The sequence below is a fragment of the Rhamphochromis sp. 'chilingali' genome (assembly GCF_963969265.1).
Source record: "Rhamphochromis sp. 'chilingali' genome assembly, chromosome: 21".
In the NCBI taxonomy this organism is placed as follows: domain Eukaryota; kingdom Metazoa; phylum Chordata; class Actinopteri; order Cichliformes; family Cichlidae; genus Rhamphochromis; species Rhamphochromis sp. 'chilingali'.
In genome coordinates this window covers 7,886,006-7,958,094 of record NC_137949.1, presented here as the reverse complement: position 1 = coordinate 7,958,094, position 72,089 = coordinate 7,886,006, and the positions used below count along the sequence as shown (strand labels likewise).

At 40.5% G+C, this 72,089-nt stretch overlaps 2 protein-coding genes across 2 annotated transcripts in view; both read right to left on the bottom strand.

Moving 5' to 3' along the window:
- Positions 1 to 836, bottom strand: part of foxi2 (forkhead box I2) — a 4,140-nt gene extending 3,304 nt beyond the window's left edge. The window contains exon 1 of the mRNA XM_080871302.1: positions 69 to 836. Within this exon, the coding sequence (XP_080727428.1) occupies positions 69 to 672 (604 nt within the window). The 5' untranslated portion in view covers positions 673 to 836. The remainder of the gene's footprint in view (positions 1 to 68) is intronic.
- An 18,772-nt stretch (positions 837 to 19,608) lies between these two features.
- Positions 19,609 to 30,150, bottom strand: LOC308389753 (phospholipase A and acyltransferase 3-like). Its single transcript, XM_080871279.1, has 4 exons — positions 30,035 to 30,150; positions 29,609 to 29,717; positions 29,238 to 29,515; positions 19,609 to 19,885 (listed from the first exon to the last, which is right to left on the bottom strand). Exons 1-4 carry the CDS (start codon positions 30,047 to 30,049, stop codon positions 19,763 to 19,765), a joined length of 525 nt encoding a protein of 174 aa, XP_080727405.1. The 5' UTR covers positions 30,050 to 30,150; the 3' UTR covers positions 19,609 to 19,762.
- Between the last annotated feature and the right edge of the window lie 41,939 nt (positions 30,151 to 72,089).

Below are 72,089 nucleotides of genomic sequence, written 5' to 3'. Positions count from 1 at the left end.
CTCCATGTATTAAACGCCTCAACACTTTTGATGTACTAATAACGTTTTCTGTGATGCGTTCACGGTACCTGGATCGTCCTCGTCCCTCGGCACTTTTTTGAAACAGTCGTTGAGAGACAGGTTGTGCCGGATAGAGTTCTGCCAGCCCGCTTTGCTCTTCTTATAGAAGGGGAAATTGTCAGCCACGTACTGGTAAATCTGACTCAGGGTCAGCTTCTTCTCGTGCGCATTCTGGATGGCCATGGCGATGAGCGCCGAGTAGGAGTAGGGTGGACGGACCAACTTCAGCAGCTCCTCCTGGCTGGCGATGGACAACCAGCCCAGGTCGGGCCCGCCGAATCCAGGTGAGTTTGTTATGAACTGCCGCTGCGAGCCGTAGGAGGGCGGGATGAACGACGGGTTGTTGCCGTGCAGGTATGAAGCGGACGAGTTGACGCTCGGCCCGTTGAGCCACAGGTAGGGATTTGGAGACGACGCGTAGTCCCCGAGGCCGTAGCCAGCGGGCCTTTGCGCACCTTGGAGGCTCGGCTGGTGGTACATGCTGCTGAAGTTGTCGCAGTAGACAGCAGCCGCCATATCCGGGGCCTCCTGGGCGCCTTTGGGTGGGAGAGAACCGACGGTAGGGGAGGTGTGGTGGTGCTGGTGATGGGACTGAGGATCGATGGAGTTCATCACTCCCCGCGGGAAATCCTAAAAAGAAATGCTGAAGCGATTCAGGTGTCCTCTCCCCGGTGGTGCGCGCACAGCAGCAACAAGTGTCAGGGAGGATGGAGGAGTTTGGGGAGTTTTAATAGTATAAACCCTTGACAGGAGCCACATGCGAGCGCTTTTCCCAACAGCCAATAAACACACACGGTGAGTAAACGGGGGTGTGGTCACGCTCTAGCTCATTCATCAGAGAGTGGGTCAGTGGTTCTCAAAATGTTTCCCCTCCTTAAACCTCCCGGAGAGACACAACAGACACCCGCTGGGTTCAGATTTTCTCCGAGGGGTGGAAGCTGTGATCATTTAGCCTCAGTCAACAAACAGCGAACGTGGCTCAGACTGTAATAATCGCTTTTAGATGGGATTTCCTGGCCTGCTCACTTAGACCTGCACTAGAATTTACTTTTTTCAAGCCACCGAATGTCCCTTTCCCCCCTTCCTTCACTAATATTAAGTACTGTAAACGTTATTTTGGTTGGATTGTAAATACCGAGAGCTGACAGCAGATCTTTGGGCAGGCAAACCCATCACCCGCAGCCATCCAGATTTCTGCCACGCTACCTGTAACCACTCAGCAATCCACATAATGGGCAGCTGTGCAGTTAGAGACATCCCCTGAATGAGATGATTGGTTTTAAGTGATTTTAATTAACAAAAGTCTAACAATTAGTCATTATAAATGCAGGAAATGAATAAAGTGTTTTGTAGTATCCATTAGCTGAATATGCAGTCATGGGGACTATTAAACCTCTCTTCATCTCCAATCAATGAGACTCTTTTCAGGTACTTGAAAAAAGTATCCCTTAGCCATGCTGAAGTGCCAAAGCAAGTGTGTGGTTAAAGGATGGTAGTCATTATGTTTTCTATGTGTTTTTACTTGGATTTATTTATTTTATTTATTTATTTTAAAAAAAGCAGTGTTACTGAAAGATAGTTTGCTTTTCAAATCAGTGAATTTCAGTATCTCATAGCTCATAAGACAATGGGAGTATCCACACACCAAAACTCTTAATATTTTGATGAAGCAAATCATGCAGGACTAATATTTAATGTTTGATCTTCCGGGAAATGAGATGAAAACCTCAAGTAGATTAAAGGAACTGCAGTGGATTAAATCCTTCAAGTACAGCAGCTCCTTGGTGTGAGCAGTAGCACTAGTATTGTATCTGTAAAAACCTTATTTCCAATATCCTAAATTTATTTTGTACATTTACTCCTACATACTGACATGGTGTTTATTTTTTTTAAAACACAGAACATGGTGAACTTTGACTCAAGGATCCTCATCAAAATAAAACAAACCTTAACCCTTAAACCCAGATTTAAGCACTTCAGTGTGGTTCTGATGGAAATGGAAGCAAAGGCACAGACACACAAACTGTGTGTACTATGTATATGTACCACATATACATAGATTAAATATATGTAAATACATGTTTATGACTCTGTCCTTGACCCTGTCATACTGTTTTTTTTTACAATAAAGAGATCCCTGTGAGGAGCAGTGATTTGAGCACCCACAATGTGAATATATATTCAGAGGGGAAAAAACTCAGTAAGTCATTTTAATAAATAACACTACTTTCGATATGCATTCTCATAGCGCTCTTTGCTTTATTTTATTAAGGTTTTTGTGATGCTTCACCGTTTATCTCTAAATTAACTGTTCCTGTCTAACTTTTATTCACTCATCTGATGTGAAATTCATGAATTAGATCCTAGTATGTAAGAAAATGATGCTCTAAAATTTTCATATACTCCAGTTAATATGATTTGTGAAGCTTGAAGAATAACACTTCCCAAAGAGGACTTCCTGTTATTGTTCATGTGCCTCGTAAAAGCTGCAATTAAACTGCACCTATTAATATTGTGAACTGTCAAGAAGTCTCAAGCGAAAATTGCTCGGCGGCACAAACATTATTGCCCATAGGCAAGAAATAACAAATCTGTTTGTTTGAAGAGTTTTTAAAGTTGGTTTTGTGGGTAATTAAGGTGTCTGGAGAACATTCGGTTATTTGTTTTGTCTTTTAGTCAAAGCATTTCCTCTGTTTTTTTTTTAAGTTGATGAAATTTCTTTCATTTTTCAAAATAAAAGATCAGTATATTTTGAACCTGGAGATTAATAAATAACAATAAAAAAAAAATCAGTGTGATTGTGAGTTTATAGGACTTTAAATCTTGTTTTTTGGGTGTTAATAAATGGATTAAACCCCTAGTCTTGTTACTTTTGCTGCTATTGCTTCAAATCCCTCTGTGAAAGTTAAAGGTCGACTTCATTCAGTATTTTAAAAACAAAAAAGTTTTTCTCTATAGTGACACTGCCATACACAAATTACATTTCTCTGAGTCATTAAGAGATTTTGTTTGTTTTATTATAATTTGATATATTAGTCACTACATCAAGAATTACAAACCTTTTTCTATTAAAAATAGCAGTAAACCAAACTATTCTGAAAGGACTTTTACTTTATGAATGCTTATGCATGCCCTGGCTTCGGACCGTCAATCAAAACAACCTTATACATGTTTTCACACAGTTTTTCCAAACTTCACCATAAGTATTCCACAGCCATGGGAAAGTTTTGATACCTTCCAGAAGGGGAAAAAAAAGAGATGTTCGATGAGTTTAGATAACATGTCATGAAAGATGAGCTTAAAGTAGAAATTTGTGTTTACAATATTGAACACCGAGGTGCGCCGTATATATGAAACATGTAGCAGGAGGACATGAGGGGCCACAATGATAAAAAAACACAGTGGGAGCTGCTTTGAGGATAATGAGATGGCAGCTTTTGTGGTGCTTGAGGAGGATTAAGTCCAACAAGTGTTCACAACTTGACTGATGAGAGAGCTCCACCTACCAACTGTCTGCTAAACTAAAACACACCAAACTGAAATGTAGTGTGAACATAAAGATATCATCTAAATAAGACCCCCCCTCCTCACCTCGCCAATTGTGGCTTATCATGAAGATCGTTTCTGGGGTGTAATTATTATTTGGACACAAGCATAAACATCATTATCTACATATTACTGGCTTTAAGTAATAATTTTCCTCTTCTGAACACACTGGGAATACTTTTTTTAAGGTGATGCTAAATAATGTTTGTAATCATTTTAAATGTTTTTAAACTATTATTACAGTCAAACGAAATATTAAGTAAACTAAATTAAACAGAAAATAATAAAGAATATTGTCTTTTTCACCTCTTTATTTCATTGTTTTATGTATACCTCTACATAAGTGTGTGTGTGTGCATGTGTGTGTGCTCTCCATCTCCAACAGCACATTACACTTAACACCCTCGACCCCCCAAAAAACACATAACCCCCCCCCCCCCCCCCCCCCCCCCAATTTGTACATGGGAATGATTTTAGCTGTTATTTCTTAGAGGATGTTGTCGTCATGACGTTGTTTGCAGGTCTGCGGGTTATATGTAGCTGAAGCTGGGAAAGATAATGGTGTGGTACTGAAACAAACTTTAACTGAGACTGGGCTGCGTGTGTGGGTTTTTTTTTTTAAATGTTTTTAAAATTTTACAACTTTTTAAGCCATTTATGTATTAGCTCATGCATTTCTTTTATTATTAAAGTGGGCTTAGTAGGCCTGCGTGACTTTATAGCTACTCTGTTTAAACAAAGGCAATGATAATCAGTGACAATAGATTTTTTCTCTACATTGTTTCAGTTTTATTGGTAACAAACTCAATAGAAAAGTAAATTTTTCCTGTTATATTTGTTGTATAATTACATATATATATATATATATATATATATATATATATATATATATATATATATATATATATATATATATATATATATATATATATATATATATATATATATATATACACACAACAAAACATAACATAGTTGTACAAATACAAATGCAACATTAAAGTACCAAATAATCCTAAATAACCCCGTACAGAGTAGGCTGATGTGGTAAAAGATTTTAATTATATAAACCTATTAGTAACGTTGATATGTTGTTTGTTATTTAATAGGCTGTGTCACCATCATATAGATTTTTTTTGTTAAAAAATTTTGCCAAGTTGTCAAGTTGTCTTTAAGCCCCAGTCACACAGGCCCAGAGGGTTGATGAACCCCAGGCAACCACTGGCTGTGTGTTCCTGAATACTCGCCACCCACTGAGTCTCAGTAGTTCTTATTCAGTGGGTGTCTGAATAAGAAATATAATAATGCTAATAATGTGAATTGTTTTTGCTGTTTTTTTGGGTATTTTTTTGAATCAGCTCTGCAAACACGGATAGCAAAGTAAAAAATTTAAAGACCACAGCAAGATCACTGTTTGTTTCTGCAGTCCTGGTCCCTTTCTTTCTGCGACTGGCTCAAATCGTTGAGAGAAGAATCACTTGTGGAGCCACACTGCCACCTTGAGATGCCATTTTTCTATGGCAAAGATAAAAAAAATAACCTTTTCCTTGACTGTTTAGAGTTTTCTCTAGGATATCATACTCACCACTAGATGGAGGCAGCACATTGCTCAATGTAGAGACTGAAGCCACAGCACAGAGTATGTGGCACCCACAGAAGAGAGTCATACTGCTGTAAATGTCTTTAAATGAAAGCTCTAAAGAGCTGATGAACTCTTTAAAACTGTGACCTACATGGAAAAATCATTCCATGTGAACTTTAATGACTTCTTCTGTCTTTGAAGCACATAGAGCATGCTTTCCACATCAACAATTCTTCCAATCAAGTGTCCAGCTTAAGACTAATTATATCCAAGATACCCTGCCTCATGATGTTAAAACAAAACATTTGACATAAATGTTTCTTTAACCGGAGCCTGTCTGCATTTTTCTGGAATCCCATAAGTGTTACATTTCTTCTTGGAGAGGAACTTTCTAATAAAGTGGAGTCAGACCCCTTCTGAGCCCCGCTGTGATTACTTTGGTTGGTATTGACACATTATTTGCCAACACTTCCCTGTTTTTTCTGCATCTGAGACGGAGGTTTTTCTCTAATGCAGCTTTTCCACTGGGATCCAGGCCGCAGAGTAATTGTCCGCGCAGCACCAGGAGTCGCTCTGTCTGACTGTAATTCTATAATATCGGGGTTGGCTATGACAATAATCCCTGGGCTCATCACACGTCGCCAAAACTGTTTCACAAACTCAAATGTATGTATGAGAATCTGAGATTGTGGAAAAGGGAAGACTCGCTGGCTCTGAAGCTTCTGTCAGCAGAGTTTTTTAAAGAAGAAAGCTTTCTGTGAACACACAGCATCTTGGCTTCACGAGTGGTGCTTTTGCTTTCTGAACTAAAGAACCCAAAAGATGGAAAGCAGAAAATGTGGATCTGCGGCATAACTGTGGTCACGTGAACGCCTATTTGTCATCCGTTACTGAGTATATTATCATTTCTGAAACTAATTTAACTTTGGCTCCCCATATAGCACAAAAAAATTAAGGAAATGAAGCAAAGAGGACAAAATTTTAAGCTCCCAACAACAGAAGAGGGATCATTAGGTTGCTGCATTGCTACCAATATGTCTGGTTTGTATTACTTTTATTCAAATATCTCCATATATTCACTGTGTCTGTGGGTGTATGATACAAACTGGGATAAGGATGGTAATAGAACAACATAACAGGATGAAGGATGCAAAAAAATGGGCAGATGGTGTTCTGCTGTGCCCGGCTTTTGCAGCTTCACAACACGGCGTCAAAGTATTTCGTTTTTAAATCATTAAAGAAATGTTCAAAGACGAGAGAAAGCATCAATAGTTCACAACTTCCATGCTGATATCATGTACAGTATGCGAGTTATTACAGCACAGAACCATGGCGCTTGCTCAGAATCGCGTCTGAATAATACATTTTACATCGGCTTGTTTTAGCAATACTGAAAGAGGTTGCACTCAAAGACAGACACATTTCACAAACAGCTGAAAGGATGGCATTTTAATGCTACATTTCATATTTAACACACATGTAATTACAGACAAAAGGCAAAAACAGGAATGAGACCAGACAAGATTATTCTTTTTTGTCGCTCTGTTGTCTATCTTGTTTTCTCATGACAAGTTGAGAGTTTGTGTACACTGCTGTCAGCAAACTGCTAAATTTAACCAATAAATAAACCAGAGTCAAGTGTCATTTTCAAACTGAGGCGAGGATGCAACTTATAGAGAAGTGATAACTCAAAAACACATTGCTATTTCTTTGTCATCAATCCTGTAAAGCGAGAATGATGAAACAATTGCCAGAAAATTGATTTTTTTAGTTGTTGTTCATACTGGAGTGTTTATTGTGTTTAGCAGTTTGAATGTAAGAGTTCGAATTAGGCTGAGAGATAGGGTGACGGGTTCAGCCATCAGGAAGGGGCTCAGATTAGAGCCGCTGCTCCTCCACATTGAAAGGAGTCAGTCGAGGTGGTTCGGGGATCTGACAAGGATGCCTCCTGGGAGAGGAGTTCCAGGCATATCAGACTGGCAGGCCTTCTCCCCTTAGGCTGCTGTCCCTGTGACCCAGCCCCAGATAAATGGAAATAGATGGATGGATGGAGTTCGAATTAGTAAAACAATAGGGACAAAAAATCACACTCATGGTGCTGAGGTTTTAAAAACTAACATATTAAATATATTTTGAAAATGCATGATGGGGACCCGATCATACGTAGCTGAAAAATACGCTGACTGTTCTTGGCTACCTGTTCAAAACAGAAAAAGGCATGAAACCATGATAGTCTGCTTTTAGCTTGCTCTGGTTTTTTGCTTTTGCCGGTAAGTCAAAGCAAAACATGTTATGTTAAAGAAAGAATATAACTTACACATGTGCAGGTTTATTTTTCCACCAAGCCAAAACTAAGGCCACCTAATACAGTCCTGCAGTGAGTTAACATATGGGAATCTCAAATCTACCCAAGGGTTATTCTTTTAACGTGGATGTCCAGTGTCAGAAGTCTGCATTAGGAGGCGGTTGGATTAATGGATGCGATCAGACAACATCCAACAAGAAGGGAACCAGACAAGAGTTTGGTCTCCTTATTGACTATGCCTTTCAACTTGTTCATCCCTTGGGTTTAGCCTCACACATTAAATTATGTGACATAAACATATAAGGGCCAGATTTGCTAAGAGTGCAGAGGCAAGACTGCTTGTAAGAGGTGGAAATTGATGCTGTTGCATATGCATTTCTGGTAGTTCCTTTCTCAAGGCACAAAATCTAAGGAGGCAGATATTTAAACTAATATCCTAAAGTTTGCAACATGCAGTCTTTACATTTATGATCTTTTCCCCCATGAACTTAAAGGCACTTCTACATTGGCTTGATTTTATAGACCAGGAAGCTATGTGCATCTTTGATATACAGTATTTCTCTTTATTACTTTGTTCAAAATGGTTATACATCCCAAGGCGTTGTTACCCAGGTTCCCATTGCATCTGTTTCAGACACCCGGGAACTGTTAAACTTGTAAAAAAAAATTGTGCCAAACCGATACACAATGTGAAGCTGGTGGGTTATTACAATGTAACAACCTGGGAGTAAGAAGATATTGGACAAGTGACCCGTTTTACCACTTAGAGATGGAAACCTTAGCACGTAAAGATGAAGTTTAGAGCTTGAGAATTTCTTTACTTCCCAAAGATGAAGTTGTCATAGCATGTAACATTTGTAGGTGGTCTGATGATGAATGGCAGTGACTTATAATCCTTTACTGTAATAATAGGGGCTAAACATGGAAAATGAATGGATAAACCACACTCTTGGGGAATTATACAGTTAACGAATGATTAATGTGTGGTCGTCATTTTTTCCTCCCATCACAGAATAGTTGTACTGTATATAATCAATAAAATCCTCACATAAACAGGTAAACCCGTCAGACTTTACAGCTTTACCGCTGCTGGTTTGTGGGGGAGGCTGAGCCGCGAATCTGTGGATGCAAGACTTATTTACTCCTGTTTCAGAGACAGTCGGGCCCATTCAGTGACTGCACAATCTCCACCATTTAGCTACAGTCTATTTCTGTGGCATATTTATACCCATGTATCAGGCCCCATAAATCTACCTGTGTTAGGCTGAGCAGGATCATTTACGCAGGAAGCCTGTGGAAATAAACATTTGCACACATTAAGTGTATGTTGCATTCCTCTTTGTGCCAAACACATGGACAGACTTACATGTGAAGGCCAACCGATAACAACACGTATACACATAGACACAGAAAGCATTCATAGTGGGCGGTAATAACATAGTGCTGCTTTTAGGAGGCCGGCCACAGTTCTGTGGGCTGAGAGGGCACATACAGGAGATGTTATTGCACTATATGTTTATAACGCTGCCATGGAAAAATAAGAGGCTCGGCCACAGGCATTTCCTCAGTTCCTCTCTCTCTTCAGTCACCCCTCCAAACCAGCACTGGGGGAAGGCAGTCAGCATTTAGATGAGGGCTGAGCATATGTCACACTTCATCATTTTCAAAAATAGGCATTCTAATTGTTTCTTTTTGCTTTTGCATATATTTAATCACAAACCCCATTCACCGCCCAGCTCTAGTTTCTACCCAACTCAGCTATTTGTTATGTCTCCTGCTGAGATTCTTCCCTGAAATTGTCTTATTTACTTGAGATGTGGATTTAGTGTAATGTTAGAAACATGGGACTTCAGACATAAATATTTTAGATAGACTATCTGGTGCATTTATTGTTTGGTTTGACCCTCATATTGCCCAACAATGACTGCTTAAATTGCAGACCACCAAGTGCTTTACGTTTATCTCACTGCTGACCTGTTTGAAAGTTGCTGTACATTTTAAAAAATCTAAATGAATTGTTTTTTTTTTACTCTTTCTAAATGTTTTTCCATGTAATGGTCATGGAAGTAGCAGTCCCTGTAACTAAGGTTGTGACAAAAAACAATGTTTACCCTAAATTAAGTACATATCTTTCTTCACAGCCTGTTCTAATGAGTCATTATTCAAATTTCTTTAATTTACTAAAGCAAACCTATAGAAATATAAAGTATAAAAGTTGCTTGCAGTTACTCTAGGAGCACGTAGGGCAAATAGAAGGTCCTTAACCCATCTTTGGGGGCCAGTATCTGCTCCTTTGTGCAAGGAGGAACTGCCAGAGCTACAAAATTACCTCCAGCAGGCCACTAATGGGAATATCTCTGATCAAGTCAGACCCTGTGATGGTGCAGTGGGTATGGGTTCCTCCTGGTTGCGACAATGCCCGGCATCATGTAGCAAGAGTATGCAGAATGAAGGAATTGACACTGGCCTCCATGCTCGCCTGACCTAAGTCCAACAGTGTTAGATCGATCCAGTCCCACCAGGCTACACCTCAGACTGTTCAAGAGCTCAGTGATGCGCTGGTCCAGATCTGCGTAGTGTTTTGGATGTCGTTATAGGCTTAATATTCCTGGTTAAGCCACAAAAGGAAACCATTTCTGATATTCGATGTGAATTTTACTCATTTTAAGAGTACTATTGAAACAAACTAGCATGTTACAGTATAAAGTCACCTGAATCACGATGATCTGATTTTAATTGGCAAAAGGTTGATGGTGGTGATTAGTCTTTCCAGATACTCAATTTATTTAAATTCTGTATTTGGAGCTTGTTATGTTGGTAATTTTAAAAAAAAAAGACAGAGACAAACTAATTTTCAAAATGTTAAGGCCAAATGCGGTCCATAACAAGGCATCACTAAGCACTTCCTTCAGTCCAACTTTCATTTCTTTTCCAATCACATCTCTATTAAACAGAACATTCAAGGACAAAGGAAGCACAGGAAATGAAACTGATTCTACTGTTGCTCCATGTCGCTCTAAATGATAGTGTCAGCCTGTAATATAAATGTAAATAACAGCTGGAATCATGTCGCGTCTAATTATTTTCAGAAACAGCCATCTTCTGTTCATCTTCTGCAACTCTGAAACCAGCTTTCTGTTTGTGATCCAAACGATAATTAAGCCTCGGAGCACGGCGGTGAATGTTTGGTCTCACTCAGCCCGGCTTTAAAGAGAATGCTCCTTTTGGATGCTGCACTATGAGCATATATGGGCCTTAAAAAAAACCCAGAACTCTAGCTGCTCATGCCTCTGATGTGCCATCCAACTTTAAAATACAGCTTTGCGAGCTCGGTCTTCTTCAAAGCCTTCTTTTTCTTTGCTCTTTTCCTCCCTCCTTTGGTTTTTTCTTTTTTTTGCCCCCTTCTGCCAGCTCCAGCTCTGCTCTGCCTTCTGCCTCAACATGATGTGTAGAACTGAGTAAAGAAGTCAGGTGAAAAGGCTGAAAGGAAGTGCAGCTAATGCATGAAACAAGCCACTATTGCATAAGTTAAAAAGTAGCTATAGCTGAGAGAAAAATACTGAGAACCTGCCATAAAATGAGACACTGAGCGACTGGTGGTCTGTGTGTTGATCACCATTCTGTTTAACATTCGCTGCAAGCAATCAGTGTGGAAAAAACACCCCTTTCATTCTCTTTGACTCAGAGGCCTAATGGCTTTTTTAGTAATGGCTTTGTGTCTTCAGTGGCACAAACATCATTAACCCGGGCCATTGTTATTCTAATCTCTCTCTGTCAGTGGTCTGAGAGGCAGAGCCCCTGTCCTGCTGAAACAGTTTCCTCATTGTGAACCTGGCGAATGGGGGTAGATAGAGGTATTTTAGCTGCTGCCACCTGAGTGTGCATCAGCAGCCAGGAAGCCGTACATTTAGGGTGGTCCAATCCACCATCTCCCAACCGCGTCCTTCTGGCTCTCGTCTTTATGTGGTCCTAATTCTAGCTCCCCATCCTGCCTCCCTCCAGCCCCCTTTCCCCCTTCTCTCCACACAGCCTCTCTCACAAAAAGCCCCTCACACGATGAACAAAGTTTCACTGGCCCTCATTTGTTGACTTATCTGGCATGGCAGCAGTTTGCCTTTTGAAAAAAAAGGAGAAAAAAAACTTGTCCGGCTAGTTTTTGGGAGGTGGTGGACTGTTGTCGCTTAGTCGGACACAGAGGAAGACCTTCTGCCGCCTCTTCCATGACTTCAGCAGGTGCAGAGACAAACCTCAATGACATCTTTGTATCGGATGGAAGATTTCGGGTCGTTTTTAATGGCTCTCCTGGCCCAAGCCACGTCCTCCACGTTTGCCTTTGTGGAAACTGAACGTGAGACATTAGCAGTGACAGAACCCAGAGGGGGCAACCATATATCCTCAAGTGACACAGACACCAAAGGTAGTTGATTTTTGGCCTCTGTGGCTGCCTGTCACGCTGCATTTATCACCAACTGCTCTTTACTGGCTGTACTTATTCATGTTGGTTCAGTGCTGCCTCCAAGCCTAGTGTACAATAGAAACTCACAATAAGTCCCTGTCACAGGCTGGGTCTCCGACCCAGCACTTTGAGCTTTCTTTGTATTGTTCTCATTTTTTGAGATGTTGTTAGTTTTGTGTTATTTCCTATTTGCCTTTAGTTTAGGCAGTTATTGTTCCTGGGTTTTCTATGTTTTGGGGTTTTCTATTTATTTCATCACGTATTAGGTCTGTTAAGTTGTGTTGTCATTTCCTGTTTTATTCTGACAATGTCATGTGTTCTTTGTTCATTGTATTTAGCTTTCCTCTCCTGGTCCTGTCATTAGGTTTATGTCTGTCAGCTGTTTTCCCCCATGTGTCGCCACTTCCCCTGATCACCTCATGTCTGTATTTAAGCCTTTTGTTTTCTTCATGCCATTGTCAGTTCGTCTGTTTATTCTCACCAGAATCATGGTCATAGTCATAGCCTGTTTATTTTCCACCTCGGTCATAGTTATAGTTTTTGGTCTTAGTACCTTTAGTGTTTTGTTTCTTAGTGTTTTGTCAGTTCAGTGTTTTGTTTCTTAGTGTTTTGCCTGTTTGCTTTGGTCTCTTGGTTTATTTCCTGCCGTCATCGCAATAAAGGTTCACTTTTCTGTTAATCATTACTATCCCTCGTCATCATCTGCTTTTGGGTCCTGCTTCCGCACACATCGGCGCACCCCGCCGTGACAGTCCCTTTTCAGTCCATTAGGCTCCAGGATAAAGCATCTCTGAACTCATTTATCTTACTATTAACCAGGGAAGACCTATTATTGATGTAAAGAAAAAACCCATTACTGAACCATTGTTGGCTTTAAGTTTACTGCATCCCAGATCATCACAGGTAAACATTCAAGCTGTGCAGTCGGGCAGTTGTATGGTGGAAACGGCAACAAAGTGATTTCCGTTGCTGGCAGTTCTTAGAAAAGTACCCCAGATTTATGTCCACTGGGAGTTATCCAGAGCTCTGCATCCACCTCTAACCACATGTTGCTATCAGATGTGACTATTCCATGATGTAATTCTCTCTGTTTGCTTATTTAAATGCAGTTTATCCCCCCCGGTGCTTGGAGTTTGTACATTATTGTGCCCACAAAAACATTTTCATATTTATGGCCAGGGTAAACTTGAAACAAGCCAGTTCATACAAACTATCTATTCACATTTCCGAGTGTTTATAGCTGCAGTTTATAACACCAAATTCAAAGGAAACCTAACAGCCTCCAGCTACAGGAGGGGGCACGATGTGTCGTACGTATGGTGGGAACAGTTCAAACTTCTAAGTGGGGAAAAAGAGGAAGCATGTTCACCCCCTGCTTAATATCTCAGCTGTGTGCACTTAATCATTTGCTATATGAGGTAAGGTTTAGTCAGGTCACAAGTTACTGCGGTTACTGAGATCAGATGATTTGAGGAGGAAGTTAAGATGTTGAACTTTGATCTTTACCAAATGTTTGTTGTCTGTAGGAGTAGGTATCAATGTGCAACGCTCATACATTATTAAAGGTACAGTGTGGAAAATCTCACCACTAGATGTCAGTAGATTGCAGTAATTCTGACTTGATTTGTTCAGGATATCCTGCACTTTTCTATTTTCTTTCTTTCTTTCTGAAGTGGATCTAACATTGCTGGACTCGGACAATTAGCAAATAACATCTCGTACTATGTGAGTATATAATCAAGCTGTTTATCAGAGGGGAAAGTGTGATTTTTAGGACACTTGAGCTAACGTAACCTAGCATGAAGTTAGATCATTAAACTGCAGGAATGTCTTAGAGACATAAAGACCTGGATGACCTCTAATTTTCTGCTTCTAAATTCAGATCAAACTGAGGTTATTGTACTCGGCCCTGAAAATCTTAGTAATATGGTATCTAACCAGATTCTTACTCTGGATGGCATTACCTTGGCCTCCAGTAACACTGTGAGGAATCTTGGAGTGATTTTTGACCAGGACATGTCCTTCAATGCACATATTAAACAAATATGTAGGAATGCTTTCTTCCATTTGTGCAATATGTATAAAATTAGAAATATCCTGTCTCAGAGTGAAGCTGGAAAAACTAGTTCATGCATTTATTACTTCCAGGCTGGACTACTGTAATTCATTATTATCAGGATGTCCTAAAAACTCCATGAAAAGCCTTCAGCTAATCCAAGATGCTGCAGCAAGAGTACTGACAGGGACTAGAAAGAGAGAGCAGATTTCTCCTGTATTGGCTTCTCTTGATGGCTTCCTGTTAAACCCGGAATTGAATTCAAAATCCTGCTTCTCACATACAAGGTTTTGAATAATCAGGCCCCATCTTATCTTAATGACCTTATAGTACTATATCACCCCCATTAGAGCACTTTTCTCTCGCTCTGCAGGCCTACTTATTGCTCCTAGAGTATTTAAAAGTAGAATGGGAGACAGAGCCTTCAGTTTTCAGGCCCCTCTTCTGTGGAACCAGCTTCCAGTTTGGATTTAAGAGACAGACACTATCTCTACTTTTAAGATTAGGCTTAAAAGAAACCCCGACTATTATGACAAGCTACTCTAAATATGTTACAAATTATCTCCACTACATAAAAACATACTTAAGAATAACAAAAATTTTTTTTGTTATTCATTAAATCTTTGTTGTTTAAAACTATTTTGGAGCCGTGGGAGTGGCCATTTTTTTTCTGGCACTATGACATGTATTGGTTGTCGTCAGTATAGGCGCTTTCGTTCAGCTAACCTGTTTTGTTGTTTTGCAGTGTAGCAATGGTGTTAATTAACTTGCCTATTAGTAACCTGGTTACGACTTAGTAGACCAGCACTATACTGGTCATGGAGACTAACAAGGGCTGCCCAAAGAACATCTGGATTAAGACATATGGCTTCAAAGTTTTGGTGCACTGTGTTGCATGGAGAATTGTAATTTTTCATAATTTCACTGTATAATAAAAAATAGAATTCTATTAGTGTTTTTATCATGCGCTTATGCGTTACCATGGGTAGCTGCTGCCATAAAATTGAGCTCTTTACAACAAACACTCTCAGTAGCTGCATAGACACCAGTAGTTTTCCCTCACTCTCGCGTCCTCGTGTGACGGATTGTTTTCATCTTCATCTAAACTAAGTACTGGTTGACTATTTTATCCTCTCCCTCGGTTTGCTCTGGTTCAAACGGGAAAAGTCGAACAGAAGCCATTTCCAGTGCGCTGCTAATTGTGAACCCGATGCGGTGCAACCATGTGACGTCACTACCCAGAGTGCATTGAGAAGAAAATAACAAAGGCGGCCTACTGGTAAATCGGTTTTATATAAAATGTAAAAGGAAAACATTTTGCGTATTTTCTACATATTTTGAGTCTGAAGGTGCAGACATTAATTCAAATTTCCCTCCAGAGCCCGTGAACACCTATGAGCTCTGTGTTCAAGATGGCAGGACAACATGGCAACTTCCAACAATCTGTTCCTGTGTATTTTTCATGAATTCATTCTAAGTTTATGAGAATGTTTTCTATTAGCTTGTAAACGTCACTTACATTTCACTGACAGCAGCCCAAACCACTGTGGCTAAAATTAAAAGGCAAAGAGCTCTGGAGAGTGTAAAGAAAAGTGAACAAATGTACTATAAAGTGCATTTCTTAGCTAAATTAACTGTGAAAAAAATATTTATTCATGATCAAATATCGATTTATCGGCCCTGGATTAGACGGATGGATCAATGAATGGATACCATCTAATTAGTGATCATGTTTGAGGCTGTGACTCACCATCTCTCTGTAATCATGCATATTATTGGCATGTCTTTTCTATCATTCACAGAGTGAAAATGCTGCACATTTGTTATGCATGGTGATTCTGAGCCTCACGATCAGCCACCATTAACCGTTCCATCAGACTCCCAAAGCGTGGACGGTGTGAGGCTTTATTATTGCTGGATTCTGTCCCATGACCAGAGTGTTTGCAGACTGCAGTGGATTTCATGGAGCTCACAAACGGTGACCTCAAACAATGTGGGGTTCTGTAGTAGGGTTGCCAACCGTCCCTTAAAAAACGGAATCGTCCCGTATTTAGAAACAAAAGTACACGTCCCGTATTGAGCTAATAAGGGACGCACTTTGTCCCGTAATACAGTGAGAATCAAAAGTAGTCTATAACTTTTAATGGAATTAACACTTTGTTTGAAAACATAATTCCCAGCCCCTCTCCTGCTTTGTGACCAATGAGCTGACAGCACACTTATGACAATTCGAGTATGACAAGTCAGATTACCGCTCATCTCATTGGTTGAGGAAAGGTCGCTTACGGAGAAAATACCGGAAGACAACCGATGACCACAACAACAAGCATGGCCAACAGGGAAACAAACGCCGACACTGCGGTGCAAGTCTCGGACGGCACACTGTGCGTCCATAAAATGAAGGTTATAACAGAAAATCTGTCGCTCGCTCTCTCTGTCTTTCACTCACACACACACACCACCACATCAACTTTGCTAAATTGCTAATGAAAAACATTGATCAGGCAGCTGTGATTAACCCTCCTGCCATCCTTTAAAAAACTCACACCCATCACCCTAGGGACCATTCTCAGCCACGCCATAAAAAGACCATATATCCATATTTTATTCCACTTTAAATTAGCCAACCTTGTAAAACTACTTCTCCCTGAAATATTCATGTAAAGTTTTAATTATATTTTCGTTGTTTTAACCCTTCAAATCCCAGTGTTATTACATGAGCGCCCTGTGTTATAAGCCCCAAAAACCAAAAAACGAAACTAAATATTTCCACAAAAAACCAGTTGAAGTAATATGTGATTGTCATTAAAAGTAGGCCTTTAGATGGACCAAAGATTGGCACCAACATACATTTTGACCTGCCATTATTTTTTTTGCATTTTTTTTGCAATTTAAAAATTAAAACTTCAAGGCCCTGAGTCTTCATTGACATCCAAGAAAAGAAGAAAAAATAAAATCATATGATGATAATTTGGGGTTGAAAAATAGCGTTTATAATGGAAGTCAATGGGCAGAAAATGGTCCCCAGGGTGATGGGTGTGGGGATTTCTGCTGCTCAGCCATTTTAGGCTGATTTAAGGAATTCACACTGGAATATTAACATTGACAGGTAAAAACTATCCTGTGGCAAGTTTGGTTATATTCCACTGAACACAGTGGAAATGGCAGCCATTTAACACATAGCAGTGGCACAAAAAGGTCCCAAGAAGGCAGGAAGGTTAAGCAGCATGTAGATCCAACTATTTTCACGGTTGTTGTGGTCGTGATAATTTTGTGATGCCACATCGAAAAGGCTCGGATGAGCTTTCCAAAGTTCTACAAGTTGTGCCTCCATCGCTTGTGTCCAGATCACACGCTGCACAGCTGTGCTGCTCCATCTTTTTCACCGACGTTTACGTGTTTGCGCGTGAGCAGCTGCGGTGACACCCTCACGAGCGATTGATGATCGGGAGCTGGTCGTGAGGTGTTAATCGCTTCTCGTTACCCCACGTATACTACACGACGCACGATGAAGGCCAAAATCGGGCTGATCACCAAATCGGTCGCACGACTCAAAAATCGGCTCAAAATGGGCCAAAAATCGCACAGTGTGAGCCCAGCATTAGAGCAGCAATGTTTGTTCGCTCAGAGAAAGAAAAAAAAAGGCTGCAAAAGTACAGGGAAGAATGGGAAAAGGAAAACACCTGGCTGGAAAAGTGCACTATAAAGCGCACTGCACTGTGTGCTGGCGCACTTTTTCCATAGGCATGCTTCTATTGGTGGGCACATGAAGAACATGAGGGGCGTGAAAGCTCGGGGAACCCTTTACCAATTTTTTGTCCGCCAGGCCACGGCAGAAGCAGATATGGTATGTAAACACTGGTTTGTTTTTTTTAAACCCTCTGGTTAAGGTTAATATGGGCATGTGCAGTGAATATCAGGGCTATGTGGCCAGAAGTGTGATAATATAACTTATTTTGTGTAATAAACAAATGCAAGGATAGATGATTACAACAAATAGATGACTAATACATAAAAGTAATACATAGATGAATAATGATGATGAGTTAAGATGCGTAATCATGGGAACAAGTGGGTTTACAAACAGGAGCAGCTGATTAGCTTTAGAAAAGCTGAAATAATACCTCAACTGAAGCCAACTGTACTAAATGCACTAAATGTGCACTGTTACAAGAATATTTTTCGTTCTATTGCTTTCTATTAATTTATATAATTTTAAGTTAAGCAGGACAGAGTTCTTTTAAAGAAAGATTTACTTATATTCTCAAAAGTTAAGCATGACAGGCTTCTGTTTAAGAAAGAGACCTGTTTTACTGTGTTAATGTTGTCATTGTGAGCTAAAAATAAATGGCTAAATGATCATTTGTTTCCCATATGGTCATATCACAAAGAATATGCATCTGCTTAAATCAAGTTCAAGTCAAATGGTTAAAAAATAATTTCACACACAAAAAAAAGAGCTACCACACTGGGAAGGGTGAAGACAACTGGGTTGCCCGGCCCTGGCCACGAGGTGTCCCTTATTTATTTTTCAGGGAGTTGGCAACCCTATTCTGTAGTGATTCTGGGGCCTAAGCAAGCCCAGCTGCACCCACCTGCTAATCCGATTGTTCAGTCTGACGTCACTAGCCGTGTCTGGGCCTAAACTCCGCTGCAGGTCCATATATCAAACTATCACTATGGCATTACTGAGAGTTGAAAAACTGTCTAAAGTCTTTCATCTTTAATAAAATGATCAGCGTTCTGCTCTACCAGGTGTAACAATTGAGTTTAACATCCAGGCATCCATGAAAGCGGAATTTATGACATTTAACGGAGTTAGAAGTTAGCAGGGAGTTAGCTCGCTAGCTTCTATCTAAATACAATATAGCATGTCCTGACTGCGGGGTTTTGGAAACAAATTAAAACGTACAGCTCTGCTATCACTTCCAGCATAAATGAAGACAGAAAACTAAACAGCAGTGACGTTTGTAGGGTTACTGAAGTTTGGCTAGCTGGTATATAATGATGTGCTACGTGACCGCTAGCGACACAGCTATGTTAGCATAATATAAACAAGCTAACTTTTTTTCCACTCGATAAAAGTTAACATGAGTGTTCTCGGTGGTCAGGAACAAATGTAATCGCATGGCAGGATGCTGTAAAAGGACCAAACTTCAGCCAGGAGAACAACTGAGATAATCCATCCACAATACGAGGTTAGTCATTCATATACTGCTGCATGGGCTGGGCTGTAGCTACATCCTAAGGTTTTAAAAACTGAGCTTAAATAAATGATTAGTGGTAATAAAAGCCGAGGGAGGTCAACAGGGATCACTGACTGTTTTAGGAGCTTTTTGAGATCAAAAATAAGAAAATACATAACATTAAACATGTTAACAACACAAAAGCCATATTAAACGCAGACTACTTTAGACCCGGAAGTAGGATTCGTCGCGTCATCACTGAACAACCGGATAGCTTTACTGGCCTGGCCCGGTGCTCTGACCTCCTACATTGCAAAAAAACATCCAAAGCATTAGATTGTATATTTGTCTGTACGGTGATATGGTCAAAAAGCCTAATTTCAAATTTCCAAATCTTTATTTAGAATTTAGGCAGTACAAATTTAAGCGTTCTAAAATCACCCACAATTCCAAAAATATCTTCAATCCTAGAAATCCTCACTGTGATTAACTTATTGTTTCTGCTGACCTTGTTACACCAACAAACTATTTCCTTCCTTTTTACTGATATTAATGATATCAGTCACTGCAATCACCTATAATTTCTTCTTCTTTTGTTTTCGTCCGTGTTGAAGGAGGAAAACAGCGCGGCACCCAAAATTGCAGCGGCTACACCTGCCACCGCGACGCCTCCAATCACAGCTGCTGTTTGAACCTATGGAAAAAAACACAATAAAGAGAAAAGCAGTTGTGCTGGTTGTTGGAGGGAAAGCAGTTATTGCATTGTTGTTGAGGTTGTATTTCAGTGCTGACTTCCACAAGGCTGCAATAATAGACAGTAAAAACAAAATAAAAAATAATGACCATGTTTATGTGATACCCACTAATGTGTGATCACATTTATGTGAATTAATTTAAGTAATTTCACTTTCAATGTAAGTGATATTTCCATTTGGAAATGCCCTAAATAACTACAGTAATTGTAACAGGAAACTTGGTAACTACCCTGGGATATTTGTAGTGGACGCTTCATTTTTATACCAATAGGTGGCAGTGTGAGACCATGGTTTGGCCTGTTGTTAGCAGCCTGAAGCGCATGCTCCGCGCTGTTTTCTCATAATGGCGGAGTATTCAGGAAACGGCAAGCCACGTCTCCCTGTCTGATCATTTCTTTCCTGTTTACAGGTTCGTATCGTGCCCAAAATAGAATATAATAGCAATCACATCCATTATATAGCATAGACTAACCATTACGGTTGGAAAGTGAAAGCGTACAACATTGTGTAGTACAGTAAATTACACTTTTGTAAGTATTTGTTTACGGCTTTAGCAGCATGCTAAGGTTAGCATGTTAGTTTGGGTCGCACACCTCCTATGCTCTGTGATGTTAGTGATCGGCTCCACCGTTATCCTGTATTGTTTTAGTATCTTGTTTCTGCCATAAAGTGTTTCCGTGAATTCAGTGCACATGTCAAGATGGTGCTGATTATACCATTCTTTCAAGCTATTTGAGATTTATAGATTTGTCTTGTTGGAATTCATTTTGAACCAAGTCTTACAAGAAAATTGGTCATGTTTATAACATTGGAATGTGTTATGGAGAATGTGTGTGTGAGCTATGTTAAGAATAAGTAAATACACAGTTGTAATACTGTAAAAGTAATGAAAGGAGTGCATAATTGTGAATTTGAATAAATAATGGCGGAGTATTCAGGAAACGGCAAGCCACGTCTCCCTGTCTGATCATTTCTTTCCTGTTTACAGGACACATATATAGCTGTCTACAGGTGCTGCCACCCGGTACCTGTAACAGTTTTCTGGGGGCTCGTCCGGGATCAGTCCTGCCTTTGAGGCTGGGAGCTGATCCAGTAATACCGGTACTTTGGGCCAAGAGTGGCAAGAAAACACCGACAAGTCCAGTCTGCTGGTTGTTACCTACACCTGCTGCTGCCTGATGGAGAATAGATGCTACTGATTGTGCAGGAAATGCATTGGCCATGTGTCACAACTAGCGCAATGGACAAGTAGTAAGGAAAAAAAGATAAATAAGGACTGCTTGGTGCTGCTTGGTGCTGCTTGGTGCTCGGACCATCGCCCATCAAGGCAAAAACTGTACGAAAGCTGACATTGTGTGACCCACTGCAAGGGATAGGGAAGCAACCATGGCGGAAGGTGAGAGGAGGAGCTTGGTGTGGGCCATCAAGAAAGACCTTCTCACCCTCTCTGCTGATGAACTGTTCCAGATTGCCAAGTCTCTGGGTCCAGTGCCAGGAGTGGATCAGTCTTGCCTTAAGTCAGGGGATGAAGACAGCTGCTTCGAGTACATCAGTGGTTTCATGTGCAGTAAGGCTTTATTAGAGTCAGAAGATCAGGGCATGTCACACTTATTGTCACTGAAAGATGTTGTTGATGCTGTTACCCAGGGTCATGTTTCTGATTTGCAGATACAGGCTGCCACTGGTAATGATTCATGTGATCTATGTCCAAATGCTCAGCCTCATGATGTCAGTGTTGAAATGAGTCCAACTAATGCAATGTTTTTAGAAGATGGTCATAATAGTGGTACAGAAGTAACTGACAGTGTGACCCAGAATACCAGCTCTACTGCTGTTTCCCAACGTGATATAGAACTACAAAAAATACTCTTCAGTTACGAAGAGCTCTCTAAGAAAATTAAGCAGTACATGCCCACATCAGGTTCTCAACTCACCTCTCAGACACCATCACAGGCTCATTGTAGAAGCACACCACACAATGACAGCTTAGTTGAAACTCAAGCACCCATGAGACATGACAAGGTGGTGTCCCTAAGAGACTTGTCTTACCTCCATCGCAGGGAGTTTAAGATTCACGGGGGCCAGATTGGAGACCAGGGATCAGACATCAGTTATAACAGCATCTGCCGCCAGATTGAAGAGGGTCTCAAAGAACAGTTTAATGATGCCGAAATTGTGAGGGCTGTCATGAGAGTTATCAAACCTGGTAATTTCAAAGACATGCTAATGAACAAGGATGAACTGACAGTAGAGGAGCTTAAAGACTTCCTCCATTCTCACCTTGGTGAGCAAAACAACACAGAACTCTTCCAGGAACTCATGTGCACCAAACAAAGTGACAGTGAGACACCACAACAGTTTCTGTATCGAGTCATAGGTCTCAAACAAAAGATCTTGCTCACCTCGAAGCATACCAACTCAGATGTAAAGTACTCAGCCAGTACAGTTCAGGATGTATTTCTTCATACTGTGTATCAAGGACTGGGCCACAAACATAGTGACATTCGTAGAGAGTTAAAGCCACTCCTTGCAGATGCCAATGTCACAGATGAGACTATCCTTAAACAAATGAAGAAAGTAATGAGTGATGAAAGTGAAAGACAGCGTCGTCTAGGATCAGTCACCCGTCAGAGAAACACCAATGTGCACAGCACACAAGTTGAGATTAACGGTATGCAGTGTCCTGTATTGAAAGAGGAAAATGCAGGAAAAAGACCTAAGGTGGATATGATCCAGCAGCTGTCAGAGAAAGTCGAAAAACTTGCAAGCATTGTTGAACAAATGACACAGTCACTACAAATAACAGCTGAACAGAGCAGCCAGTACAAGAAAATCAAAACCGATCACCACAGAGAAAGAAAGTATGGCTGTGAAAAGTGCATAGAACAAGACCGCCCCGACTGTCCCCACTGTTTTCACTGTGGTGAGGAAGGCCACCGCGCAGTTGGCTGCATGAAGAAAACAATACGTCAGGGAAACGGGAGCCGGTCCCTGTCACGGGACAAACAGTGACCGTGTCCCACTCTCCGTCCCAATCTGACCTATGTAGTACTAGTGAGACTGTTGCTGTAAGTTTGGCAAAGTGTGACGCTGACACCAAACATAATGTAGTGCCAACCCAGAGACAGAATAACCAAGAAAATAAATCTGCTATACTTCTTGGCAGTTCACCCAACAGTAAAAGTGAAAAATTAGCCAAACTAATTGGAAAAAAAGCGCTCACCCAGTGCCATCTAAATGGTTTAGCAGTTAGTGCTTTGTTGGACACGGGAGCTCAAGTGAGCATGATTGACAGAGAGTGGAAAAATAAGTATCTACCAGATACACCTGTAAGGTCACTTGATGAAGTCATTGATAATGAAGAAGAGTTAAAAGTCCGTGCTGTGAATGGTGACACTCTCCCATTTGATGGCTGGGTGCCAATCACAGTTAATTTGAGAGGGAATGAAGACCCTAATTTGTCAATAACTGTGCCTTTTCTTGTAAGCAGTTTTGTTTTGGAGAGACCGCTGCTGGGTTTCAATGTGATGGAGGAACTTGTGCAGGAACAACCAGGACGGTTCATGGCAACTCTCGTCACCCTGCTTTGCAATGCCATGTCAATACCAACAGAAAAGGCAGAGCTCCTGGTAAACCTCATCAAGGCTGATGAAGCCCCTGCACAATGTGGACGCCTGCGGACTGGCAGGTATGACACCCTTATTCCAGCGGGTCAGGTGATTTGGGTTAAGTGTCCAGTCTCACCTGCCATGAACCTGTCCGAATCTGTTTTCCTCTTTGAGCCTGATGATAACAACACACAGCTTGCTGAGCTAGATGTCTGTGAAGGACTGCTTGAAGTGCAAAGCACCAAGAGGCCCTTTGTAGAGGTACCTGTGGGCAACAACACAAAACATAACATCACACTACCAAGGAAAACAGCCCTTGGCAGTATTCAGTCTGTTGAGAAGGTGATTACAATGGACTCACTAGGAGAATCTAAGCCCACAGTGACAGCCAATAGTGCCACCTCTACATCTACTCATACCAACTTACCCCTATGGCAGCCTCCTGTCGACATCAGCCATCTTAATGAGGAACAACAGGCAAAAGTTAACAAAATGCTTTGCGAGGAAGCTGGGGCTTTTGCTCGTGACAGTAGTGATATAGGATGCATACCCAGTTTGCAAATGGCAATCAACTTGAAAGATGATATCCCTGTTCAGAAAACCTACTCATCCATCCCTAAGCCACTTTTTAAAGAGGTTAAAGAGTACATACAAGAACTTTTGGTAAAAGGCTGGATAGTAAAGTCTCAGTCCCCGTACGCCGCCCCAGTCGTCTGTGTCAGAAAGAAAGATGGCAGTTTACGCTTATGCATAGACTATCGCCTTCTGAACAAAAAGACTGTTCCTGATCGACACCCACTGCCCAGGATACAGGATCTGATTGATACTCTGGGTGGGTACTCGTGGTTTAGCATCTTAGACCAAGGAAAAGCTTACCACCAGGGTTTTGTAGCTGAGGGCTCTCGCCACCTCACTGCCTTCATAACACCATGGGGTCTTTATGAATGGGTTCGCATCCCATTTGGTCTCACAAATGCCCCAGCTGCTTTTCAGCGGAGCATGGAAGAGATGCTTGGCTCTCTTAGAGATGAATGTTGCATCCCATACCTCGACGATGTACTTTGCTATGCAAAAACATTTGACGACCATGTTGAGACCCTCCGCAAGGTTCTCCAGGCACTCCAAGAACATGGAGTAAAATTGAGGCCGGAGAAATGTGACCTCTTCAAACAAGAAGTCAGATATGTGGGTCGGCTTGTGTCCGCTGAAGGAGTCAGAATAGACCCGGCAGACCTGGAGGCTGTCAAAACCCTGACATCTAAGACACCTCAAACAGTTGGTGATGTGAGGAAGCTGGCAGGCTTTCTAAGCTACTACCGCTCGTATATCCAGGATTTTTCCCGGATAGCTAAACCAATCTATGAACTCCTTCAGACCAAGCCAGGCAAAACTCAGTGTCCAAAATCTGTGAGAAACAGCAAACACTCACAGCTGTCCTCTCGAGAGCACGTTGAGTGGACTCTAAAACACCAGAGAGCGTTAGAACAGTTGGTAACCCTCCTCACCAACCCCCCTGTTCTGACATATCCTGATTTTAGCCTGCCTTTCACATTGCATACAGATGCATCTGACCAGGGCTTAGGAGCTGTCCTGTATCAGCGTCAACATGGGAAATTGAGAGTAATTGGCTATGGATCTAGGACTCTGACACAAGCAGAACGCAATTACCACCTGCATAGTGGAAAATTAGAGTTCCTTGCGTTGAAATGGGCTGTATGTGAAAAATTCCGTGACTACCTGTACTATGCCCCACACTTCACAGTTTATACAGATAACAACCCCCTAACCTATGTAATGAGTACCGCAAAGTTAAACGCAGTGGGACATAGGTGGGTTGGAGAGCTCTCAGATTTCCGGTTCGACATCAGATACAGGCCAGGAAAGTCAAATGTAGACGCAGACACTCTTTCTCGTCTCCCCTTGGATATAGAAAAATATGAAACTGCTTGTACAGAGGGATTTCCAGATGAGGCAGTGAAGGCAGTCTGGGATGGAAGCCAGGTGGCCAGACAGAAAGATGTTGCTTGGGTAGCCATGCTCAATATCTCTTCTCTGGACCCCCATCAGCAGCCTCATATCAACTCGCTGAGCATCAGCCATGATGATCTAGTTAAAGCTCAAAGAGAGGATCCAGCCATTGGCCAAATCCTCAAGCTGAAACTAGATGGAGCAAAACTGACAGATGAAATACGCAAGATGGTAAGAGGAACTGCCCATAAACTCCTCCACGAGTGGGGTAAATTACATCTTGAAAATGACCTCTTGTATAGATGTACCAGTGACAGAAGACAATTAGTGCTTCCTGCCAAGTACAGGACTTTAGCATTAAGACATTTACATGACACGATGGGTCATGTTGGGACAGACCGAGTGCTACACCTCGCAAGGGACAGATTCTATTGGCCCTTTATGGCTAAGGACATTGAAGCCTATGTGACCCAGAAGTGTCCCTGTATCATGTCCAAGAAACCAGTAACACACGTCAGGGCTCCCATGGGTAGTATAAGATCGGACTACCCTTTAGAACTGGTGTGTATTGACTTTTTGCATTTGGAAGCCAGCCGTGGAGGGTATGAGTATATTCTCGTGGTAATTGACCATTTCACTAGATTTGCTCAAGCATACCCCACAAGGAACAAGAGTGGGAAAACAGCTGCTGAACAGATTTTCCAGGATTTCATACCCAGATTTGGATACCCATCCAAACTACATCACGACCAGGGTCGTGAATTTGAGAATGAACTGTTCAGGACACTACAGAAATTATCTGGTGTCGGACATTCTAGAACATCACCTTACCATCCTCAAAGTAACCCTTCAGAACGTCTCAACAGGACAATACTCCAGATGTTGAGAACATTAACCGAAAAGGAAAAAGTACAGTGGAAAGACCACCTCCCACATCTTGTACATGCGTACAACTGTACTCGACATGAGTCCACCGGCTACTCACCATTCTATCTCCTCTATGGACGACACCCGCATCTACCAGTTGATCTGCTGTTTGGATTGAAGGGGGAGAATGAAACATACTCACCTACAGGATATGCCAAGAAATGGGCCGAACGAATGTCGGAAGCTTATCGGATTGCTAGTGAAAATAGCAAGAAGTCTAGTGCAAGAGGCAAAATAACATATGATAAAAAGGCAAAAGGAGTCATGCTTAAGCCAGGAGACAGAGTTCTGGTCAGAAACCTCAGTGAGCGGGGAGGACCTGGCAAGTTGAGATCATATTGGGAGAGGACTATTTATATAGTAAAAGAGCAGCTAGCAGATAGCCCAGTTTACGTAGTCCATCCTGAAGCTGGAGACCCAAAAAGAACCCGAACATTGCATCGCAATCTGCTGTTACTTGTAAATGACTTACCTGTTCAAGTCACTCCCCCCCTGGCAAAGCCTGCGATTGGAAAGACAACATGCAACAGACGAAGGATGGAAAGATCTGCAGATGCACAAAGACAAACAGACATGTGGGATAACTCTGACAGCGGTTCTGAGAGTGATTGCTCGGGGTACTGGCTAAGAGCACCTGTTGAAAGGACCGTGAGAAGGAACCTGGACCATGAGCAACACCCTGCATCTCAGTCATACCAGACCAAAGAACCTATTAGAGTGACAACAAACACAAAAAATGGACATTCACCTGTGCAGACGATGGAAGACATACTGACTATGCCTGAGCATTCACCATCCGTCAGCATTGAACAATTCGAAGAGGAAACTGGGAGAGAATGCTCACACCTGCCATGTTCTCTGAGAGAGGAGATGGAAGAAATGGAAGTGGGTAGTGACAACCTATCTGAACCCAGAGGGTCTGGTGAGGAGTGTGAAACTCATTCGCAGTCTAACGTACAGGTTCAACCACCGGGACATACTTGTACGGACATTAGAAGATCTACCCGTCACAGGAAGCCACGACAGTTTCTGACTTATGAATCACTGGGTAAACCCTCAGTGCAGTCACATGCGGCAGTTAATCTAGTTGGGGAACGCACAGCACTACAGTTACCTGCCACAACCATACCATCATACACTGTATTTCCATACCCACCATTGGCAATTGTGCCGCCCATGTGTATGTCACAGTCACCAATGTACTGCACCCCAATACCATACTCACCATACCAGTATCACGCATCACTGACCCCATCTGCATACACACCACCCCCACTGCTTGTTTCATAACTAGTTCTTGGACTGATAAGAGTTAATAAGAATTTGAGAAGCAAAAGTTCAAAATGTCATGATTTTGTGAATGTTGGGAGCCATTTTATTTTTGTCAGGGAGTGTGTGATACCCACTAATGTGTGATCACATTTATGTGAATTAATTTAAGTAATTTCACTTTCAATGTAAGTGATATTTCCATTTGGAAATGCCCTAAATAACTACAGTAATTGTAACAGGAAACTTGGTAACTACCCTGGGATATTTGTAGTGGACGCTTCATTTTTATACCAATAGGTGGCAGTGTGAGACCATGGTTTGGCCTGTTGTTAGCAGCCTGAAGCGCATGCTCCGCGCTGTTTTCTCATAATGGCGGAGTATTCAGGAAACGGCAAGCCACGTCTCCCTGTCTGATCATTTCTTTCCTGTTTACAGGTTCGTATCGTGCCCAAAATAGAATATAATAGCAATCACATCCATTATATAGCATAGACTAACCATTACGGTTGGAAAGTGAAAGCGTACAACATTGTGTAGTACAGTAAATTACACTTTTGTAAGTATTTGTTTACGGCTTTAGCAGCATGCTAAGGTTAGCATGTTAGTTTGGGTCGCACACCTCCTATGCTCTGTGATGTTAGTGATCGGCTCCACCGTTATCCTGTATTGTTTTAGTATCTTGTTTCTGCCATAAAGTGTTTCCGTGAATTCAGTGCACATGTCAAGATGGTGCTGATTATACCATTCTTTCAAGCTATTTGAGATTTATAGATTTGTCTTGTTGGAATTCATTTTGAACCAAGTCTTACAAGAAAATTGGTCATGTTTATAACATTGGAATGTGTTATGGAGAATGTGTGTGTGAGCTATGTTAAGAATAAGTAAATACACAGTTGTAATACTGTAAAAGTAATGAAAGGAGTGCATAATTGTGAATTTGAATAAATAATGGCGGAGTATTCAGGAAACGGCAAGCCACGTCTCCCTGTCTGATCATTTCTTTCCTGTTTACAGGACACATATATAGCTGTCTACAGGTGCTGCCACCCGGTACCTGTAACATTTACATTCATTAAAAATTGAGCGGCTGCCATGTTGCATTTTCTGATTGAACACTATGAAAAAGAAGTTTTTTTTTAATGCATCTCAGAGAGCTATTTATGGCAGCGAAGGTGACAAAACGGGTTGACTAAGCAAGCTTTTTTTGGAACTTGCAAATCAGCTAATCTGCCGTTTGATACATAATCAAAATTTATTCAGCACCACATCTGCTTCTAATTATTCATAATAGATTGTGTTACATCTTTGTATCTTTACAATAAATGAGGCGCTTAGATGATAAACACATCCAGCGCAGGTGCAGACAAACACTTTGATAAAATCATTTCTCACTGAAACAGCAATAAAGTGTTACTGTTGCTCTTCACTGTTGGTTTAAGCCATGTTCAGCTTAACACAAGAGAATTTACAACCCATTTGATCTCACAGACTTTTCTTTTAGGTAAAAATCCCTCACCTGTCGGGACTCTGGCTTTCCATAACGTAGCTCTGTGACAAAGTGTTCACAATTCTGAGTAGCGATACAGTAAGGCAGCTCTCGACCGACCATCCTGCAGGCATCCCTCACAATGGCAAGAGGCTCACGAGGACTGTACTCATCATCCAGAAGATTATTGACCTCAAATTCGCTGGAGCCGACAACTTCCCAGATCTTCTGACGCCTCACCTGCGCCTTACCGCTGTCTAGTAACGTCAGCAGTTCACCGAAGGATCCCAACTCACCACCTGGATGTGCTTTTTTTGGAAGAGGAAAAAGGAGGTCAGAGAGACACTAAAGCAACATCTGTGAATTATGTGTTTTGTGCAGGTCAAAAATGTAATACTCACTCGGAGGCAGTAAATGAACAACTTCATTTCCTCCAATGTAAACAGCCCAGTGTTTATATGCCCCCCGAGAGATCTCGATAAGGTCCCCTGGCTTTGGCTCTTTGTCAAACTGAAAATAATGAGAAAAGGCAGCACTCAGTATAAACAGACAAGTGAGCTAGTAAAAGCTGACTAGAGGAAGAACAAAAATCATAACGAGGTGAAAATATGAGTCGCCTAGTAATTTTCAGATATTGTAATAATGTATAATATATCAAAGTTGTTTGAATCTCTTTGCTGTGGCAAAGAAAAAGGTTAGCATAAATTCTGAATTTTCATATATCTAAAAATAATTTAAATTTGATCAAGTAAAAGCACACAACATACCAATGTAGTCACAAAAATGTGGACTTAAGTAATAGTAAAAGCAAGGAGAGGATCACTCACCAGTGTTGGTGCCATGGCTTCACCTCTTCAGTCAGCTGGTGGGCACGACTGGTAGCGAATTTACTCTGACTGGTACTGAAACTTATTAGCTTACATTTCAGATGGAGAAGTGCTAATATGCAAAGACAGATTAGATAAGCGCATTGGTAAATACCACATGGAGGCTACATGGCCTAAATTTGCAAATCATTAACTAGAAAAGCCAATGAGACTGTTGCTGTTAAGCAGCTGCCAAGCAGCGCGCAGTGCGAGAAAGGGTAAGTTTCATTTCTTGTGAACTGTTCATTGGATTGAGCCTTCTACAATAAACCAAAGTTCATTGTAAAGAAGGTGAAAATCTACAGCAACAAGATAAAACACTCCAACATCAGACAGATACAAGACAAACAACTATTGTAAAGACTTTAAGGTCCGTCTTAGTTCTCAAATTATTTTTACTCATAATTCAAGAAAAAAATCAATATCCTGTACATGTCAATCTGGGATTTTATTTAAAAGACCTCTAGCTTGTTGACCTCAAGCTGACGCTGACTCAAAGGAACTAATGAAATGTTATTGTGGAGTAAACTGACTGAATACAGTTGTAAATGTAATGATTTTAAGTGTTTATTTGTGGTTTATGGTCTTTCATGCCTTACAATTTATTGACAAAATAAACATTGTTAACATTGGTGCAAAGTTAGTTTGTTCCATAGTGTGGCAGTTAATGCATTTGCTTGGAAATTTGAAGGTCCCTGATAAAATTCTAGCCCAATGCACAAAAACCCTTTGTGTTTGCGTCATGAAGGGCATCGGTTATAAAATTCTGCCAAAGCAAACAGCTGGAGCAACCTGCTGTGCTATTTAAGACAAGGGAATTGCTGAAAGTAGCATTTATTACCTTTAGTGGTGTGGTCTGTTAAACAGCAGCTATATATTAGCATTTATTTGGAGGCAGGTAAGCGTACTAAGAGTCCAACATTATGATCTGTAGAAACTCTTGAGCACTGCGTTCACTAATGTGTCACTAAAATTGACAGTCTACTGTTTCAGATTAATATTATCTGATCAAAGATATTCTGACACAAGGCTAATGTGTTAGCCCCGATAAGGATAAGTGGAAAGAATGAAGGGATGGATGGATGGCCAAACTAGAAGTACTGACAACTGCAATTCCTCAAATGGCCACTTGAGGCTGACTCCAAGTGTAATTGACCCCCATGTTAAAATGCCTAACTTCAACCATCTTTAAGTCCAGGTACAGGTTTAGTCTCTAATTTCTCCCTACATAAAACTGATCTCAGCTTGCACACTAGTTATCCTATCCTGATACATCACTGGGCCATTGGTTCAGCTATGTGAAAATGCTACATCCAGATGAACAGAATCAGCTTATTGAATATAATATGGCATGCTATCTTCTTGTAGGAAAGCATATCAAGTGAAACTGAAAGTGTCCAAGTAAAATTTTTATATTTCATTTGTGTGTTACTTTGTCTTAAGGCTCCAAAATGACAAAGTAGGGAAACTGCAGCCGAGTCATTTTTCCTCTCTCTGGTTTTGCCATTATTAGAAATCTCTTTTTTTTATTGCTTTCCTTTTCTGCATTTTGATGTAAGACCCTTACTGAACAAAATTTAAAACTGCACATGTACAGCAACAGCAGGTGTTTGGTAACATCATCCAGAAGAACCTGGAAAAAAGAAGCTTTGTTTCATTATTATTGTCCAGAAAGCATCCAAGTCAAGAGACCTGGAAGTTAGATTTTTCCCCAGTTCCTCATTAAGTACTTAAAACAGGAAACCCTCAATCAGACCAGCACAGGGAGCTCCCTGGCCTTTTAGCTTTACAGGATGTTTGGAGGAATTCCCCACAGTATGATCAATGCAGCACTTTTTTTCATTAAATACAGCTGTAATACACTATGTCCTGCACTGTTGCCAAGACGAATTTTTTCAAATTTTTCTTTTGCTGTTCTACTGTCTTCACCTCACTGACAGCAGACAGAAGCCAGAGGAGAGATTTGACACCAGACACTGAACTCCTTCCTCGTCTGTTAGTTCTGGCTTTTAACGTGGCTTGTATACCTCCCATTTATTCTTCTGACCACCATACCTATACTTTTGACCTTTGTGCTTTCTCACTGAAAAAAATCATGTGTTATATACTGGGTTTAATCAGAGCCCGAGGCAGAGAGGAGGGCTCTCATCTTCAACATCTGCCCCCTAATATTCTTCCTAATCCCTCTCTTGTGATGGTCTCATCTTGTGTGACTGATGAGCAGCAGTAAAACCCTCAGTAATCTTCAACTGTTGGACTTTTCCCACCTTTCCTCCTGTACAGTCAAACCCTTTTCTCCCAGTGCACACCACTTATGGAAGGTTCAGGCAGGCCCTTGTCAGATGTTGGTCTTTGATATGCTAATGCTGCTCTCTTTTTCATGGCTTTTTAAAGTATTGACTGTTAGACTTGCAAGCGCAGCACGATCTTTGGCCTGTTACAGTGAAAGAGGGAGGAGATTTTGTTGGGAGCGGATTGCTAAGTCAGTGATTTGCGCTCCTTTCCCTCACCGAGTCTTAAAAGGAGAAACCACCTCAATCAGCTGCAGAACAATGAACGCTCAGGAATTGGTGGCGATTGCAAGGAGCGGCAATCCCACGGCTGGCACGCAAACGTTCACGGTGCACTCGGAGAAAAACTTGTCCCCTTTTGTAAAAGGCTTAAGTTTAAGGTAACTAAAGTGCGTTCTAAAGTGAGCAGACCTTTTTTTGTGCAAATAAAGAAGCACCAAAAACACATGAATGACTTCAGGTCACATACAGGACAAGAGAAAAATGCACATACCGATTTATTTACTTACTAATCAATAACATATGCTGCTGCTTTTAAATCAAACATACTAAATTGGATTACATGGCAGAGAATACATATAAATATGAGGGTGTTTTTTGAAATTTTGTTCCAGAATTCTGAAAAAACAAATTGAAAACATGTTCTGCAAATAATTGTAACTAAGTATTTACTTTGAAAGGCTAGAGGGATAAAAAAAGGTTCCATAACATTTAAAATCCTTTAGGAGAGTGTAGTCTCCTTGTGGAGAATATTATATTTTAATATAATATATTTTGGAGAAAGAGAGAATTTCAAAATGCCTGTATTTTGGTGTCTCAAATATCATATTAAATTCTGGATTGCAAACTCAGCCTGAACTACTTTCTTTCTTAACAGAACAAGCTCAGCTGAAGTTGCCTCCTGTGCCCATATTCAACCACAAGTGGATCGTAAATCACGCCGACTGTTTGGCAGAAGCCATGGATCATTGTACAATGGTTAATTAAAGCCAAATCAATTTCAGTGCCAGTGGTCTTTTTTACACTGTTTCTACAGAATGCAGTCCCACGGTGGAGTCAGGAGGAGGAGGATGACGAGGACCATAGCGTTTGCTCAGGGCTAGAAAAGAGCCTGCCACTCATATTTGTACAGAAGACAAAGCCTCGTGGGTTCTCTGGCACTATATGAAAGATGTGTTTTCACAGCGCATACAGCAAATACAACTGTTTTTTTTTTTTCTTTTCTACTCTTTTCCAAAAGCGATGGTCACATTTCAGGAAAATTAGTTCTGTGCCAGTTGCCATGGGGACTGGTCAGCACAGTTGACAGAGGCTAGTTGGGGGCGGCTGGAGGCAGAGTTCACATCTTAGTTTCTTATTGCTATAGTGGCAGCATATTGTGTGTAATTACCCTGCAAGAGAGTTTAGATACTGCAAAGAGAACAATGATGAAAGTGGAAAATTTAAAATGTGCATTTCAAATAGTGACACTACTTAAATAAGTGTTTACGAACTTAAGGTCAGTTATGCTTTAATCACCTCATTTGTAAAGTTAGATGCGACTTTCTCCTTTGAACTAAGGGCTGAGACTGATTCATCCTGCCTCCATCTACCATGAACAGAATAAATATTTCTTGAAGCTGACTCCAGAGAATTCAAATGTACAGCAAGTATTTTTTTAAGTTATAAAGTATATAAAAAGAGATTACTGTACTCATATATATAAAATAAATTCCCCACTCGCCCCTGCGGGCGGTCAATCCTTCAAGCTCAGATCCTCTACCAGAGGCCTGGGAGCTTGAGGGTCCTGCGCAGTATCTTAGCTGTTCCCAGGACTGCGCTCTTCTGGACAGAGATCTCCGATGTTGTTCCCGGGATCTGCTGGAGCCACTCGCCTAGCTTGGGAGTCACCGTGCTCCGATTACCACGGGGACCACCGTCACCTTCACCCTTCACATCTTCTTGAGCTCTTCTCTGAGCCCTTGGTATTTCTCGAGCTTCTCGTGTTCCTTCTTCCTGATGTTGCTGTCATTCGGAACCGCTACATCGATCACTACGGCCGTCTTCTTCTGTTTGTCTATCACCACTATGTCTGGTTGGTTAGCCACCACCATTTTGTCCGTCTGTATCTGGAAGTCCCACAGGATCTTAGCTCGGTCATTCTCCACCACCCTTGGGGGCATCTCCCATTTTGACCTCGGGACTTCCAGGTTATACTCGGCACAGATGTTCCTGTACACTATGCCGGCCACTTGGTTATGGAGTTCCATGTATGCCTTGCCTCCTAGCATCTTGCACCCTGCTGTTATGTGCTGGATTGTCTCTGGGGCATCTTTACACAGCGTGCACCTGGGGTCTTGCCTGGTGTGATAGACCCCAGCCTCTATGGATCTTGTACTCAGAGCTTGTTCCTGTGCTGCCATGATTAGTGCCTCTGTGCTGTCTTTCAGTCCAGCTTTGTCCAGCCACTGGTAGGATTTCTGGATATCAGCCACCTCCTCTATCTGCCGGTGGTACATACCGTGCAGGGGCCTGTCCTTCCATGATGGTTCCTCGTCTTCCTCCACTTTCTTGGGTTTCTGCTGCCTGAGGTATTCACTGAGCACGCTGTCAGTTGGGGCCATATATATATATACATACATATATATATATGTTGATTAGCGTGTGATTAAGTCCAAATAATTGATGTATTCTCATAAACTTTGATGCTACTGACTGGCCACATACGTAGTAAGCTTTATAGGTTACTTATAGTTTAAATTCACAAATACCCACTAAAAGTGTTTACCTTTCTCTATATGTCTTTCTCCTTCCCTGCTTCTCTCTCTCCTCCCTTATTTACACCTGATCCTTTTCCTCGTTATCTCAAGCCTCATCTCTTGAACTAAAATCGGGGCTCTAACAAATTAAAAAAAAAAAATGCATAAACATACTTTATTCCTGATATTGTCACAATTACTTATTGTAAGCAGACTGGCATCTGACAACAAGTTGGCTAAACAACAAAAGCAGCTCGCTAAAAGATAACATTATGCTAGGCTAAAGTGTCCTAAAAGAAAATCACACATTCAAACACACAGGTTAATTACATTGTCACATTATATGAGACTTCATTTGTTAATCACCTGAGTCCACTTCAAAGGAATGTTCATAATGCCAGCTAATAGCAGCTAACAGTAGCAAAAACAGCATAGCTTACCAATAGAAAAGTTTAGGATATCCTCAACAACTAACTGAGTATTGTTGTCATCAGAGATATTGGACTGCTTTCACCAAGTTTTACATTCTCCTGCAGAATAAATAGACCTGAATACCTGGCATATTGAAACTATAGCCAAATTGACAGCTAAGGTACAAAGCAGACTGATAGCTATGGCGTTATTTTTGTGCCACTATTCTGAGCGCACGTAAAAAAATTTTGCAGGTGCAAGTGTTGCATTTTGAGGAGAAATTTATTTTGAGCCAACAAAAGCTAAATTTGAGTGAACAAAATTCGTTGCTGCGTGCAAAAAAAACGTGTTTGCTATTATCCATACACACACAATAGCAGCCCCTCTCGGTCAGTTTTTGTATTTGCACTCGCTCGCAATGTGTTGCTTGCGCTCTCAACATTTCTGCCCGTCCGGGTTCAACTCTTTCTGCACACCGTTATATTTGTGCCACAAAACCAGCCAATCACAGACTTGGATGCAAAAAAAATCTGGTTGGCTGATTTTTTGGTCTCCAATCAGATCGAAATGACAAAATGCAATATCCCAGAACTCAAAACTCAAACGAGGCAGTGGCGGAGTTTGAAATATTACTCTTTCTGGGTCACAAAATAAACTTTTAAGATATTTTCATGCGAGAATGGTGCTGTGTAAACTTCAAATATCTGCTCGATTAACAAGACATCACATATTTGCAAAAGTGCTCTAACGTTTTCGGAGATGCCTGAATTATAGGAAAACTTGTGGCGTCCATTGTATGTGATTATGTTTGCAATGAAAATTAGTTCTCTCAAAAAATTTGAGATAAAAATAAAGATGTACTGATTTTGATGAATGAAGGGGGGCGTAATCCTAAATTCCTCTTCTTAAAGGAGGGACAAACATCCAGCAGTAGTTGCATATGTGATGCAAAGTGGGACTGCAACAACTGTAAAAACAAACGCTTCTTATCTGTCCTAACTGCTTCAGCTCTTGCTCTGGCCCTTTCATCTGCCAAGGATTTTTCTGGTGTGAGACGTGAGGCGAAAGAAGAAGAGAGAAAAGATGCCAGTTACTGTAGGGTTGTCATCTCTGAAACTCAGATGACATGCCAATGAGCTTGCTGCAGCTCCGGCCAGTGAAACTCAGAGCAGTTAGCAGCATGAGATGATGGGGGAATTGAAAAGAGTTCTTGGCCTTCTTTGCCGACTTCCTGCTCTGGGCCAGTCAACCACAACATCTCATAACACACACACACACACACACACACACACACACACACACACACACACACACACACACACACACACACACACACACACACACACATATATTTTTTTTTCTTTATTTTTACTACTTTCTACATTGTTGATACATAGTGAAGACATCAGATATATGAAGCAAGATATATGAACTTATGTAGTAAAAAGAAAAGATAAATAACTTAGATTCCTCAAAGTAGCCACCCTTTGCTTTGTTGACAGAGCTGCAAACCCTTGGCTTTCTCTCAATGAGCTTCGTGATGTAGTCAACTGAAATGGTTTTCACTTCACAGGTGTTCCTTGTTGGGGTTTATTTGTGGAATTTCTTGCCTTTATGTGGTTGGGACCATCAGTTGCGTTGTGCAGAAGTCAGCTTGGTACACAGCCGACAGCCCTATTTGACAACTGTTAGAATTCATATTATGGCAAGAACCAATCAACTAAGTAAAGAGAAACGACAGTCCATCATTACTTTAAGAACTGAAGGTCATTCAGTCCAGAAAATTGCTAAAACTTTGAATCTGTCCCCAAGTGCAGTCGCAAAACCCTTCATGTTCTATGACGAAACTGGCTCACATTAAGAGGACCCCAGGAAATTCATTCAAGTCACCAGCCTCAGAAGTCGCAGAGTTCCAGTAGCAGACACATCTCTACATCAACTGTTCAGAGGAGACTGCACAAATCAGGCCTTTATGGTCAAATAGCTGCAAAGAAACCACTACTAAGGAAAAGCAATAGGCAGAAGAGATTTGTTTGGGCCAAGAAACACAAGGAATGGACATTAGACCAATGAAAATCTGTGCTTTGGTCTGATGAGTTCAAATTTGAGATCTTTGGTTCCAGAAAAGGTGAACTGATGGTCTATACATGCATGGTTCCCATGCATGGAGGAGGAGGTGTGATGGTGTGGGGGTGCTTTTGCTGGTAACACTGTTGGGGATTTATTCAAAACTGAAGGCACACTGAACCAGTGTGGCTACCACAGCATCCTGCAGTGACGTGCCATCCAATCCGGTGCGCGTTTAGTTGGACGATCATTTACCTTTCAACAGGACAATGACCCCAAACAGACCTCCAGGCTGTGTAAGGACTATTTGACAAGAAGGAGAGTGATGGAGTGCTGCATCAAATGGCCTGCACTCCACAGTCACCTGATCTAAACCCATCTGAGATGGTTTGTGATGAGATGGACCACATAGTGAAGGCAAAGCAGTAATCAAAGGGTGGCATTTTGAAGAATCTAAAATATAAAACATGCTTTGAGTTATTTCACACTTTTTCATTTGTTATGTGATTTCATATGTATTCACTCATTCATTTTGATGCCTTCGGTGAGAATCTACAATAAAATAGTCATGAAAATAAAGAAAAAAACATTAAATAAGAAGGCGTGTCCAAAGTTTTGACTGGCAGCATATGTATATCTTTTTGTGTGTGTTACGTGCCTCTGTATATCATTGTTTTCCCTTGGGAGAGTGTCTGTGCTGGAAAAGAGAAGAAGGAAGCAAAACTCCTCAAAGTTCAGTAAAGTGTCAGAAGCAGCAGACAGCAGGTGGATGATGATTCACAGAGAGAAGAAGCCGCCTTCTGCTCACCCTCTGTGGTCTCCTCTGAGATCTCCTCCATGCGACAGAAAGAAATGGTGGATATTTTCACCAGCAGGCAACAGTTGAAAGGTGACCAACTGCTGGTGACTCATTCAAAACATACTGCTTTTACATGGCTGTGGAGATGGAAATTATGCTCATGTCAATACAGGAGGAGAAATAGTGAAACACTGCTGCGGCCTTTTTCAACTTTCAGGCATGAAAGTAAGAATCTTCTTTATATAAGAAGTCTGTTTTGCTCAGAGGAATTTGATCTGCGGTTAGTTCACAAACGTTTTCCCGTTTTGTTTGCCGTTTATATGCAGTGGATGGTACTATAGCTCAGTATGGCTTGGAAATAAGGTAACTTTGTTTGTAAGGAAGAAATAGATAGTAGTGGTGAAAATTGACACTGACTAATCAAACAAAGTAACTAATTAAACAAAGACAGACGGTCATGTATTAACTGTATGGCAGAGTTGAAAGGCACGTGGATTTTGTTAAAGGGATTTAAGTCATTTTAATTAATTTAAAAAACCGAGAGAGAAAAAACATCAGAAATATGCAAACTTCATCGAAATGGAGTTAAAAATCATTTTAAAGAACTATCTGTTATTTGCCTGTAATCTGAACACAGCCTGTTCTTATTCCCAGCGTCAAATATCACCTTCTGTCATAGTCACTAACAGAAGGCGTTCTTAGGTATTGGTGGGTTATGGTGGGTGGGGATTTATGCTTCAGTGGGAAATCTACTGTAGTTACATTGTAACCTCACACCCCTCTGAAACCCTGCCCTGTAACTTATGCTTATAAAATGTAACTACACGCCTCATCAACACATCCTCCTGTGCATTTCCAGCTGCTTTTCCACTGCAGTTTATTAAATATTTTTACCCTGTACCTTGGATATTTAGATTTTCAACCACTGAACAATATTATTAAAAGGCCTTCTGATTGGTCTCTGGCTCAATAGCGGGAAAACAAAGCCAAACATACAGCAAGAGTCATAAAGAACTGTCTTTGGTGAACGAGGACCTGAGCTCATACCATAAAGAGTCACTCTGGGTGAATCTGAGGCAGACTGAAAGAAAACAAAAGAAAATATTTATTTACTTTTTCTATTGACTATTGCCTGCACTTTGCATGGAGTTAATTAGACGTTTAATTGATGTGACATGTGAAAGTTATGCGCCGCGCTGCACAATAGTTTAATTCCCCTTTGAAAACTCTTAGAAGCAAATCTAAATAAACTATTAATAAAACTCTAAAACCAGAAATCCAAACAGAATTATTTAAGCTCTGAGAGGTTACTGTCAGCACCAACCCACTGACTTAGAGCAGAAGAAAAAATACATTATATTTAATCAAAGAGCAGTGTGTCATTTTCTACAAATGTTTTTTACTTAAAACTGTGTTAAAGGTACCAAACAAATGATGAAGAAAGTTTAAGGGATACGACCAATATCATAAATTACCAATATCATCAGTCTATCAGGCTAATGCAATGAAAACCTCTTTATTCAGATTCAACTCAAAGCTTCAAGCATCCCAGAAAGGATCATCCATGTAACTGTAAGTAACAAACTGTGCATAAGAAACAAAAAATGCTGCTTATTTGGTTCAAAGTCATTACCGCTCTTTTTTTGAATTACACAATATTTTTTAATGAAAATTATCTGGCAAAGTTCTGGATTAATCCAACTTTTTAAAAACACGTGCATCATCATCGCTTTCCTGCAGTGGCGCTGTTGGATCAAGAAAACACACACCACAGCTGCTGATGAAAGCCGTTTCCATGTTTGCACTGATGTTTGCACAGATGTGGGAAGAGCACTGGATAGTTTTAGCTACTGTAAACGGCAGTTCAAACATAGATACGAGTCAGTCTACCTACTGTACTTAATACCAGTTAGTATTAAGCCGGTTTTCACTCAGGGGGAATGGAATAGGGTGTTACTGTTGAGCAGACCTGTTTGTGAGAAATCAGATCTATGTTAAAGCATTTGACAGGACTTGCACCCTGCTCTGAAAGTCATCAGCTGACTTTGGCCAGTTCTTGCTGGACTGACACATCCTGACACTGTTTGCACAAGGACTGGCCATGGATGATTGATTACCCCTTATCTACCCTGGCAAATCAGAGTCTTAACTGAGCATGGTTTGGTTACAGACCCTTTTCTCTGTCCATGAAAGGCTTGGCCAGTGCTCTGGGTTCTCCCTCGCAATGAATGGCTGCATTCTGGGCCAGACCATGCTGTGGGCGTGCCTTTGTTTCCCTGACTGATGGGTTTGGGTTGTTGAACAGCTTCCAGGAGATCGTTACTGACTTGATCTGACAGTGTTGGTGACTGCCAGGGCCCAGTAGCCTCAGCTGCCAGCAGAGACAGCTGCAAAGAGCGGGAGGCATCTCTCAAATACACTGACCCCTGCTTGTATAACTGACCTACCACAGCAACTTTGGTTACATGGCTGAAATTATTTAGCGCAGCAGATGTGCCCCTGAGCAAGGCATTTAATAATCCTTAATTACTGAAACTCTGTGGTCATGTTGTTTCACAACAGCGCACTTCAACATTTTCCTCTGATGCATTTCAATGTGCCCCTGCTTGTATAACTGACCTACCACAGCAACTTTGGTTACATGGCTGAAATTATTTAGCGCAGCAGATGTGCCCCTGAGCAAGGCATTTAATAATCCTTAATTACTGAAACTCTGTGGTCACGTTGTTTCACAACAGCGCACTTCAACATTTTCCTCTGATGCATTTCAATGTGCCTTTTGATTGCCAAATAGTGTAACTTATTTGCAAGTCTTTGGAGCAACCATTTATTGACCACACCAATATGACTTTGAATACCTTCAGTATTGTACTGGCTGACTGTTCAATGGGCTGCACATACTACTAGGTTGGATCGCTTTTCCTTTCAAAACTGCCTTAATCAATTTCTCATGGCACACATTCAACAAGGTGCTGCAAACATTCCTCAGAGATTTTGCTCCATATTAATGACATAGCGTCGTGCAGTTGCTGCAGATATGTCAGCTGCACATCCATGACGCCAGTTCCATGATGATGTGAGCTCTGTCAGACGGCACATTATCCTGCTGGAAACTGTCACAAGGTGATTGCTAAACTGTGGTCAGAAAGGGATGTACAGTGGCCCCTAGAGACAAAGCACGTACAAACTCCAAAACACAACGGAAGTGCTCCAGGACACTAGGAGCAGTCTTCAGCTTTTTTTTTTTCTTTACCTAGTGGCTACACAAACCAGGAAGTACCAATGACCGGATCTGGTGTGTGGTATAACAGGTAAATGAACATTTTTTTAAATTATGTGAATATATGTGAGTGTGGTTGTTTTTGCAGGTGTTTTCCGCTAGTATCCAACTCCATGTGTTTGTGGAAACCATCCGTCCTGGAGTACTTCCGTTGTGTTTTGGAGTTTGCATGTGTTTTGCAGTTTATACGTGCTTCGGAGTTCGTACGTGCTTTATCTCTAGGGGCCACCGTAGGGATGGACGTGTTCAGCAAAAATACACAGGAAGGCTAAGCAATGCTTAGTTTGAACTAAAAGATTAAAAGTGTGCATAAAACATATCCACTACACCATTATCAGCCGGCATTGTTCATACATCAAATTCTAACCCTACAATCTGTTTGTTGCAACGGGAAGCAATTAGTGTGGTGTTCTGCTCTTGCAGCCCATGCTCTTCTGCATCCTGGTTGTAGCAATTCCTATTTAAGTTACTGTTGCCTTCCTATCAGCCCCATGCAGTCTAGTGATTCTCCTCTAAACTCTTTCATCGGCAATGCATTTTGTCCCAGAGAACTGGACATTTTCTTTTTTCACACTATTCTCTGTAAACCAGAGATTGACAGCTCATTTTTCCCAAGGGGCCATATTAGGAAACTACAGATGTTCTGGAGGGTTCTGCTCAATAATCATTATAAACTGGTACTGGTAAGAGTATGTGTTACAATTAACCAGTTAATAATAATAATTTCCTCTGGGATTAAGAAAGTATTCTGATTCCGATTAAACTGTGAAATGGGCCTGGTAGAAACACCAGCATTTCATCACTATTTAATCAACACTCCCAAAAACAAATGTGAACAAATTGTGCATGTCTTTTGCAAAACGTCAAATACTTTTAACTCTGTATTTGACGTGAACATACGCATTAAAATCAGGTTCAGGATGTCTGAGGTGGAAAAGTGAAATACGATGGACAAGTGATCCTCACTGAGAGAGGATCTGCATCTGGACTTATGTGGAAGTTCCTCCTTTTTGAAAGAAGAACAAAAATCCAGCAGGGCTTGAAGTGCTCTGCCAGTAGTGCAACAAACTGTCTGTGATTCATTGCTCTTAAGGTGTTCACTATAACATCAACAACATGGTTAATTTTTAGCACTGACTTACACAACACCTCCTGGTGGATAACACAGTACATAAATGCCGATTTCCCAATGCCGGGTTCTTTTCAGTCATTTTATCTTTCATCTGCTTCAAAAGTAAATCATTTCCCTTGTCAGTATTTGAACAACCATTAGTTGTAACACCTGCCAGTTTGCTGCATTTTCAGTCGAAATCTATCAAAGCACACAGTTACCTGTGTTGTGAACATCACAGCTTTCATCCAGAGCCAAGGAGAAAATGTCAGAACTGTCCACTTTGCTTTTCAGCTCCAGATTTGTCTTGTTACACTTTGAATGGAGAGGGGTACGTTCTCAAATGTTTTTGTTTTTTTCATATTTCTGCATATTAGTGGATAACCTCATCATCAAAGAAAGCCTTACTGTGTTTGCAGTTTTGTGGGAAATCACAAACCTGCCATTGACTGCTCCATATCTGAAAGTGTAACACTTTTCCTGCATGCTTCATCTCATAATTGTGATTAAAACTATAATACTTAACAAAGCACTCTGCCATAAACCAAGCACATGGCCTTACCACTGACTAAACCTCACATCTCATGAACTTAGTTCATTTACATTTACAGTGAAGCTACAATTTGCTTGCACAGACACATGTACATTTTCCAAAAAAGCAACAAAGCTGTATTATGATCTCTCACAAAATTGCACGTTCTTGATAGTGTCTACATGCCTAAATTCATTGTGTTTGCAATAATAGGTAGTTGAACAGGTATACCTAATGTATGGGCTTTGTTAGCATCCCACTATATTGTGCAATAGATCTACTGCCATAAATAGGGTCAGCAGGCACATTTCTTTACCTGCTGGTGGTCCAAAAGGTGTGTTAGCATTCCACGGGTAAGCAGAAGGCAACCCAAGTTATGTGGTACACCTCAAGTGGCCATCTACCCGAACAATTGTCCTTAATTTCTGTTCAGCAAGATATCACCATAAGGCCATAACTGTCCACTAAGCTTGCTAGTATTTGAAGCAGGCCACGTACAAGCACATGATAATGGCCAGATGTTAATTTGATGGGCTTGGGAAACTGGAGGATAGACTATAAACGGCTAATGTTACCCATTTTATAGCAAAGTATAGCTTAACAATGAAAAGACTACGTTAGTGCTGTTGTTTAGCGAAGAGATAATTCAGACAGCGAGGGGATGAACAAACAGGCTGCTGCTGCACTTTTTAATTGCTTCCTTTGCCTTACCTTTTTTTTTTTTTTTTTTTAAATTTGTTACCTCACAATTGGGCTTTGTTCAGAGTTTATCTATGGAAAACAAAAGCTGAACCTTTTAAAGCCAGGTCAACAAGAGAGTGTCAAAGTCTGTTCTCTCTCTGATGAAGGTCACTGACAAAGCTCAGAGACACTTTGTTTTCACAAGAAAAGCTGCATTCACTCCCACTGCAGTATCTCGTCACTTCCCTTTCACGAGGTTATCCGGTCGGCACCTCTGGATAAACACGATTTAAAAAATGCATAGCTGCTGTTTTGTTTGTGCTCTGACTGTAATTAATGGTGCGCTGGCCTCATTTGGGAAGAAAATCTAAATAAGCAAACTCGAGAAGAAATTTAAGCTAAACATGTCACGCTCGGTGAACTGCGTAAGGTTTTCTGTTTCTTTCTGTGGCTCTTTGCTAAATATACAGCGTGGGCTGACGACATCCTCTCGATGCAGGGAAAGGGATGAGAAAAGCTCTGCTATTCCATACACTTGATTCTGGAAGTGAAGAGAGACAAAAACCAGGCTGGGCCCGCTGCACTGACCTCAGCTGAACTCCCCACATCACAGGAACTGATTCCGGTGCTTCCCTGAAAGAAAAATCCCTGAATGGTAACCAGCCTCACCGCATTTTACATTTGTACAGCTGTATGTTTAATGAGGTGGCGGTGCAGGTTAAGATTCAGGTTAAGTGCAGAATGCACACACCAGCGGGCAGCAGGGGCTCTCTCGAGACCTGAACCAATGACCCGCTCTTCAGCGGCCGCTTTATCCTCCCGCTAATTGATACAGAGATGCCACCGCAGCTTCATATCTCAGAGGCTGTGATTTTAACACAGAGGAATGCTGTTTTGTGGCGGGGGTTTTGTATGCATATATAAAATTGAACACCTGCTGTTTTAAAAGAACAAAGTGCAGAAGAAATCAAACCGAAGGAGGAAAATGCAGAGTGGCAGGGATCTGTGGTTCTGTTGATGTTTTGTCTTTTACAAACTTTGCGTGGCTGCGACAGAAAGCAGGCACACGTCAAAGAGAGCCAGCATCCCTGCTGCGGCACCATGTGAACCCCCCCCAAACCACATCTGTTTTATAGTGATGTTTCCATCACCTCTCTCACCTGCATTATGAATCATGAATGGAATTAGCAAGTGTTAGCATGCTAACACATCAAAGGAAGCTATTGAATATTGAAGATATTCTACTTGACTAATATGTTAACCGCTTCAAAAACAGTAGTATGAGGTGACTGGTTTAAAAATGTATTGCATATTAATGTTAATTTCCTTGTGAGTCTGTACACAAGCTAATTAGCCCATTAGCATTTAGCTCAAAGCACCACTGTGCCTATCTCTCAGAGGTGCTCACAGTGTCAAACATAAGGCCTGAGGGCCAGAATTAGCCTGCCATAGCTCCACCCACTAATGGATATCCGGTTGTTCAGTGATGACGCGACGAATCCTACTTCCGGGTCTAAAGTAGTCTGCGTTTAATATGGCTTTTGTGTTGTTAACATGTTTAATGTTATGTATTTTCTTCTATTTGATCTCAAAAAGCTCCTAAAACAGTCAGTGATCCCTGTTGACCTCCCTCGGCTTTTATTACCACTAATCATTTATTTAAGCTCAGTTTTTAAAACCTTAGGATGTAACTACAGCCCAGCCCATGCAACAGTATATGAATGACTAACCTCGTATTGTGGATGGATTATCTCAGTTGTTCTCCTGGCTGAAGTTTGGTCCTTTTACAGCATCCTGCCATGCGATTACATTTGTTCCTGACCACCGAGAACACTCACGTTAACTTTTATCGAGTGGAAAAAAAGTTAGCTTGTTTATATTATGCTAACATAGCTGTGTCGCTAGCGGTCACGTAGCACATCATTATATACCAGCTAGCCCAACTTCAGTAACCCTACAAGCGTCACTGCTGTTTAGTTTTCTGTCTTCATTTATGCTGGAAGTGATAACAGAGCTGTACGTTTTAATTTGTTTCCAAAACCCCGCAGTCAGGACATGCTATATTGTATTTAGATAGAAGCTAGCGAGCTAACTCCCTGCTAACTTCTAACTCCGTTAAATGTCATAAATTCCGTTTTCAACTCTCAGTAATGCCACAGTGATCGTTTGATATATGGACCTGCAGCGGAGTTTAGGCCCAGACACGGCTAGTGACGTCAGACTGAACAACCGGATTCCTACCCAATGGCCATTCATATTACACCAAAGTAAACAAGTAACAAATAAACAACTGAATGGCAAAAAGTTACAGGTTTTTTTTGGGTTTTTTTTACAATGTATTATAGAAATCTATGATTTTTACAGTGGGTTCACAGTAAAAAAAAAATCTTTCATAATAACATTATAGTTATTATAAAACTACACTTCTTTGTGTCATATTAAAAATATCAGAGGGATTAAATGTGTAGTTAAACTTCTTTCCAGTGACAGAAAATGGAGACTGCTCTGGCCCACTGAGGCTCAAGATGGGTTGTATGTGGCTCACAATGTAAAAAAAAACTTTGACATCTCTGCTGTAAAATGTTTATATTCTTTTCCCTGTATTATTGAACTGTATCACTAGAAAAATGACCCGATAAGCAGGGTTTCTGCATTAAACAGCTCCATGAAGATCATTCAACTTCATACTATACTTTCAGATTTTTTTTCCAGTAACCAGACATTTCCAGTTTAGACAAGTAAAGAACACATGAGATGAGGCTCAAACTTTATTAGAGCAGGCCGCTGCTATAAAACATATTCACTAGGGCCCGATATCAAACATGGTGGTAGTCTGTGTGTTTAAAGCTCAAGCACGCCAACCAAATGTAAATCCGCCCTGCCCTCGCTCTCACTACCACCTCCCTATTTCCCACTGCTGCACCGAGCACCTGTCTCGCTAAAATCACAACAGCGCACGAGAGCCCCTCGTCTCTGGATCGTTAATTCGCTGTGACTACGTACAGAACAGTTGTGAGCGTTAGTGTAAACATTAAGTTTGGCCGGGGGCCATACAATCCTGCCATCCAACAGCTGAAGCTAAACAGAGGCTGAGCTAAAGCTGATCCCAGAGGGACGATTTCCTCAGAAAGAAGCTTTCTATCTGTTCCTGATAATCAATCATGGAATCAGACTGACAGATCCTCCTGTTTCACAGGCATGTTTGTCACCCACATATTCTAAAATCACTTGCTAGCTTTTCCTGTAAGTATAATGCCACTGTTGAGAACTGTGATGAACATAGGTTTGAAGAAATAATTTGTAATTTTTTTTCATCTATATGGGATAAAACGATCGAAATGAAAACTACTGTTCAGTTTAGCTCCAGAGAATTGAACACTGCAAATCTTTGACCCTCCTGTGTGTCCCCATCATGAAGAAAAAGAGAACAAAAATAAAAGGTTTCCTCTTCCCACCCTCTCCTCTGGACTGTGTAGATAATAAAGATTTAATAGGTGACACTGGAGAGAAGGGGTTGTTACTATGTGGCAGTGGTAGCCGTACATCTCCTCTTGCAACAGTCCAAACAACCTCTCTGGGTACGGAGTGCTCAGGACCGTCTCCAAGAATAGCCCAATTCTGGCATCACTCAAGGCCTTATAAAGCCAGGTACAGACTCCGGATGCCAGGGATCGCACTGTCCCTGGGCTCGAACGCCAAGAGTGGAGTTGAAATACTGCAGGGTTTCTTCACTCTTTACAGACACTCCATGTTTCTCTCCCTTTACCCCCTAACATTGACAGGAAGCTCTGTGATAGATCAGGCCTCCTCAGTGGACTGTCACAGAAAGACGGTATGTGGGGCTTCCTTTATTGCTCTGTGGAGGATCCATATTGTTAGAGGGCAACATATAATCTTAACTTAATGTTGAAAACTTTGCGACCTAGAATTTGTATCTTTGCCGGCTTCTAGCTGTGGTTAATTTTTGTTGTAAATTTGAAGTTAAGGTTTCTTAAAACACAATGTAGTGTGGATGTAGTATCAACTTTAAACTAGCCACGTTTTTAAACTTGTATGTTTGATTTTAATTACTACATGTAATGTAGTTAGACACAGAAGACTGCCGGCGCTTGGTGACTCTACTATTTTACAGGTACTGAGAGCACATATGCAAGAGAGGCTGCAACACTAGTACATGTGGACCATTGCAGAAGCTGAGCAGATACAAAAACTCTTCTCCTCACAGTGATTGTTACTGTGGCTGTGATACACTGTTCAGCAACACATCTGGGAAATTTCTTTTTTCCTTCTAATAAAGAACAAAAACACACCTTTTTGTAAAGGATGGAAGAAAACCCTTTTTGCATTAATTGCTTATCCGATTCAGGGTTTGAGGAGCATGGCCCAACTCACACTCACACCTACAGCCAATTTAGAATTGAAAATTAAAAAAAAAAACAATTGGACAAGTGTGAGTTTGACTAGCGCCAAATTGTGATGGCTAGATGACTGGGATCAGAGCATCTCCAAAACTGCAGCTCTTGTGGAGTGTTCCCAGCCTGCAGTGGTCCAAAGAAGGAACAGTGAACCAGAGACATGGTCATAGGTGCCCAAGGGTCACTGATGCATGTGGGAATAACGGCTGGCCCTGGTCTCGTGAATCACGTTTTCTTTTACATCATATGAATCGCCTTGTCACGTCGGGGTACGCCGGTAAGTTTTGTAAATGGGCCCAAAAGCAGACACTGAAGCGAGGAACTGCAGTTTAAACCAAAAGTGAGCCTTTTATTGTGGCTGGTGAGCAACAAACTGAGGGCAAAACAGGAGCGACAACTAAACAGAAACCTAAACTGGAAAAACGACGAGACCTAGAGGGAAACAGCTGACTAGATTGAACATAATGATGCCAAAGGGGAAAGGAAACTAAACACAATGCCAAAGACACACAGGACTCTTTCAAAATAAACCAGGAAAAACTGAGAAAATAACATTAATCAAACAATAAAACTAAAACACACAAAACACTGGATCTTAGTAACGTGACACGCCTGGTGGGTCACCTAACTGGGGAATACCTGGCATTGAGTTGCACCACCGGGTCCCTACAGAGGTCTATAGTGACCCCATTATCTTTAATATTCATTTATTCATACATTTTCCACTGCTGGTTTTATAGTCCATGCAAACTATGTAACATATGTAGTTAAAATTATAACATCTGTAGTTTTTATTAAGCCTAATAAAGACAATAGTGGATTTCTCACAGGTTACTTCATCAACACTGACAAAATAGTAAGATAGCCATGACTAGATTAGTTTGTCTCAGAGACCCTTGTTGCTAACCGAGAGTTTTGGTGAAGAAAGAAAGAAACAAGACCTTTGAACTTCTTTTTTTATCCCTGCAAAAACTCAAATAATCATCTGCTTTTTGTTTCTTTAGTCAGTGCGTATAAACTTTATCTCTGTGAGAAGGTTCCTTCTCTTTTACTGATTTCAGGGCACAGCAGTTCTCTTTACTTGGGGCCGGAAGAGGAGGTTGACTTAGACGCAAGGTCAGAGTGACCTTAGCGGTGTGATAGTAAGAAAAAAGAGACAATGTGTTTGAGGTGATTTCTAATGATGTGGGAACAGGGTGCTTAACACTGCTGGGTTTCCTGCTAAACATATTATTTATCTCAGTGTCTCCCAGTCAAGGACTGAAAGTAAATCATCTTCTGAAGGTCCATGTGGGTTTTTTTTACTGTCAGATTCTGAATGTTTTTCATCTAAATTGAACTAGGGGGAAAACTGATGATGTTTGTGTCAGAATAATTGGAATGTACACAATGGACAATTTAACAGTTTTAAAATCTCTTATCTTCATCCTGGTGCTTCCAGTTTTTTTTTGTTTATGAATGGGAATTTTGTCTTGTTGTTCAGCACCTGTTAGAACACTGGAAGCAATGCATCTCAAACTGCTCATATTTTCACACGTTAAAGCCAAACATAAGCGCGGTAGTATCACACTTCACAGCTTACTGTACTGATATTAACAAGTTCAGACTGGCTGCTAAAGATAAACAGCAGGCTGGTTGATCTCCTAACTGATTTCTGCTATGAGGGCATAAAAAGGAAAAATAAGTAACATTTTTCTTCTCTTTTTCAATCTTTGTTAATCTAATTTTATTTTGCATTTAAAACCGTGTCCTGGTTCAGATGTATTACAAATCCCCCATTACATTAAGTTATACCTTTCCATGGTCATTCGGTCATTTTAAAAATGACTGACAATTCATTGCTTAAAAATGCATTGTGCAATTTCTTTAGGCTTATAACCAGAGATGGGCAGTAACACGTTTCATCAATGTAAATCTTTGATTTTATTTATTTTTTGCTGTGTTTCCCTTGCATCTATTTGAAAGAGTGAGTGTAAACACAAAAAATTATTTGATTTTATATGCTGGAATATGTAGAAAATAGGTTTAAATCTTAAACACATTTCTTCAAGTCAAACACTGTTGCATATACTTATATTTTTCATTTGATGCAATGTGCATAAATATAAAAGATTAAAACTAATAAAAAAGTTTTAAAAAAGTAACTTTTTCATTTGATTCAATTTTATATGATGGATTATGCAGAAAAATTAGAATTGGGCTGAAAGGTCTATTGCTTTATTACACATTCAGGTTATATATCATATTTTTAAAAAGTAACTAAGTAATAAAGTAACTAATTACTTTTGAAAATAAGTAATCAGTAAAGTAACAGGATTACTTTTTTGGAGAAGTAATCCGTAATTAGGAACTAATTACTATTTTCAACTAATTTGACCAACACTGCTTATTACAAAAGAACCCAGAACAACATCTGAAGAATTACAGGTCTCACTTGCCTCAGTTAGAGATCATGCTTCAACGATAAGAGAGAGACTGGGCAAATATACCATCTATGGGAGAGTTCCCAGGCAAAAACCACTGCTGACCGAAACCCCCCCCACAAAATATTAACCAATGAGACAAAAGTTGAACCTTTTGGATGGTTTGAGTCCCGTGGCATCTGGAATAAAACTTCAAGCATGGTAGTGTTATACACCAGGACAATGATAGGAAACACCAGCAAGTCAGCCTCTGAGTCACAATTTCGATTGAGATGCTTCCCCTTAAACGGGCCATTTATGCTTGAATGCATTTTCTCTGAATTAAAACAATTCTGCAAAGACGAGTGAGCCAAAATTCATTCACAGTGATGTGAAAGCCTCACTGACAGTTATGGCAAATGCTTAATTGCAGTTGCTGCCAAGGGTGACTTAACCAGTTATTAGGGGGAATTACATTTTCACATAAGGCCTGGTAAGTTTAGATAACATTTGTTCCTCAGTAAAAAGGCTATTATTTTAAACCTTGTATTAGATAGGGTTATCTTTATTTTGTTTGATGATCTGAAACATGCATTTGTGCTTTCAGTGGCATGCTGAGTATATATGTGTGCAGCAACCTTTACTTTTCAAGGTATTTCATTGTTGTTTGCTGTTATCATAGCTATATGTGTTCAAAGCAGCTGGTTCTGGCACTGGTAGAGGAAAAAAGGAGAAACAATTCTGACAACTGCTTTAATCTAGTTTACATATTTCTAGCTTTGGTGCTACAAAAGAAGCATCAGTAACTGTTACACGGAGGCATGACCAACACTGTAGAGCCTGTAGCTTACAATATAAACCACCTTTAGGTGACTTTTGTTGTCAACTGGGGCTATAGCAATAAAACTGAATTGATATGAATTGAAGTCTATGAACACCAGCTGCTGCTGTGCTACATTTAAAAAAAGATTGTAAAAAAAGTGATCAGTTTATGATCATAGACTGGAAAATTTTGAACTGCTGAGAGTTATGTATGAGTAACATGACTATGAGTCCTGAAAGTGAAGAAGTCAAAGGGGGATAGTGGAACAATTAATCTGTGTCAAACAGGCTGTAATTACTGCATTGTTACAGACAGAAATAGAGTATATGGATGTTGTTTAAATGGCCTTTTTAATAGCACAGAGGGGTACTTAGTGATTTCTAATCATCTGTGGCAGCAGCGGGTGTAATTAATCTGATCTCATTAGTAGGACCCCGTCTGCAGCTGTGATTTATATTGATCGTCAGGACTTGTGACTCACACACTGGAAGTTAATTAAGTGATAAACTAGGAAACAAATTAGCGAGTTCTAAATGTTTGTTTTGTTGCACAGGGAACTCCTGCCAGGACAACGAGGAAACTAATGCAAACAAAAAAAGTCAGCCACACTACACACACAACCACAATCTACAACACCCGGCGCTCAAGTGGCACCTCAACACACTTACCTGAATCTTGCTTTTCTAACCTGATGTTCTGATAAACAAACTATTAAGTTTAGAAATTGGTTAAAAATATGAAAAAACTGAATTTAGTTGAAAATATTAAGAATACTATATATATGTGTTTTGTTTTTGTTTTTAAATATATGCTGGTTCAAATACGAGGGAACTTTCCAAAAATAATATGAAGGTGCAACAAAACGTGTTTATATCCATTCTTCCTCTTAACATCATAGTGAATGCAGGGCTGTCAAAGTCAGCCTGTTGCAGGGCCAACATGGACAAACAATCATTCACGCTTACATTTATACCCGTGGCCAACTATTCTGTCTAACAAGCATGTCTGTGGACTGTGGGAGGAAGCAGGGATAACACTGTATGTGTCATGGTCCTGGGCCATGTTGGCCCAGTGTTCTTAGTTTTCTTGTATGTTTGTATTTTGTTCCTTATTTAGGCCATGTTTTCTGAGTTGCCCTGTTGTGTTGTTCCCTAAGTGTTTTCCCTTCATGGCTTTTACCCCCTGTGTGCCCCTCTGTGTATCTGTGAGCCCTCGTCTCTCCTTATGTTTTATTCCATGTTTCCCCTGCCCATTATGTCCAAGTTCTCCCCGTGCTCTCTCTCCCCCCCCTGTGTGCCCTGTGTATTTATGAGCCCTCGTCTCCCTTTGTGGTTGTTTCATGTTTCCCCAGCCCATTATGTCTGTGTTTTCCCCGTGCTCTCTCTCCTCCTGTCTGAACCTCTGTGCACTTCCTGTTTACTTTGTGACTCTCACGCCCGTACATGTCATGTTCAGTTCACCCCGCCCTGTCTCGTTATGATTATCAGTGTCACCTGTGTTCCCCGTGTGTTCCCACTTTCCTCGTTAACCCTCTGTGTATTTCTGTCTGCGTCTCCCTCTGTTCGGCGTGACGTCGTCCCTCATGCTGTGTGTGGATCTCCCTGTGTCTCGCTGTGAGTTCTTAGTTTGTGGCTTCCCAGTTTAGTTTAGTTTGTATGTTTGTTCTACCGGCAAATAAAGCTGTGTTTTGAGTTCATTCCCTCGAGTCTGTGAGTCCTGCATTTTGGGTCCAACTCCCGCCTGCCGCACAGCGATTCATGACAGTATGTGTTTAGAAAATTTTAGGATCTAGTCCCCCAGTAGTGAATGCAATTCGCTGCGCTCAAAAATGCAACTTAAATAATAATAATATTAATACTGACTCAAAATGATAAATGTCAATTATGAAGAATGTAAAGAAAAAAAATGCTCCCTACTCTGAGCTCAAGCTCTTTGCACACTTTAGGATGTACCTCACAAATATATAAAGAGTGTACTGGTATACTGTAGAATAGAATAGAATAGAATACATCCGGAGAATGTAAGAATATACAATCCGGTGTAAAAAAGAAAAGCGAAAGTAAATATGTAAATAAATGGTGTTTTGTATATACAGTTGCAAATAGGATTTAGTATTGGACAGGGGTGATTTATAGAGGGACATGGGAAAATTAGATTAGATAGAACTTTATTAATCCCTCGGGTGGGTTCCTCTGGGAAATTCGATTTCCAAAAAAGCACAGCACCGACAGAAGTTACAGAGTTACAGAATATTATATATATATATATATATATATATATATATATACACACACACACACACACACACACACACACACACACACACATATATATATATATATAAATACAGAGACAATATAAATAAAATATACAAAGGGGATAAATAGAATAAATAGGAATAAAAATAAAAATACAAGTGAATTGCACATTTCAAGTATTGAGTCTATTGCACCGTTGACTATTTACAAAAGTATTGCACAAAAGGTATTGCACAGTGAGGTGAAGAGGCACTACAGCTTAGTTGTTCCCCCCTCCTTTGTCCTCCTGTTTCCCCTCCCTCTCCCCTCCCTCCTCCCTGGAGGGGAGAGGGAGGGGGTGGAACTGTGTTTATCAGCGCATGTGTGAGTTTAAGGTGGTTATGGCCTTTGGGAAGAAGGTTCTCTATATAAAGGTTCTGAAGCAATATTTTTTTTAAGTGAAGGACTTGCTTATTTTAACAATGCAATGCTAAAACGCATTCTGCATGTATAACAATAGCAAAACACTTTGAGGTTGTATGAGGTACATTTCCATGCATGTTTTCGATTTATTGAGTGAAAAAATTGGATTTCAGTTGCAATGCAAAGAAAAGGTACAATAGTAAAAAAAACATTTGTATTTATTTTTTTAAATTTGCCACACGTTTGTCTTAGATGATTTTGGAGTGAAAAAATGGGCCATTTTTCCGAGCTTCCGTTGTAATATTGTGAATTTCTCTTAAAATTTATGGCTTGCACATAACGTGGTCTTTAAAAGGAAATATAATATTTGGGAATTCATAAAATTTTAATGCACTGCAGATTTAGAGTCATGAGGTACACACTGTGGAACCTGACATTTGTGACATAAGTAAATGTCAAATAAAAAGAGATAATGAGACGGCAGAAGTGTCATCTGATAAAGTAGCGATTGAATGTGAAAGAGAGAGAGAGCACTTACTAACGTCACTGGAAAAGCTACACCCTAGAGTTTCACATAGTAAGCACGCAATCTTATGTCTATTGATAACATATAAAAATATTTTTATAGCACTAATAATTATTTTTTGATGCATGATCACATTGAAAAGGATTTAACATTTAGGGAAACTATTTGTTGTTTACCTAAATTGTTTTGCTGGTAGATGCCAATGGCATTCTGTAAGGGCAAGCAAGGCAATCAGTGCTTGTCCAGTAACATTTTAAAACACATCAAAGTGAAAGCAAACACACTTCTTGTATCTTAAACATCCATCAAAAACCTTCTTACCTGCTTGCATCCATCCTTTAAGTTACTGCCATCTTGTGTCTCCAGCTGGACATTGTTTCTGGAAAGAGGCTTAACTCTGCTTGGCTTGGATTCCTTTGGAACTTGTCTGGGGCTTTCATTTTGATGTTGGTAACAAAAACCGTGCTGAGTAAGGAGAGAGACAAGCTGGCACTGGCTCTGATTTTACTGCTCTGGAATCAGTTATGAGGTAATGATGTTAGTGTGAGGAAGATTTTCTATTAACTCCTTTGGGACATTAACAAGCAACCCTTGATGGGAGAGGATGTTAGCTATTGTCATATCTGGTTTATTAAAACAGGTAAGTTGAACACGTACAGGCTCCAGCAGCACTTTCAGATTACCATCTCAAAGAAATAGTTTTATCACCTGAATGTATAAAGTTTAACTAGATATTTTTCTAAAACACCACCTTCACTTTTTATTAATATTTGAATCTTTTCATTTAAAACTAGATCTTTTAAATCAGCAGTGATTTTTACAGTGTAGTTCATTTTTATATGAAGATGTAGGCTTGTTTGTAAGATATTTAGTTATTTTAGAGATACAAGAACAGATACTTCAAAAATCTGACTTGACAGAATATAATTCATTACTGTAGATTCAACAGACTATAAAGCATTTTAGATTACCTTAGCCTTAAAAATCTGTAGCAGTAGTATTAAATCCTATAACACTGATGGGGGTATTACTTTCGATACCTTATGTCAGAGGTGGCCAACTACAGTCCCCGAGAGCTACTGTCCTGCAGCTTTTAGATGCATCCTTGTTCCGACACACCTGAATCAAATGAATGGCTTGATACCAGGCCTTTGCCAAAATCGATGGCATGCTAAAGTGCTAATCCAGCCATGTGATTCAACTGTGTTGAAGTAGGGACGCATTATGCCTTATGTAAACTCTGCCTACAATACACAGATGATGTGCAATGTGTTTTCATATTACTACTTTTACCAAAGGAATGGGTTTAAAAACACGTCTCCTAAAGGTCATTGTTGTCTAATGGTAAATACTTTAAAGATAACAGTAGAAAAAATAATGTGTAATGATAAAACTGTTTTATTTTGGGTCATTTACACAACCCTTAACTAGCAAAATCAGAAGTAACGAGAGTACCTTAGCAGGCAACATGCATGTTCCTGAAAAATGAAGAGGAAATGATCTTGTTATTACAGTTAATTTTTTGGAAAGGCTTAGAAAGGGCACTTGTAGCAGAAAATGCTTTAACAAGCTATTTTAAAGTCATTTGAATGAGTTAGAAGAAAATAGTTTTTGGTTGCTTTGCTGTAATTGTTTACGTCACTGAACACTTGCATAATGGTTTCGTACATTAAAAAGTATGAATTTGAAGTCCTTGTAAAACCTTCATCCTTGTGATGAAAACAAAGGAGCGGACATCCTTCTGGTATTTATTATCTCTTCAACCAGACACACGGCATTCATAATGACGTTATGACTTTGCGAACAGGGAACAGAATGTAAAGGACGTTTACACTGATCGGTGGAACTTTTTACTCTTTTCGACGGAAACAAACCTCACATGTTTTTTTTCCCTCCTTCCCAATTAATTTCCATCTGCATAAGCAGAAATTCTGCATTAGCCACTGGGTTGTGATGCCGTGTTGATACCACAGCCAATGAGAGTAACCTCAAGAGAAGGACAATCTGGAGTAATGCATGCACCCAGGAGAAAATAATTGAATTTTTATCTGTTTTATACTATAATGAATCCTTAGACATTAGCACGGATTCAGCTCTGAGGACGTTGCAAAGCATGGATAATTAGTGGGAGCTGAATCTATGGGGTAGTCACCGAGAGAGAGGGAGAGAAAGAGAGAGAGCTCCAATATATTGTATACTGATTACTAAAGAGGCCACAGTGCTGGTGGAGGCATCTGTTACAACAGCCACCCAGTTATCTATTGTCTGGGAGCACAGGAGCCAAAACATTCTTCATTATCAGATAAAAGAATTAATGTACACTCCAATCAGCTTTTGTGAGATTGTGAGATTATTTATACAGTGTGGCAGGACTACGTGTGAGTGATTATTTAGTCCATTTGTTTGTGTGTGATTGTGGGTTTGCTGTATGTTTGTGGTCTGAGTAGTGGCTCTCAGAAGCAGATTTGTTAATTAAAAACGATGAAAAGAAGAAACTGTAGGCTGTTTTTTTTTTAAAGTTTGATTTGTAAATGTACAGTTTGTGGAATTAATCTAAATAGTTCATTGTTTTGTAATGATGACTGAGTTTCATTTAGGCCATTTTAATTATTTTGTGTAGAGTGTGAAAAATGAAGACTTCCTCCTCACTGTGTTTACATGTAAGGTGCTTTTTGCTCTGACAATACATTTGTGTCATCCTGCATTTTTATGCATTTTTAGAGTGAGATAATTTTCTCATTGCTACTCCAGTGATTGTGTTTAATGACAGCTACAATATTTACCAGAAACTAGCTTTTCTTTCCTGAGCTTGCTATTTACTTCTTTAGGGGTGATAATCACAATAAGTAAAAAGAAAAAGAAAAAAGAAAAAAAACTCTTAAATGTGTTGAAACTCTGACCTCTAGACTAGACATTAAATTACTGATCATAAGCCAGATCATAAGGTTGGGACTGATTGGGGGGAAAACTGTACGTAATGTGTAGAAATGAAAATAGAAGACTCTTTATTTTCATTTCAATCTGGCAAGCCAAATATTTACCTACAACTTTACTAATGAAATGTAGAGCTGGTAGCTGGAAAAATAGTATTTATTTTATTTATATCTAATCTAATCTAATCTATTGTGGAAAATTGCAGCATCGGCCTCAGAATCAACATAAGTTTCTCCGTATTATACTGAGTGTGTGTGTGTGTGTGTGTGTGTGTGTGTGTGTGTGTGTGTGTGTGTGTGTGTGTGTGTGTGTGTCCTATATTTATTCACTAAAACTGTGAGTAATGCTCTCCTTTATGTTTTTGAGACTGGGTGTGGCTCTCGTTCTTATGTTTTGGCGTCCTATGTGCACGAGTGCAACAATGTCTTATATATGCGATTGTACGCATCTGTTGGACTGAGCTCATTGTTTGCACTGAAAAAAAAGCTTCACCAGTTAGTTTCACAAACACAACGCATCAGTGGAGAGGAAAACACTGCAGTGTTTTTTTTTTTCTTTGAGTAGTGGGGGCCATTGCTGCCCAGTCAACCATTTCTTATGAAATCATCACCTAAATCTCCGCAGATACGCAACTGTTGTCAATGGACTCATCGGCCTCTCCCCTTTCCCCACCCCTTGCCCTCTGTTTCAAAAGAAAAGGCCTTGTGCTCGCGTTCCCTCCTCCTAGTATTTGAAGGGGATTAAGACGAAGGTCCCAAAACGAGATGGCCAAAGAGCAGCGTCATGAAGAGTCTATTTCACACATGAGTGTGCCTCCATCTCATGCTGTTGGCCATTCTTTGAATGGGCAGAAGGAGAAAATGGAGGGGTGGGGTGGGGTGGGGTGTGGGCTGCCAATTGATCTCTTTAAGCCACTGGGACTTACTTAACTTATCCAGGAGCAGGCATTCTGTTGAAGGTATCGCCTAGGCCTCACTTTGCATGAGAAAACCAGGATTAATCCAAATATTTATCCATGCTGAGAGAGATGTTTTCCCAGTCTTTACATCCCCAAAGGAATTCTGCATATTTCTTTCCTTTGAAATGCTAAGATTAATACACTCTTTCCTGCCTGAAGTCTAGTCTGTGTTGCATCTTGTGTAAGAAAGTCTATGCAGTGAATTGGAAAGTATGGCATTAATATTTCACACAGGGAAAATTCATTGTCTCCTGCCTCTGGAGTGGGCTTGTGGCAGCAGTGAAGCTGATTGGAAAGTGAGAATGTCTCACGGAGGCAGCGCTGATAGGAGTATGTGTACGCCGCAGTGAACTTGGCTGCCGGAATACCTGCAGACAACAACAGCTCCGCTTGTGAGACGCGTCTGATGTCAGAGCTGACACCGCGGTTACAGACGGTTACAACGTCATTTGACAATTCTCTCAGAAGAGATGGAGAAACTCCCCAGGAAACCCATCTCTCCGCTATGAGGTGTCCATGGCAACCACAAGCAAGCCGGGCATATTGTAATTGAATAGATATCTCACACTCTGCGTGCATTCAGTCATCCCATTCAGCTCTTCTCTCTCTTGCTCTACATTTCTATCTGTCCTCCTTTCCCCCGCAGTCTGCCACTCTCAATCAAACCCTCATAACACCTCTCTTCCTTTCTCTTTTATCTTTCTTAATGTATCTAGTTTTTGTTGCTGTGCAACTTGTTATAAAAAAAATTGTCTGTAATTGTAACAATAATGTTCCATTCTTCTCTCTTTCTGATAAATTTGTTTCCAGGAAATCTCTTTATATAAAAAAAGGAAAACGTAAGAAAGAACCAAGAACTTATTATATGTGACGATATATGATTTTGTTGCTGCTTCTCATCTAACTTATTTTGAGAAAATGACCTAACATGTAATTAAAGTCCAGATCTAAACCAAACAGCTGTAATCTTTGTTTTGTGTGGTCCAGGCCACTGCAGCTGAAGCTTATCCAATACACAAGTTACAAATATCATTAACAAACCAACAATTTTCTACAGAGCTCCTTATATAAGCCTCAACATTAGACACATTTTGAAATCTGTTTGCACTTTCAGTGAAATTTTGTTGTAATGAAGATTAAACCACGCTATGACACTAAGAATCAATAACCAAGCAACATTTCTCAATTTGAAAAAGTATTTTCTTCTCTTTCAGTGGAGTCTGTTTTTTTTGTTCTACACGCTTGTCTTCATCACAGTCTCTTATTCACATGTCTTCCTTTCTTTATTCCCACTTTCTTCTGTTTCTGCTTCTTCAGTTCTCTCCGCTCCTGTCACTTTCCATCTCCTGCTTTTACTGTATCTGCCTGCGCCCTGCCTCCTCTGCTTTCTCATCTTTTGTTATCATTTTTCTTCCTCTCTGTCTCACTATCTTCCCACCTCCCTTTCCCTTTCTTTAAGACTTTCCCTTGAAGCATTTTTTCCCTGCCTGCCTGTATGATGGCTTGTTCTTGGGAACCACTCTTTCTGTGTAAACTGTTAGCTTGGCTCCAGCAGTATCTCAAGCTCAACCATAAATTGTGCTGTCAGACAAACAGACAAGCACTGGGTCAACACGGCAGCGCAGTTTTCTTCTGTCTTTTTTTTTTTTTTTTTGCTTTTGTCTTGGTTGTCTTTGGCGAAGGGGGGTGCGCTGACCCTTCTTCTCAGCCACAGCAGGCTCTGGGTTTTCGCTGGCCTGGCAGCAGTGGTGGTGTTGGTAGGAGGGTGATGTGGAGGATGAAGGGTCCCACAGACATGAGGGACTCTGCTGCAGACCCTGAGACAGCTCAGAACTCCTCTAGAGGAGTCAAACAGAGCTATTGAGACAGGAGAATAGTTAGGCTCGGCCAGAGGGAGGGCCGAGTCCAGCCCACGCAGCGTGAGACATGGTATCATGGGAAAGATAAGCAAAGGGAAGCCATGAGCTGATCCACCTTTCTCATACAGACTGCAGTGTCAGAGACAATGTAGCCTTCTCCCTACTCTCTGTATCCTGCAGAAATGCATCTGTGATTCCAACAACACCATGTATTGTTTCAATCTCCGGTGTCATTCTAGACATTTATCAGTGTTTGGAAGGAAACCATGAGTATCTGAACCGCAGACAGATTTACATTTGTGTTTATTTTACGTTTTTGTCCTTTGATTTTGTGTTTCTTTTTTTGGTGAATCAAGGTCTAGTTTTGGGGAACTTGTGGGTTTGAAACCCATAAACAATTTAAATGTAAAAATGGAGATTTTCTGTCTTTTTTTTGACACACAGGTTGCAGCATTATTGTCCTTACATTTGTCTTTTAAAGCAATAAAATTCAAATAAAAAAAAAACATCTATTAACAAAACACAAACAAAGCAACCAATAACATATTAGATTTCCCAGTGGAGTACTTTAAATTATTTGAAAAAATACTGAAAAAATAAGTAATAAAAATAGGCTGATTGTATGTTATTTTAAAGGAAACATTTGGTAGCAGTTTAGGTGGATGTGTGACCTGCTATGGCTTTCATGAATCATCATAACTGTGGCATAGATACTTCTGTAATGCTGTTTTGCAGTAAAGTATACAATAACATGAAAATTCATCTACTTTAATTACTTGTTTATGTCAGGCACATAATGAGCACATGATGGATGGCTGGAGAATAATCGGTTACCCCAGAATACCTTTTCTTCTCTCGTATTTCTAAATAGGGAGGCAGATACGCTGCATTTGTGGGAAACCAAGACTGCCGAGAGACTGGGAAACAATGAAAAAGTGAATTTAGAGCAAATGTTAACAAACAATGACCTAAAGATAGCTTGCTCTGATGTGATTGCTTTCCTCTGCATGAGTACCCACTACTTCAGACACCTTGGGGCACAGCTCTCACCTGCCCCCACCAGTAGAGGGCACTTGAGTCACACTTCCTCAGGTAAACATATACAGGCACTTTCAATACAAATCAGATCAGATTGATTTACATAGCGCCAAATCACAGCAAGTCACCTCAAGGCGTTTAATACTGTAATTTAAAGATGCTTCAAGAATCAAGCATCTCTCTGGCAGCAACAGTGGGAAGGAAAAACTCGCTTTAGACAGGAAGAAACCTTCAGCAGATCCAGGGTCAGCGAGGGGCCTGTCACCTGTTGGGTGAAAGAAGAAAGAGAGGAGGGAAAAGAAAACAAGAGTATAGTAAGACAGGACAAAACACAAAGTCAGGGAGACAGAAGACAAAAAATGAAATACATAGAGTGGTGTAGTCAGTGTATCACAGGATGTCCTGCAGCAGTCTGAACCTATAACAACACAACAAAGGGTTCAGAATCATCTGATTTACTCCTGATGCTTTATCTGTCTGTCTGTCTCCTGAATCCAAACAGGAAGAAGCTGAAAGCTTTCGAATTTCAGAAACTCGAGAAACTCCAAGTGCTTTGTCAGATGATTTTGACATATGACAGGGCCTGATCATATGAAATCACCACACCCAAACCTGCTTATAAGACAGAAGGTTTTACAGAGGGTGTTACAGCGATGAGGCCTAATTTTAAGGCTGATAGACATGGATGAAATTGCCTCTCTGGGAAATTTCTCTTTTTAGAAACACAGACAGGAAATAATATTTTGTCTTAATTAAAAATTGATGGTCCCTCTGTAAGGAGCTAGCCGTGCAATCACTAATTTCTCCCCAGTGTCATCTGCTTTATTTCATACACTGCATTTATAATATAGATCATCACTGAAATTCATTAAAATTAAGCTCTTATTAATCATTTAAATGAAGGTAGATTCTTGCTTTTGCTATAAATATTCCACACACACCCTGCGCTGAAATTCATGAAAAGTATATATATATCATTAAAGGCTATAATGATTTTCTGCCTGGAGCTTTTCTTAGCCAGGAGAAACAAATTCATTTGAGAAGACAATAATTACAAAACAGGACAAAAAAATAAAAGGCGATTGAAAAACAGCCATTAGGCACAAATAAAACTAAAGTAAACATTATGTTTAAGTTGCCACAAAGTCAAAAGCAGCCAAAGGGTATGAGCTGTATGATTGGAAGATTATTTACGGTACATTTGTTGGGCCATTTATTAAAGGAAACATCTTAATTCTGAAAATGCGACAGCTTAACTTCTAAAGGAGTCATTTAGGTTAAAAATCTATAAAGAGATAAAACATTGATTTTAAGATGAGACTGGAGATTTTTCCACACTGGAAAAAGTGTGATTGTTTCATTAGATCTCAGTGTCATAGTTCATTTAGAATCAGATCAACAATGATTGTGACAATCACATAAAATGTAAAAAAATACAAAAGCTTTTTTTGAGATAAAAAAAAAAGTATTCGCTGTCTGCTTTTAGTGGCTGGCTCTGATTGGATAAAACTTTCTAAATTGTATACTTGAAGTTCAATATTACAGAGCCAGAAAAATACCATGCAAACAAGTTGTTAAAGTCACACAATTGAAAATAAATTGGCAAGCGATATGTGGTCCACCGAGAGGCTGATGTCTCACTCTCTGTGTCAGGTCTCTTTTGGTGGGAACATCTTCATTTCGAGGGGAGCAGAAAGCTGTTACACAGCAGGCTCATTCACTCCTGCCTCAATGGGACAAGCACAACAATAGGCGTGATCAATGTACGCAGGGCCAACAAAGAGCAGATAAGGGCTTTCTCAAGGATCAACAAGCCTGGTTTACCATCTATATTGCCCAGAAAAGGGCCCTGCTTAAAAAAACACTGGCTGAATCTGATAGAGCTAAAGATCAGATCAGTATTCAGCTCGACAGTCTTTCTCTGGTATTCACTTTCAGCGGTCATCAGATTGTGGCTCTTAAGCCACTTTTCAGCCAATCAGATGCAGCTTGTGGGATGTTTAAAGAGCAAAGTGGAGTTTGTTCTCCACTGAGTGTGGAACAGACGGCTTTCCTCATCAGTGTGAATAAAAGAAAAATTGCTTCAAGTCACATTTGTTCAAATTCATTCTGGCATGGATGTAAATTCTGGACAATCATCACTCCCATGGCACGTATTTTATATTTAAATGTAATCACTGCTGTGATAATAACATAATTTTGGCACCACATCTTTTGGCAAACTGGGGTTTTGCATGTCCCGAAATGAGGCGCAACATAGGATAGATTGCCAAAAAGCTGACAGGACTGATCTGGTGGTAATGTCTCAACTGAATCAAAGGTCAAAAAGGGGCACATGTCTTCATTTAATTTTCTCTAGAGACTCCCAGACCTTCCCTCTCCCTGACCACTTCCAGCTCATCTGGGGACACACCAAGGCATTCCCCAGCCAGCTGAGAGATATGTATCCTATTCTGGATCTGTCCTGGTGCCACCTCCCGGTAGGACATTCCCAAAACACCTCACCTTGGTAGCTTCTTGAAAGCATCCTCACCAGATACCCAGACTGCTTCAGTTGCTTCCTTTCAAATTAGAGGAACAGCAGCTTCACTTTGAGCTGCTCCCCAATGACAGAGCTCGTCACCCTATCTCTGAGGGAGAGCTCTGACAGCCTTTGGAGGAAGCTCCTTTCCATTGCTTGTATCTGTGATCTCGTTCTTTCAGTCACTACCCACAGCTCGTGGCCATGGGTGAAAACAGGAACGTAGATAGACCAGCAAACTGACAGCTTCGTATTTACTGTCAGCTCCCCATAATGGGCTGCAGACGCCACCACTAAAACTCTAAACCTCTTTACTTGAAGTACATGTAAAATGCTTGTGAAATATTTTTGAAAATAACACAAAAGGACAGCTAACATCAGGAGCTGTTGATAGAAAATGTTAGCGATGGTCCAGAACAGTCTCAGTCTCAGCAGCAGCAGATTCAGAGCAGGCTCTACAAACAGTTTAGGTCAACGATTTGGTGATGAGTGAAGAGGTGAGCCGGAGTTAGATACTGCACGTAAGTGACTAATGAGGTACAGGTGCACTACCCAGAGCCTGGAGAAGCTGTGCTTAATCTGGGAGTTCACAGTTAATGAAGCACACGCACACCCAAACACACCACAGAGGAACAGAAACGTGGAGCGAAACGGGGAGAGCAGAGAGGCGGCAGGTCGGCTCTTTGACCGCAACAAACTAAGAATCCCTAATTTAACATGCACGTCTCTGGACTGGAAGGAAGACGCTACTCAGAAAGAACCCACACAGGCACAGGGAGAACATGCAAACTCCACACAGAAAGAACCCAGCATACTAATTAATTCACCACTTAATTAACACTGTCATATATCACTGTATGGTAAAAAGGTCCCTACTGTACACGAGTGAGGCACAGAACTAAAACCTGCTGCTTGGCCCTCCATCTGGAACATATGCAGCTCTGACTTATGACAGGCACTAAATCTGGATACTTCTGATTATGTACTTTGATGCAGTACACTGTACACACTATACTTAATCTTTATATAGGGTAGTGTTGTCTCAAATCAAGTTGCGAGCATACCCAGACTGCAGTGTGTGTCTGCAAAGCCTCTGACCATGCATAACGCTTAATTCATTGGCGTCAATGCTGAAGACGCATCCACCAAAATTATTTGGTGTTCTTCTCTTTCACGTGTAGCCAAGATGGTGAGCACTGGATAGCTCTACACACTTAACTTTTTGACACACACAAACCAGGTGCCTATAGTTTGCTCTCAGCGGTATTACTGTTAGGGCTGGTCCGTTTGTACTAAGAATCATATGCAAGCGAGATCTGACCTAAATCTTCTATAAGCCAGTCAAAGTTAACTTTCTCATACAGGCTTTTTCACTGCGGCGTGCAGTGGGAAAATTTGACGAGCTGCGGGGACAGCCATGGGGCCTGCAGCACTCGTCTGCTTTAAGTCTATTTCTCTGGGAATTAGCAGACACTAAGGCCTAGGGGGGCAACCACATGGAGGGTCTGTGGATCTCAGCACACTGATGTCTTATTCAGATGCTCATGTCTCATTGTGATGAGCTCTGTCTGTTATCCCAGCTCTCTGGGATAATGACTTATTAACATAATTCAGTTACCCAAAGCCAGGAAACTACAAGCTAATAATGTATCTCTTTTAATCACCTCAGATTTCTAACCTAATCTTCTCTCTTTGTTCTTCTTGCTCAGTGCAAACCAATTTTATTTACATAACTCAAGATCACAAATACGTTTCACCACAAGGGTCTTTAACATACGTACAGCTCCACCTGCTTTCACACATTTCACTACATGTGATTTTGTTAAGACAAAATAATGACACTTCATTATTTGAACAGATTCATGACTTGATCAACTGCAAGTCAGTCAAAGTTTTGATTCATACTTTGGAAATCCAATAGCACGGTATATCTAAAGTCCTTTACAGCAGCGGTCCCCAACCTTTTTTGCGCCTCGGACCAGTTTATGTCCGACAATCTTTTCACGGACCGGCCTTTAAGGTGTTGCAGATAAATACAACAAAATAAAACCAGTACCGGTACCAAAAAAAGAAGATTTATTGATAACACGGGGGAAAAAAATAACAATAAAAACCGATAAAAACCCTGAAAACCATAAATTTCACACCCAAGCCTCAACTCTCGCAGCCCAGGACGGGTTTGGGATGGCTTCTTTACAGTGATGGAAAAACATATTCATTTATCAAATAAAAAGAAAACTAAGAAATAATCATCATGCAAAGTCATTTTAAAAATTACCCATTGCATTATACAGGATTTGTACAGGAAATTTCAGTGAACAAAGCTGAGCTGAGAGAGTTCAAGGTAGACAGCTGAGGCAGCAAATTGTAGGAAGTCCCCCGTTTCACTGTTTCACCGTCATTCCTGATTATACTCAAAGAAATCAAAGTGCCTCTCTAAAAAACAAATGTTCCTTTATCCCAGTGTTGTCTTTGATAACAGAGTGATGTTGTTGTAGCAGTCAGCCTTGCCCAACACGGCGTCCCTCAATATTCAACTACAGTCCCTCACTTGTCAGCAGACAAGTAGGAAAACACAAGTGGGGCCTGGTGTAAGTGCTCTATCAGGAAAACTGTATCGAAATCGTTCAGCTCTAATCTGCAGAGCATGTTCCATCAACCAGGCTGTCATGTGGCGATACTGAGCTTAAGTGTCAAACGGCACAAAAGGTTGAAGAGAAACAAAGTGTTTCTGACCTACAAGACTTATTCGTGTATTTATTTCGTAACATATCATTTCAGGATGACAGAAGACGTGAATTTAAACAAATTTATTGCAAGTTTTACTACGTTTGACTTGTATGCATGGAAGTGTAAGAAAGGAGGGTATGTCAAAGTCAGCTCCTCTGCAGCCATTTCACATTCCACAAAAGTGGTTTGCTTTTTAACAGGGACCATAAATTAAATATATGGCTTCTTTATTAAATCATAGCTGCCGCCAACAGCCAAACATGCAGGAATTCAGTTTATCATGTTGATGATGAAGGAAAAGATCAGAGGTGATGAGTGTTTTTGAAGAAGAACCCATCTGAGAGGTGGTTACACTTGTATCTGAGGCGCTACGTCAAAGGGTCAGCAGGTGTTCAGGTGTATTTATATTGCATTACAAGAGAATAATGAGACAAAACCATCATTTGTATCCGTGTTTATAAATGGCAAAAAGCCTCATCGGTTGGTATTGAAAGTAATTTAAATATTAAATAATATATAATTATTAAAAAGCTTCACATTTCTTAGTTAGTGAAGTGAATCTGCACGTCAAATCCCATGAAAGCGCGTCAATCACGACAAAGAATTGATCTCCTTTATGTTGTGATCCCACAGTTGAGTGAACGGGGCTTGCCGATCAGTGTGCTGTGATCCTGGGGAGGCTTTGGGGATCAGGCGTGACAGGGACAGTTGTCTCATTGTGTTTGTAACTGTTGGACAGCTAAATCCTCACCGACTGAGAGGTTGCAGATGCAGCGCCGTGAAGAACGTCCTCTCGTCATTCCCGGATTAACCCCCACATACAAATCAGAGGTTATCTGCTGAGAGTAAGAAAAACAGGGATGATCATACCAGACGCACTCCCATAGCGGTGTAACTGGCGCTTCAGCCGACCACACTCCCACTGCATACACACACAATCCCCACTCTACAGCGTGTGAACTCCCCACACCACGTCCATCTCTGTCTTCTCAGAGCGCTGTGATGTCACTGATAGCTCTGATTGATCTGAACTCTGCAGAGGATCAAAGAATTCACCAAAGTAAAGGGATGGCTGGAAAACCCACCCATCTCCCTTTTGGTTTTCATTTCACACAATTATATCTTGGAGTGCGATCATGGCGTTTGTTTGTTTTGGTCTTTGGTTACAAAAGCTACAAAAACCTGGGTGGATGTCAGTTTTTAGGCGGTACCACCCTGCTTACGACTATAAAGTGGCAAAACAAATCCCTGAAATGGGAATGAACGGGCACAGGTGGGAAATTAAGAAAGAAAACAATTTGGATAAAATAAAAGTAATTTTAAGGATCAGTGACACAGCAGGGAACAGGCAGTGGTTACTGGAAAGGTTCTTAGAGTTAATGGTAGCACTTTATATCACAGCACGGTAATAGTAGGGTAACACAGAAGAAACAAGAGCAAAATAATGTGGTAATTTCTAAGTTAGAACTATGCAATTATCAAAGTAATAACCATGTACTATCATGGTAGCAACAGTGGTTACAGTTGAGTAATATTACCCTGAAAGTTATGTAAAGTATAATAAAAGCCCCCAAACTGGGGCTAATAATATGGAAATACAGCTAAAAATACTACAAAAATGCCTGTTTCTCTTCAATAACATATGAATAAAGTTTAAAGCTAACTTTAGAAAGTGTGTGATTATTACCTGTGGTAGGTTCTGTGTAATAAGCATCAATAGAAACAGCCTGCAAAGAGCCGACTCCTACCTAGTTAAGTAAACCTAAATTAAAACTAAATAATAATTATAAGTATAAATAATAAAATGAGCATCTCTCTATGGTGACTACAACATTGTTCCATTATTGTCATCTGACACCGCAAAAGAAACGCTTCTTTGAAATGTGGTAAAACAAGAAACTTAGCTGCTCCTGAATGCAAATATAAAAGAAGTCTGTAGAAGAACATATTGATAACTTTTTGATAAGAATGTAACAACTGACGCAGTATTTAAGTTTTCAAAAACTTCCAGCTTCACTTCCTGGAACTGTAGGTTTTAAAGGTTTTGCTTTTTGTACAATTTAGCCTGCAAAAAGCCAAAAAAGTGTATCTGTCTCTAAGAACCAAGAGTGCAGAAGATGTTTTTTTTTTTTTTTTAGAGCAAGTAAGCATTAGAAACAAATACCTTAAATGTCACTTTTATCTGCCAGCATTTGAGAAACTGTAAAAAAAAAGAAGAAGAAGAAAATCCTGCTTTTTGTAGTTTTCTACAGAGGAGGTACGAAGCTTGTGGTTTTGGCTTAACTTCTAATCATTTTTTCAGTCTTTTAAACACTTTTCACCAAGTTATACATTTTCTTTTCCTTTCACTGAGAACATTTCAGAGTTACTTATCCTGCATCTTATAGAGCTGGCTCTTTGTTCAGAGAAAGAGTGAAGCTTCCAAGTTTCCTGTGAGATGCAAGTGAATGAGCAGTTATAGAATTCCCTTTTCCTTTGGCATCTCAATGTTGCTATGGTGTGTTGCATCACAAACTGCTTGCTTTATACTACAGTCACACTAATGGAGACCACGGCACTGAAACGTCCACAAACATTTGCAATAAACTTGCGATCTGCTAAAGGCTTGTATCCACTCTCAGTTAGTTTCCATCTTCAAATGACTCTGGTGTGTCCAAACAATGATAATACGTCAATAAGACATTAGCCTTTTGTCAGTTTGTGACTCAATAGGATCAAGCTAGATAGGCAGGTACATGCAGTCTGCAAACCTGTTACCATCCATGGCTAATCTCTTTCTGTTTACACACACAATTCACATTAAGCACCTGCAGTACCAGTTTTATGCTAGTTGCAAGACTGCCACCCTGCTTTTATTCTAGGGAAATAATACCTTACTGATACTGCAATACGTAAATCAGCTACCAGAACAGAAAACAACCCAGAAAAGATGCATCAGCTCCTGTTTAAAACTATATAATCACTGTCTCAGGTGTAGTGGACCTGGATATTTGTGGAAAAAATGCTATTTTGATTTCAGGATCTATTGAAAACTACAGTGGAATAAAATTTAATTCAGCTCAGTTGTATTCTGTTGTGTTTACATCGCAATCACACCGTGTGTCAGTCATTTTACATAGTAAAGTCAACACCTTAGACAGAAGCCAATTCTCTCTCAAATAAGCACCTGGCAACAGGTGTTGTTTAAAGGAAGGTAGGCGACAGTCTCCCTCGACTAAAAAGAGAATAAACTGCTAATGTTTATGTTCTAATTTTTGTTTGTTTCTTTGTTTCTGTAAATTCAATCCAAATCTTAATATCTTATTCAAATTTCCCTCATTATCTTCTTGGCAGCTGGCAGATTTGCTTCCTATAGATTTACATTCCTCTGCGAGTCATTATCATAACCAAACGAGACTGCGGGGACTTTCAGCTTTAGATTAACTCCAAAGTATGGGATACCTGAACCCCTCGGGCACGTCATGCCAAGTGGATGTAATGGCTCATTGTCAACGCTGGTGTGATGCCTCATTTTCACGTAATACACCACATTGTTCCTCTGTGTTGGACCCTGACACCATGTTGGAAATCTCTTTAATTCTTGTAGTTTGAGTGGAACCTCTCTCTCTGTCTTCCCCCAATTACAACCCTCTGCCGCTCTGGTCCCCTGACAGCCAACCAATTATGTATTTTTTTTAAAGCCTTTTCAACATACCCGTCTCTCGCCTTGCCTGAAACTCCTCTCTCTGAAGTGCATTAAGCCAGAGTTTGCCGCAGCTTCGAAGGTGTGAGGTTAATCAAAATAAGCCTCTGCATGCCGGTGCTGACCCAGAGCTCCATTAATAGAAACACCTACAGCCTAAGTGATGTCGCTGATTGTTGGAAGGGAAATGGAGGGCGAATGCTCGATTGCCAGAATTCCCCAAAGTCTCCCAACACCCCTTTCTCCCAGAGAGAGCAAAATGAATTAAAGCCTGTTTTCATCCCTGCTTGCTTTCTTTAATTCAGAAACCAATTACTTCAGATTTTCCACTTCAGGAGAGAGAGTGTGAGCAGCAAAGATAGAAAAAAACATGGGATGAGAGACAGACATGGAGGCGAGAAGAGAAAAAAAAAGCACAAAGACAATCCTTCTCGGAATTAGTTTCATACGGAGATGCCAGCTAGGAAAAAAATATCTATACACTTCCGTTCCCTCGCTCTGCACCCTGGATGACAAAATTGCATGATGAAATACCTCATCCCCACCCAAAAAATTAAATAAATTAAAGATTACACCCACTGTACAGCACAAAGTTTATCCAGAATAAATTCATCCCTGATTGAACATGGCATACTTATTGCATCTCCATTAAAAATGGATGTTACCCTAGAATCTAACTAGTTTGGCTGAAATGTTTCTTCATATCCCAGTTGAGAATTCATTCCACCAGTGCTGGGATGATTTCACTGGAATGGCGTTGTTTAAACACACTGAAGCAGCAGCATTGTTTTGTGATTCTGTATCTGCAGAATAGTAAAAAAAAAAGGATGTTGCATTATTTATGACGCCAGGAGTAGATAGACATCGAACATCACTCTGAGATTAAATATCCTCTCAGGCTTCCTCCTCTTCTGTGACCCTGTGATCTACACGAGGAAACCCCAAACTCCAATCCTGTCTCTTCTCTCTTCTCATCCATTCCCCTCCGTGCCTCCCTCTAAACCTCTCCACAGCTGGAAATGAGACATTTCACTCAGGCAGCGCTACTGCTGTTGCTGCTTTGGTTCAAATTTACCTGAGAGCACTTGCCAAGGAAATTACACAAGTACAAGGAAACTGCAGATCACTTAAGCTACTCGAGCGCTCGGTTACATGGAGAGAAGTACTCTGAGTTCATCCTTGGAATATTGAACCGTGGAGTACAAGCAAAGGACTGAATTTGACTTGTTTTTTGAGAATAGATTCAGAAGATGGTCAACAGCAGTTATGCTGAATTGACGACATGGTTTGATCATTTCTTTCAACCGCTTTGTGAGTATGTGTGTAGAGTGGAGGGGTCTGTGTTTGTGCATGTGAGGGATTGATAATAGGTGTAAACTTTTATGTTTCAACACAAAATAAAATTCAGTCTCCTGCCTCATGGACACGGTTTTAATCTTCTGTTCATGTGTAGTCACACAAAAAATGCTGGACACAGTCTGGGAGTGAGTGTTTCATAGTTCAGTGCAATTCAGTTTTATTTATAAAGTGCCAAATCACGACAACAGTCGCCTCAAGG

Excerpts from the sequence above, each read along its gene's own strand:
- LOC308389753 (XM_080871279.1), bottom strand. Across the intron at positions 29,516-29,608 it reads TGTTCATTTACTGCCTCCGA|CACATCCAGGTGGTGAGTTG; the intron begins GTGAGTATTACA and ends TTCCAAAAAAAG. Across the intron at positions 19,886-29,237 it reads GAAAGCCAGAGTCCCGACAG|GTTCAAACAGCAGCTGTGAT; the intron begins GTGAGGGATTTT and ends TTTTTTCCATAG.